Source organism: Anas platyrhynchos, chromosome 3, assembly GCF_047663525.1.
Source record: "Anas platyrhynchos isolate ZD024472 breed Pekin duck chromosome 3, IASCAAS_PekinDuck_T2T, whole genome shotgun sequence".
NCBI classification, from domain to species: Eukaryota; Metazoa; Chordata; class Aves; order Anseriformes; family Anatidae; genus Anas; species Anas platyrhynchos.
This window is the reverse complement of record NC_092589.1, coordinates 23236905-23308993: the sequence shown is the minus strand read 5'-3', so window position 1 is coordinate 23308993 and position 72089 is coordinate 23236905. Positions and strand designations below refer to the sequence as shown.

The 72089-nt window shown below is 38.0% G+C and overlaps 1 protein-coding gene across 4 annotated transcripts; it reads right to left on the bottom strand.

Moving 5' to 3' along the window:
* Nucleotides 1–33977: 33977 nt before the first annotated feature.
* LYPLAL1 (lysophospholipase like 1) lies at nt 33978–65511 on the bottom strand. Of its 4 annotated transcripts, none has more exons than XM_072035523.1 (6): nt 65354–65511; nt 60710–60911; nt 57144–57243; nt 46884–47053; nt 34858–34973; nt 33978–34236 (listed from the first exon to the last, which is right to left on the bottom strand). In XM_072035523.1, exons 2-6 carry the CDS (start codon nt 60840–60842, stop codon nt 33997–33999), a joined length of 759 nt encoding a protein of 252 aa, XP_071891624.1. In that variant the 5' UTR covers nt 60843–60911; nt 65354–65511; the 3' UTR covers nt 33978–33996. The 4 variants fall into 4 exon arrangements, with proteins under 4 accessions (XP_071891624.1, XP_071891625.1, XP_038032982.1 ...); XM_072035524.1 differs by having other exon boundaries at nt 60734–60911; XM_038177054.2 differs by lacking the exon at nt 65354–65511 and having other exon boundaries at nt 60706–60769.
* Nucleotides 65512–72089: the final 6578 nt, after the last annotated feature.

The following is a 72089-nucleotide window of genomic DNA, read 5'->3' as shown; positions in this document are numbered from 1 at the left end:
TTGTTTTTTTAAATATCTGCCATTGGCAAGTGTCCACCATCATGGCATATAGGAAAAAGTCCAACTTGGTACAGAAGTGTTTGTATGTAGATTTACAAAAGTGTTCTTTCATACTTGGATTTATAGAGATATTTAAGTAGATAAACTTGAAACATTTCATCTTTGTGGTTTGATGTTAATTGTAAGGATCTTATAATATTCCTTATGAGTTAAAAGTGCATTTTTCTTTTATATGGAAACTTTGCATTAAAACAAACAAACACCACCAAAAAACTCCTACTACTGTAAAGACCAAGTATCTATCTCTGGGATATTGTTATGTTCCTTTTTCAGGAGCCAGGGCTTAACAATGCTGTAGAAAAAAAAAAAATAAAAAAAATCTATATGACAAATCTTGTAGTACAAGTTTTTGTGGTTAACCGAGAAACATGCCATGAGTCAAGCCTTTGGAAAGAGTTTAGTAATTAAAGACAAATGCTATGACATAATCATTTACACGCAGCAGAAAGATTTTTCGATTAAATCTGGCCTGACCCATTGCTCAGCAAGTGTTATCTGGGATTCTTGAAAGTCATTCATTTATTTATGTACTAATTTGGCCCACATGTTTTATTAAAAACAAAAGCCTACATTTCTCAGAGGAGTGATCTCAATTCCAACTCTGGTTAATGAGTTTGGTCAAGCAAGGAATGGACCTGTTCCAATGGGTACTACATGGAGGTGCTCATAAAACAACTGAGAAAGTTTTGGCTTTCAAATAACTCTTTTACCCCCAAATTTATGTGCATGTATTTCAGGTAAATGAATGACTCCTGCTTAGCTGCACTATCAGTCATGTACTGATACACACGACTAATTTAAATAACCTTGGAAAAGTTGAAATTTTCAAGAACCAAGACAGATTGTATTGAATAAAGCTAAGTTAGTGGAGAAAACAGCTTATTTAGCTGAAGAAGCTGGGAACTCCTTGAAGAAGAAAAAGTTTACATAAATAAACACCAGGGACATACATATGCATACATTAAGATATTGGTGGATGCAGATATTATTCCATGTAAGCATCAAGCTGAAATCTGACTTTCTTGTGTTGCAATAAAGAAACAATGCAGTGAACCCTGATAGGGAAGCATAGACAGGAGGAAGAGATTAAGGTGGAATACCCTTTTGACCTGGCATAGCGAGAAACCGAAAAGTGTAGCCAAAAGATTGATGCCTGAGAAAATTTGAGTAGAAATAGAGAAAGGATTTTTGTTAGTGAAATTCTGGGTTGCTTTCTTCCTTCCTTCCCCACTGTGTTCATCCATTTTGCCAGTGAGATGAGCAGTGTGGGCTAATGGAAAATAAGGGGTTAGAGAATGACAAAACAAAAGGGAAGATTAAGGACTAAATTTGAAGTTTCTGCAGGAAAATAGGGACTTTTTCCAAATGGAAACGTTCTGAAAAGGCTATTTTTCTAGCCAAAAAGTGATAATGCTCCTTTCATGCAGGGCAGTGAATTTCTGAAGTAGGGTTGTAAGCTGTTGTCAGGAAGGAAAGGTTAGGCTTTATTTTAAGTTAGTTCTCAGACATAAAAGAAACTTCTAATGACCTACTCAGATTCTTATCCATGGTTTGTGCCTACTCCTGCAGAGACATAAGCCATACAGAGCAGTGTCTGTGGGCAGAGGCATGTGCACATGCAGCCAGTTATCACCTCTCAGCGTGCCTGGGGCCTTGGGTCATACTTGATGTTCATGCTCGTGTGGGAAGAGAAGCACTTCGGAAGACAGAAATCAGGCTGAAAAAAATGAATATGTAATGCCTCAGGTACAGGTGAAAGCACAGCTGGACTTCTCCCTGGGACAGCAGCCAAGTTCTAATTCTAAAACCAGTGCCTGTTCCTCAGCTTTGTGAAGTCTCAGCTGGCTACAATGTGGTTGGCAGGTCTGAAGTCACATGTGAAGGCACAGAAATAATCCTGTCTGGATGCCCTGCATATTTGGCACATTGTTGTCTTCAGTGCATCGCAGCTCTCATCCCTTAGCCCTGAGGCAGGTGTCTTGACCAGGCCACAGCTGTAAATGCGGACACTTTGTTGTGCAGTGCTGCTGCTGAACTTCCCCATGGTACATCTGAAGTTACCAGTCTGTACGGCCCTGCTCGTTCACCTGCATGTGGACGGGCAGTTGCTTGTGCAGGACAGCACTGACGTTGGTGCAGCTCCTGGAGCATGTGCTTGCGAGTACAGAAACAGGGACTCTGTCCGTACACATTCAAGAGCATGAAAATAATTGCAGTATAATCTAATATCTTCCAACATGTGTTTTTCACCTTTCATCTATCTGAGTATCAAATAGAAGTGCAAGGAAATGGCTTTCTTGATTTGCTGGTGCAAATATTTTCTAGTTTATTTGCTTAAGAGAGGTGAAATCTGATTCAAAGATGCATTTGCCATTAGTAAGTGCTTGGCATTGGTATTTAAAACAGCTCTTTTCTATCTGTGGCAGCTTTTACCTTCACTTAAGCCTCACAAACCCAAGATTTACAAGCTAATGAACATTAACTGACAATATGTAGACGATACCCTGTGCACTGACTGTTTGGTGTAGATAACTAAGGCTTGTGAGTTTACTCTCAAACTGACTGCCTAAGCCTGGATATCTGCTGAGATACTTTATCCTTTTATGAGGGTGAATCCAGAGTGCACTGAGTAATGCATAATAAAATTAGTTTGAGGGAAAGAGAAAAAAAAAAGAAAGAGATAAGCACAGTAAAATAAGCTCAAATGACTTCACTGTTCAGTAATGACTCCTACCAAATAACTGCATTGTAGTTTTATCTTTCCAACCAAGATTGTGTTAATGCTCTAAAATTAAATCTCTTGTGAAAGTTATCTGGAATTTCTCAAACAAGTTTTAAAGGGGTTTATTTTTTCATCAGAGGTCATGCCTCAAGAATTTGTAGGAATTCCGCCTGGAAAGTAATAATCAGTGGAAACTGGCAGTCAAAACTAATTTATATTACTCTTCCAGATAAAAATTCCTTCCGTCTTAGACCTGCATTTCAAAAAAGATGATTATCACTCTTGAGAGAATACATCAGTGAAAAAAGAGAAGGAATGACTTAAGAGACGTCTCTCCTGCATCTGTAGATTTGGGTTTTATGGTGTTTTTTATAATCCTTATGAAATGTGTGAAGGACAGACAAAAGGCAGAAGGAGAGGTATGAATGAGTAGGAACCAAAGCAAACTTAAGAAATCATCTGCCAGGTAATTCCCCAGGGGTTTCAGAATAAGTGATTCCAAAGAGAGATGATACTTCACCAAACAGAGAAGTTACAGCCTATTCTCTATTTTTTTGATGTTCTCCTCATGTTGTTATACCATGTCTGTCACTACTGTATCTGGCTTTCTGTCAAAATTCAGTTTAATAGGTTAACTGCTGCAAGAGAAAAAATAAAGCCATCTCTCATTAACTCAAACCAAAGAAGCTTCCATCTCTGCACCCTGCTGGGTGAGCCGGCACTCTCTGGCACCCAGAAACTCTTCCCAGGCTGGAATAGTAAAGCTCCTAACACATTTATGGAGTGGATCTGGACCCAGCTGTCCCTATGTGGGAAAGGGATTTAAGGGACTGTGCACTTAAAAGGTCAGAAAAGTAAAATCAGAAGATGGTATGAAGTCAAGATGATGGCATCTTTGGCAATGACACTTGAGGTGACTCTCACGTGGCATTACATGTACTGACCCCTGCAGGGACAGCAAGGCAGGCTCCGCTTGTCTTCAAAACCCCATGGATTACACTCAACTTGGCACAAGTGATGTTAGTGGTGTTCACAGCTAGTCATCTGCAGTGCTGGTCTTCTGGAGGGCAGTGCAGAATGATGGGCAGAGCAAACTGCTGGGTTTGTCGTCAGCCTTGTAGCTGAAGCAGGAACCAGCTGCCAATAGCACTGATTCACATGATCCACTTGTAGAAGTCCATGTTAAACAACCCCACACAGACAGAGCAGAGGTTGTTTGCTAATTGGATCTCAGTCTGAGATGCTGCCAAATGCTACACAGCCCATGCACATTACAAAACAATATATTTTTGCTGTTCTCCCGCACAGTCATGCTAGATTAGATATTTTCCTGTACTAGCACAAAGCAGAACGTTTGTGAATATAGGAAGCCTTCTATTTATTATAAATTCAATCTCTTTTATTGTAATGTTTCAACAAGTTTTTAAACTTAAATCTGTCAGTGTCACACACAAGTGTGTGTGTGTGTGTGTGTGTGTGTGTTTATTTTTTCCACAGAATTCCAAATCATAATTTTGGTGCAGGGCCATCAATAACCCCATGTGCTTCAGAGAGTAGGTAATCCTTTAGGAGTGGAAACAGAAGACAGATTTGCTTCCAATTGTGAGCTCATTCCTAGGTCACCATTGAAAGCAGAAAGAAAAATGCACTCCAAAATAAACAACAGTTTGAACTCGAAAGCATTTTTCTTTTAGGGTGCCCAGCTTTGCATGAAGGAATTCCTTCAAATACTCCTTAACCATTCCGAGGGGTTTTTCAGTTTTCCAGGTCATTACTTGGCATTTCCAGAGAGCACTGTGACTACATACTGACTCTGTGATACTTGAACAGGAGGGTTAAAAGAAATATGTAACTGGGTCCCTTATGGGAATATGGTTGAAGCTGCTCTTAGGGGTGGTGGTGGTGAACAAAACCAGTTGTGAATAATTTAGATAATGAAGACATTGACTTAGTGAACTAAACAAATCTGAAGGAATGTCTGACAGTTTAATTTTTCCTAGCATGCATTATGTAGTAACTATCAGCATATAACTGTGTAGATTTCCGTCCGTAGATTTCTGGAATTCTTTTCCAATTACATGGGACACAGTTTCACATAAAAAGTGATTATTGAAAACTCTTAATTAGTTACCTAAGGGTAAAAAAGCAATGAAAGCAAAGAAAGCTGTGAGCAGAGGGTTTTGCTCCTAGTCCTTTTGTATTTGCACTGTGTTGGTCCCCTAATTCATTACAATCATCTTTTCTATATGTCAGTGCTTTACACTGAATCAGAAAATCTAAATATGTAGCCATGACATGGTATTTCATCCAGTATCCTTCCATTCCCTGAAAACACACATCATGACCTACCAGAACAGTTACTTGTGCTGCCAAGTTCATTGCTGTTCCCTGTCTGGAGTTTATACATCTGTCTTCTACCATTGACTGATTTGTAGAGTGGCTCTTACTTGAATATTTTGTCTTTTACTACCAACAGAAAAAGAGCATTTGCTTGTGAAGGCCACACATGTGAGGAGTACCATGTTGTGTGGTACCAGATAAGGACTTCCTGGGGGGACTGCTTTCCAGAATGGGAGATTTCTGTGACAGAGGAAGTCCTGGACTGAAGAAAATAGTTTATTTTCCAATGGCTCGACTTGTATTCAAAGGCATAATTGCCTTTCTGAAATGCACATCAGCGACTAGTAAGAAATGAGTAACTTCTGATGTCACGGCAACTGACAGTTGGAAATAGAAGGAGAAAATGCCTCTGTCACAGTGTCATGGACTAATTGGATCTCTCCAATTATCTCCTGTGTAACAGAGCAAGTTGCTCTGTCAATTAAGCTTCATTTTATGAGCTCATTAGGAAAGCAAGCAAGCAAACATAACAACAAGAACTTCAATCTCCTTTGTACAGATTACTCTAACCTTTGAATTACCTAATTTATCACTTAGCTCATGAGGTCTCTGACTCACAAGTTCTCTAATTCATAGAATCATAGAATGGCTTGGGTTGGAAGGGACTTTAAAGATCACTTAGTTCCAACCCCAATGCCATGGTCAGGGATGCCACCCACTAGATCAGGTTGCCTAGGGCCTCATCCAACCTGGCCTTGAACACCTCTAGGGATGGGGCATCCACAGCTTCTCTGGGCAGCCTGTGCCGGTGCCTCACCACCCTCAGTGAAGAATTTCCTCCTAACTTCTAATCTAACTCTCTTCTCTTTTACTTTAAAACTATTTCACCTCATCCTATCATTATCTGCCTGAGCAAAAATTTGTTCTTCGTCTTTTTTAAACACTCCCTTTAAAGTATTGAAAAGCTGCAGTGAGGTCTCCCCAGAGCCTTCTCTTCCCCAAGCTGAACAGCCCCAGCTCTCTCAGCCTTTCTTCATAGCACAAGTGCTCCAGCCCTGTGATCATCTTTGTGGCCCTCCTCAGGACCCACTCGAACAGGTACACATACTTCCTGTGGTGCAGGCCCCAGACCTGGATGCTGCACTCCGAGTGGGACCTCACAAGGGCAGAGTAGAGGGGCTGTATCAGCTCCCTCAACCTGCTGCCCACTCCTCTGTTGATGCATCTCAGAAGGCCAACTGCATCCTGGGCACACACATCCCAAGTACACTGATGGCTCATGTCAAGCTTTTCATTCACCAGAACCTCCAAGTCCTTTTCTGCAGGGCTGCTCTCAGTGCTTTGCTGATTTTTATTTTTATTTTTTTTTCAAGTAGATTTATTTATTTTCCATATATTTGAATGAACATGTTTTAGTATTTGATAAGCCAATTTGCTTTTCATTTAAGATATCACCTACTCTTAGTTAAATCAAAACTTGAGAGTTTGAAAGAATGGATAAAATGAATAGGCCAATGAATAAGAAAAGTTATTCATGCATTTATGTTTCAGAAACCTTAGTGTCATGTTACCTCTTGATTCATGCTCAGATTTGTCCTGTTTAGGCAAAAGTATGCTTATGGGGTTGAAAGCTGTGTCCATTGGGGGCCTACTTCCTTCCTCCCAAGTGGAAGCACAGGAAACTTGTCTTAAATGCATTTCCTCCAATCCATCCATCTGCCTTGGAAACAAGGGGTGGCCTCCATCCAACTCATTCAGTGATCTGCTCTCAAAGGTCTTTTAAAATATGCTGTCAAATAAACAAATTATTTAACTCCTGCTAATCAAATCAAATAACCCATAACTATCCAAAAAAATAAAATAAAATGCAGGGAGGCTTCCTCACACAGTGATTTCTTCATTCCCAGCTCTCTAACTGTACCCATCATCAAAATATATGGCAATCATCATCATCAAAATATATGGCAATGTAACTATTACCTCATATTTTCTTTATGAGAATATAATTGCAGTGATGAAGATTGATAAACAAAATACAGTTATGGGGAAGAAATATACCTTAAATGTTCATGGGCATTAAATAGGTAAGCCAAAGCTGATGGGAACAAAACTTTTCAGCAGCACCTGCCTACCACTACCAGAGCTCAGACAGTCATAATGCCAAAGATTTCAGAGAGAGTGGATCTGCTGAGACTTTCCAGATGCTCTCCCTCTAAAGAAAGGCTTTGTAAGTAATTTCTTGGTTTGTGAGTCCCCTGGTAGGGACTCCTTGTACTCCCAGAAAGAGAATGGCTTGTCCTTTCATCCATGGCTGGGCAGGAGAGACATGTCACTGGTGTGGGATATGTTTTGGGGTGGTTGAAGTCCCCTGTGAGGACTAGGGCTTGTGAACGTGAGGCTGCTCTAATCTGTCTGTAGAGGACTTCATCTGCTTGGTCTTCCTGATCAGGTGGCCTGTAGCAGAGCCCCACTATAATATCACCTGTCCCTGCCCTCCCTTTTGTCCTGACCCATAAGCTGTCTGTCAGCTCATCCTTCCCCAGGCAGAGCTGCAGGCACTCTGGCTGCTCACAGACATAGGAGGGCGATGCTCCCTCCTTGCCTCCCCTGTTGTTCTTCCCAATATTATGTATAATACTTAAATAGAGTTTTCTCTTTAAAACAGAATATTTAGAATGGACAGAATGGAATATTGATGATATTAGTAATGGGAAGGGGAGGGAAGAGAAGGGAAGGCAAGGCAAGGCAAGGCAAGGGAAGGCAAGGGAAGGCAAGGGATGTATTATTAAAATATTAGAATTAAACTCCTTCCAAGGCTGTCAGATTTATGTGCAATTTGTGCTGATTTTTTAAAATCAGATTTTGCACTAGCTATAATATTTGTTTGCAGCATTGAATACATGCTTGCAGCAAATATGCTACATGCCCAAGGGAGGTATGCCGTCTGAAGAAAGTGCATCATGCATCCTGGTTTTCAGGTCATAGAGAAAAATGATGCTACATTTACATGGAAATAAGTAGTGTCTGATGAGTGATAGGTTTCTAATATACTGGAGTTAAACTTTGAAGGTTTTAGATGCTTTTCTAAAGATGCAGATATTCCTTAGTAGGATTTTAAAAGTGTCTGGACATGTATCAATGATCATTTCTCTAAAAGAAAGTTCCTATTGAGATCCCACTATTTCTGTTTCTTTGGGTGATAAAATAAATAAATAATAATCCATAAAATCTGAATTGACTGTCTTTCTTCATAAAAGATCTCAAAATATTGTAATAGGCAAAAGACCCCATGTCTCTGTCTCAAAATTTCCTACCATCTATGGATGGCAGAGTGAAATTTTGAGTCAAAAATTATTTTCATCCTTATTTTATTTATTCTAGTCTGTGTTAAAAACCTTGTTTTTAAAAAGGACTAAGACACTTGGAAACTCAGTCGCACAGAAATTTAATATTATTTCAGCTCCTAGGGCCTAGAGAAATTAGGAAAGTAAGATGTGGTGCTCTTAATTTTTCCTTCAAATCATTGAATAGATATCTTACAATATTACGGAATTTTTAGAGATTTAATTGGTGAAGAAAGTTCATTGGAATAACCTAGCTGGATATACCACATGCTTCATTGTCTCTTCTTTGTCATTGTCTCACTCATTTTTACAGCTTAAGAAACACTTTGTAGTGTGTTGTCAAAATCTTGCTTAAACAAAGAAGGCTATAGGCTGTTCCCTGAAGGACCCCGGCTCGGTTTTGTATGAAGCTACTAATGAGCTAATGTGTTGTTACTGCTTGGGGAAGCTGATATATACACCCTGACATGGCATTCAGCTGAACGACAATGGGGACTGAAGCCTGCTTTATTGCCTTGACTGAAGTTTATTTTTCAGAAAGGAGGCATGCACATAATGGAGATGCTAATCTACTGTACTTCTGATCTCCAGTGAATGACTTTATTGCTATAGACAACTATTTGTGCCTGTTAATCCTTCCTTATGCCCAAATAACAGTTGGCTTCAGCTAGAATGGCTTTGAAGGGTGTTAATTATGCAGAGAACTGAATTTGTGATCCTGCCATTTATCCAATGAGAAGGCGGATTAAGTTCATTAGAGAGAATGCACCTGCAACAGTAGATGGAAATAATCATCAGTCACCAGGCAAATTTATTTTGAATTATCATAATCAGAGTAGCAAATTTTAATTTCATATTACATGTAATTCTCAGAAAAAAATAAATCAAAAAAAAAAAAAAAAGGTAGATCATGCAAATATCACTGACTCATTCTTCTCTGGTTTCACCTTAGTAGGAACTGAGAATATTTGCTCGACATCGTAGGCTCTTGATGAGACAACAAATACATACAGGGAACAGAAAAATTTGAAAAAAAAAAAGAAGAAGAAAGCTCTACTGCATTTTTTTTTTCTTTCACCTTTTTTTTTTTGTTATTTTTTCTTGCTTCCTCATTCCAATTTTTTACAATCAAAATATTTTAACTGCAGGGATTGGTAATTTTTAATTGATCAAAGGAGAATAAAGCTTCTTATGAAGAGTGAGAGATTAGTGAGGACAGTGACAGTCATTCACATCCCTACTAGGGTGCTGTTATTGTGCTTGTGTTCCCTGCAATGCTCCACAGGACGGGACTACAGCCTGGGGAAGGACCATGGCATTGGCTGCGTAGGCCACTCAATAACTGCATTATAAGCTCCTTTAGGAACTAATTATGCTCCATCTGAAAGTAGGTCAGTGTTTCACCCATTTCTCCTGGCTACAAGACAGTTCCAGAACCCGTACTTAAGCTTTTTCTGAAAGCTTTGTTTATTCATGAATTGTTCAAGCTCATTTGCTCATGGGCCAAGACTGTCCTTTAATTTAAGTAATTCTTTCCTTTCCCCTTAATCCCCACAATTGGCTCACAGAGATCAGTCCTCTTTCTCCTTTTTCTGTGCTGGACAAACCAAGTGTTTATCTTCCCTTCACAGGGGATGCATGCTTTCATTTAGTTAATCTCTCCACAGCACACATGACCAGAGCTATATAGTGCAGTTTTGATGCGATTTCACCAGCACCTTCACAATGCTGTTGCTCTTTCTCTCTCATTGAAATCTGGCAAAGAAAGAAAGGTTGAAAATTACCCAACATTTTCAAAGGATATCAACCAGTTCCTTACATTCTAAGGAATTGTAGAAGGGTACATTTCTACATTACTGAAAATTAATTGTATAAAATAAAACAGGAATGGTTCTGATCAGACTTGTGTGAACAGATGAACCATTTCCATTTTAAGCAGTTTAATATTTATTTTGTTTTCAGTTTTACCCATCATTTATTCAGTGCCAGCAGTTGGGAGGCAAGTTTTGCTTACTGATTCTGCAGTGCTCCAACAGCAGCAGCAACTGGAATGAATTCAGCAGCTCTGCTGAATTAAGGTAGTTGCACAATAACAGTCAAGAACAGAGCAAGATGAAGAATGAATTTTAGGTTTGCAGCCAAGCTTAAAAAAAAAAAAAAAAAGGGAAAAAGGAACAAAAAAAGAAAAAAGACAAACAGATCCCAAATTAACATATTTTCTTTTTCAATTTATGTTTAAATAAAAGATAAGTTTCATTAAAATAATCTTAGTTGAATCCAGAACACTTTGTTTATGCAAAAAGCAACCTCTATTGCTTCATTCTTGGGCTAAGTTTTCAAGATATTATTTTCCGCTCATTCTTCTCCTAAGACCTGAAGTAGATTTTTAGGTAGATTTTTAACTGGACCTTGATAATGAATTTTAAAGTCATTTTAAATGGGCAGCAACTTTAAAAGGAATGCCAAACAAACAAACAAACAAACAAAAACCCTATGTTTCAAAAAGTGAAAAAAAAAAACAACTATTTGTGAAGGGAAATTCTGCATTTAAAATTTTTCAAATTGAAAATCTTGGATATTTTCTAAATCATTCTCTTTGGGATCAAAAGTGTGTAATCAATTGCTCACCTCTAATGAGGGCAGAGTAAAGCAATCAAAGGTAATGAGATTCTTCTGCACCTAACTTCTGGGATCCTGCTGTACCAGGATCTCTGTAGCTGGAGGTGTTTGTGCGTGTGCTTATGAAGCACTGAGGCAGCTTTTTTTGCCCAGTGGAGGCACATCTGGTGTGCATGGGAAAAAAATCATATTTTCATAAGTGAAATGATTTCTCTGAAGGACACAGATGTTCTTTAAAGACTGTAATAATTAATGAACAAACTCTAATGTGCTAAGAGAGCTAACAGAGATTCTCTCAAACTTTGGTAAATTTGTGGTCTTTAATTGAACAAATGAACCATAAAAATATTTGAAGGGGTCTGATTGGAAATCAGCTAGAATATTATCTGGAAGATTATTTTCTATGTATTTCTTTCAGGAAAAAAAAAAAAAAAAAGTGAACAACAACTACAACAATACAGAAAACACCAGACTGTTAACAGTCTTGCAATGCCTATGAGAAAAAAAAAAAAAAAGTTAAAAATTATGTTTGTTTGGCTCTTTGGTGCTCATCAACACAGGTTTTATGAAAACTGCTTGGTCAGTGTGTAAGTCAGGTTCAATGGGTATCTGAATGAATGGATTATGAACACAGACTTGGTGTAAAAATAGAAAACATACCCAGACATGACATATAATTGCAGTTATTACTATTCAAAAGAGGTTTAAAACTACATTATTTGTTCTGGTATATCCTTTACTCTCATGGAGTCATCCATATCAGATGAAGCTTGAAAATAAATCAAACTGTATTTCTCAACCATTTGTAACATTTTTTCTTTTTAAACCCTCTTGCACTTTCTTCCCCTCTTTCCTTATGTACTGCATCAAAGCCTCAGGAGCCATGGATTTCTAGTCTGCTGTTTAGACCTCTGTTGTTTTACTAGAGGCATTGCAACACAGGAAACTTTTCATAAGTTTAAAACTTCATATCTCCAACCATGATACTGAAATACTTGTTAAAGGTTCCCTTGTGACTTCCATTTGTCTTCCAAGAAAGCATAAATTTTCCATCATAAACTTTAACACAAAACAGACCATTACTGAACTGAAATGATAGAGAAACTAAAATCAAAATCAAATATGACTAAGCCCATTTTGGACTTGCCCCTTGATGGGGCAAAGGACACATTGTAAGCTTTAGCTGGCCACTTTCAAAATACAAGCCCTAATCAACCCTGGAACAAGAGACTGAAAGTAATGAGATGCACATTCATTATGATGATGATCATATGGTCTATGGTGATTCTTCTGTGGTCGTCAATGGTTTCTTTTAAACTTTTACATTGCACTATAACTTGCTGATAGAATAAGTCCATCAGAAAGGAGTACGAATAGTTAATCTAGAAGAAAAAGATCCAGTCGCATTGATCTTACTGCTTTGAAGTTTTATTATTAAGTGGGTGAGCGTGCCTCAGTTTAAAAACATTGTTCTTCAGTAAAACTACTCAACAGGTCAAAACTAAAACTGACTTTGATCACGCAAAGGAACCATCCTACTCCTAGAATTACCCTTTTAATGTTAAGTACTAGCAAAAGATTCCACTCCTGTAGATCTTTTGGTGACATGGCTGTTGCAATTAACTATAATTAATTCTGATTTCCTTCTTAGATAGAGAAATCCTACACTTAAACCACTCCTTTGGCTTCCATCGGTAAGACAGATGTCAAAGAGAACAAAAAATTGCTTCATGCTGACTCCAATCTATAAAAGAGCACGATCCCAGCAGTAACAAGATGACGCAGATAGAGAGAGCATAAATAAATTCATGGTGCATTTACAGTGCCTACTTTACCAATAGACAGGAGGACTTTCTTTTCCAAGGCTGTCAGTGCAATAACCCCCTAAATGTTATATTCATTTCAATGATTTCCCTCATTACACAATTAACTCTGAAAAATACGTTCCATTTATCTCTGTCTTAGCATATGAATAAAACCTCAGAACCCCTGAGGCATTATGACTCAATTCCTTTGCATAACCCCACATTTACCGATGCTCACCAAAGTCAGCACTCACACCACTGGGCTGGCAGCACTTCGAACACTTCACTGTTTATCTAATAACAGGTCACTAACTGTGTGATATTTATATTTCCCCTACCCCCCGTATTGCAAACTGAGCAATCTAGCTGTCATCTGAAAGTGGAAGGGTGCAGGATTCATAGCTGTTATACAGCCTGACCTCTGACTGAACATGGGATAAATCTTAATTGTCATTCTTTGGCAACTCACTGCAGAGGCCTCAAAGACTACGTAACTCTGATTGGGAAAATTGGGGCATTTATACTTTTTGCTCTTTTACAAATCTCCAAAAATGTTAGTACATTATTTGGTCAATAATTATTTGGTCTAATGTTCTTATTAGAAATATCTTTTGGTCAACTTATGCTCTCGTTAAGATGCTATTTGTTAACTTGCACTACATATATGTAAATCTGCTTTAAAAATAGAAGCCCTTAGCAATTGAACCATTTTATTTTCTGTACTGCCCCATTCCAATTTATAATAATGCGCAAAGTATCACTAAGTGTCAGAAGAAGCCAACCATAGTTTAACAGCTGTGAGCTTATTATGCATTTAATTCCTGAAGCAATAAGCTAGAAGCTATTTTTTTTCCATCATAACAAATAGCTACAGAAGCATGGTAAGGTACAGTGGCAAATCTAAATAATGGTTTTGAGGGAACGTGTCAATTTGAAAGATAAACCCATGCAGGGGTTGGAAAGCAGTGTGTGCAATCAGTTATTTCCAAGGGCAACAAAAGTTTATTTAGTCTAGAGCAGATATTTCTGATATTTCAGAAAAACAAAATCAAGGTGACTGATCTCTATTACCAGCAGACAGATCCACTCAGACTTGTTGAAATCCTGGGAGGTTCTGATTCCCTTGAAGAAAGTAACTGAAGCTGCATCCAGCATATAATTCTAAAACTATCTATTACAGGCTTTTCAAGCAGAACTGAAATGAAGACAAAGCTTCCAAATATAAGCCTAAGAGTATTCAAAACTAATCAAAGAAACTAAGGAGCTGACAGACATGTCAGCATCTTCTGATATTACAAGATATCTAATCATCAGAGGGCTAAGCCTATCAGTGACTTCTGCTGAGAATCCAGTTCTGGCACTTGCTTTCTATTTCTCCTCCTGTTTTTGCTCCTTGTGGTCATAAATGACTACTCAAGCTCAGCTGCTGTGGTTCCCCTTCACTGGTCGTTGTGGGAACTCATGCTGGATTTCTTATTTTTTCACACTGTCAAAAAACAACAACAAAAACAAACAAAAAAAACCAGAACAACACACAAAAAAATGCAACAGCTCTTCATCTGTGTTTGCAGCTGTGACTATTCTACTGCCTACTCTATCACACAGAATCTCAGTCTCTCAGACCAGATTATTTACCTTTCTCCTACCCAGCACCAGTTCTTATTGCAACAACACATTTAAAATCTGTTCCGTTCTTTTCACCTTTAGAACATAAATTTTGCCCTTCTCTTGTCAGAATGTCTTTTAGCTAACCAAATTATTTCCTTTCTCAGTGACGTATATACTAGTATTTACTGGGAATAGTAACAGTAGAAGTAACTGACACCTTGGTCTGAGTTTGGGTCATCAAACTGTGAGATATGACAAAAAGTCTTGTCAGAAGGAGCTTGATTCTAAGAGTTCAGCAAAGGAGATAACGTAGTAAAAACTACAGGGAGTAGGTGGAAGCAAGGAAGCAATTAGAGTGTGACGTTAAGTTAAAGCAGTAATCTCAGAAATACCCTCCAAAGTGCAAAGAAAAATCTTAATCTTATAATTAAATACTACTTGAAGATCGATGAATTAAGAAACTTTTATGAAAAACTGTTGAGGAAAGTGCTGAATTGCCCCAAGTGAAAGTTGGAGATATCAGCATACAAGCTGCAATCACCAGCAGGGTTGAAACGGGGGGAAAATATGACCTTAAACCACACAAAATAAGGAAACCTAGACACAGACTAAGACTGTTCTGTTTGGTGCTGAATAAACAAAACAATCAAAAGAAAAGGTATCTTGATGCTGCATGAGTATGCCAAGAAGCAAATTTTTAAAGCCACAAGGTCATGCTTTGGAGAGCATAACAGCAATAAAAGATAGAGAGAACACCCAATCTGCCAGTTTCTGGGGAAACCCAGTCTGTCCCACTGGTGTCTTAAGCTGTCAACAGGTACACTACAAATACACACAAATCATGTGGATACCATGTTTTATGTGCTGCCTTTCACTGTCAAAGGGAAAAGTGAAATCACAATGAGGCTCCCCATCATGAATGAGGGGCATTGAAGTAGCCTGCATATGCCCTGGCAGTTCCACATGACATCATAGGATAGTTCAAGATGGATTTCATGTTGACGTAAACCACTGCTTAATTTCAGGAGTAGAGGTATCAAACAGCTCTAAGACTTGCTTCATGGATGTGAAAAGAAATGTTTACTTTTTCAGGCAATTACTTAACTTTCCCAATTATCCAGAAAAATGACCTCATTGTAGCACGTAAATGTGCATTGGAGACTCTGTATGTAAGTCGCAAAAATACAGCTTTTAAAAATAGATATGGAACAGGACTGAAATACCTGAGCCCTGGACATAGGCAGTATGCATGCAGCAAGACTGAAGATATCTTTTCCACTGTTGTTACCACCCAAGCTTTACTGAGCATTTACAGAGATAAGAATATCTTCTGAAGTATTTATAATGCTATCTACTTTATTTACATGTAGTCAGTCAGACAAAGATCAAGCTTTCATGTTGTGTAAAATACAAATCTATAATTCTAACCTTCGGCTGCAACCCTTAGATGGCTCTCACTATCCACACTGTGCTGGCACTTTGCTCTGCGTTAACCACACAGATGTTGCCAAGGGTTGTGGGATGGGACATAATCAAACTACAAAATCTAAGCTCTCTCTTAGCATCTAAACTGAACATAGAGAAATAAACCAGATCTTTCATTAATTCCATTTACCTTTAAAACATTTGTTTTAAAAAACAAAAAACTTGTAGGCTGTATCTGGTCGTTCCTCACTGCCAGTTTAGCAAGAAGACAGAATTTGTAATATTCTCTAATCAAAAGATACTTTGGTGTCTAGTACATTGTTTAAAAGGTTTGACAGAGTTTCTGTATGTACCAAGAAAATCAAGAAGGTCAAGAAACTGGAAAACATTAAATTACCTAATTTAATTACCTAAATTACAAATTACCTAAAATTTTGTCTTTGCTTGCAACCTTCAGTCCCCCATCCAATTGTCCTTTCTTGTAAGTCCTGCAGGTTGAAGCGTTTCCAACTGGGAAAGAAAAGGGCAAAGGCTTGAAGACCACCAGTGATGCCAACTACAAATTGCTTCTCACACTCTTTGGCAGCCTAAAAAAGCCATGAAGGCACATGCACGAGCAATACGTGTATGTGAAAAAAATGATTATGTTCCATGAGACATTGCATACATTTTCCCAAATAAAATAGTACAGTGGAGGCTGAAGGGATAAACTCATGGGTGGCTCTGAAAAGTATGATGGAAAGACAAGTTTTCCCTACTGCCACCTTCAAATGCCTCTCTGTAAAATATTAAAAGGAAAAATATCATCAAAAGAAATTTGCATCTAAGGTTTTGAGAGAGCTGGTTAGTATGCACAGTTGTCCCAATAAATCGTTAAATGTGTTTGCAGTGAATTCGTAAATCACTGTGTGAGGCATTGAAATAACTGGCACTACTGTTTTGGCTCAGTTACCAGTTTTACATCAGGGACTTATTTTCCAGTTTTTTCCTCTAAGTTGTTGTAATCATTTGCTGCAGTTGAATCTAAATTGAATGGCATGCACAATAAATATGCTCCCTCACTGAGATCATGCAAGCACTATAAAATGTAAAAGAAAACAGTGGAAGGCATTGAAGTGGTTCACACTGTGACCTTTTATAAACCAAGAAGAGAAAAACAGCAGAAAAACAAATTTTGTCAGATTTATCTGCTCCTTTTGGCTTAATAACAGAGAGTGCGTTTTTGCTTGTCTTGAGAGGACATGTGGGGTGCAGGAAAAAACACTACCTGAGCAGAGAAGAAACCCCAGCTCAGATCCCTCTTTCATCCACTCACAGATGCAATCCAACTGGCGTTTTATTTATTTATTTTTAAATCTTGTATCTGAAGCGATGACCTTTTCACAAAAGGAGTCACTGGAATAAGCAGACACTGACTTGCAAAGTAAGCAGCATGTTTGGAGCTGAAAGATTCATTCTGTACCTCACCAGCACTCCTGTCTGTCACAGCTTTGTTATTGCTTGATCTTATGCCATGTAAAATCCACAAATCGTCAGAAAGCAAAATAGCTACACATGCCAGAAGAGACATTAGCATCTCTCAGTCTCCTCCAAATGTAAACACTTACAAATCAAAAACTGGTCTTACAAAGTGCCCTTATCAGTGTTTAAAAACAATCAGGATCTTATAACACAGGGTTATCTGTTCTTGGTTGATTTTGGTTCTTGTATTGACAACCAATGCACTGAGCAGAATAGGGAAAAGTGAGCTGGATTTGCCCAGAATACAGAACTGTTTTCTCACCCCAAACATTCCCCCCGCACACATAGCCTCCACAACAAAAGTGCCGTGCCATGCTGTGGAACATGGATTATTCTGTCTTCTGGTTGTTTATTCATCTTGTCGAGTTAGACTACAAGTTCTAAACAGCAGGCTAACTTTTTGGTAAGCTTCACAGTAAAGCTAATGCAAAGTAACAAGACTTTGATTGTTGTACTGGTGATACATTAGCAAAAGGCCAGTTCTTCACATTTCTTACCTTCTACAATTGTGCTTCAGATGAAAAAAAAAAGAGATAGAAAGAAATAAAGAGAGAAAGAAAAAGAAAGAGAGAAAGAAAGAAAAAAAAATCAACAAGTGTAAATCACCTTTTCATAACATTATACAGTGTTTTGAGAGCACTGTTTTCTAAAATGTACATCATTTGTGCAACTCCAAGATCACTATTTTTAAAATGCAAAATTATGTACATTAAGTGAATGAAAATGTATGAATGAGTTCTACATATTTATATATACAGATTCATATACGTGCACAAACATACTTGGAGGACGTGACTGATACTTTCAGATGCATGTTAAGGAATATTGCAATCACTTACTGCTTTGCAATGGAAATAGTCTCTTTGTTAATGGTGTTTTTTTCTTTTGAAAAACAGGAACTAAAATATTAAGCTTTACTGATTGTATATGGATTTCTCACTTTTAGAGTCTATACTATTCCAATTTTATTTTCCAAAGGAAAGCTCAACTACTAGAAGTAAATAGCTGGAAATCTGCTATTCTCACTTGGTTACATAGATATACCTGTTTCTCTATTACCAGGGTTTTTTATTTTTTATACATCTTGGATTGTAATTCTGTTAAAATGAATTCAGATTCAAAGAACAAATTAGGTTGGAAGGGACCTCAGGAGGCCACCTGGTCCAAACTCTTCAGAGTAGTGCCAGCTTCAGAGTAAGACTGGGTTGTTTGAGGTCTGCTCCAGCTGAGGCTAGAAAACCTCCAAGTAGGGACTTTTCCCGGTGCTTAGCCGCTCTTATGATGAAGAATATGTTTCTCATGCCCAAACTTAATTTCTTGCACTGCGACTTGTTATCATTACTTCTTGTTCCTTTGCCATGGTCTGCAAGAGAGAGTCTGATCCCATCTTCTCCAAAGATCCCTTTGGATAGTGGAAGACTGGATCACCTATTCATAGCCTTCTCCAGACCAAGCAAACTCTATTCCCTCTGCAGCTCCTAGCACTTCTCATACTCAAGCTTCCTAACCATCATGGTGCTCTTCTTGGGACTTTCTCCTGTTTATCACTGTCTTTACTGAGAACTCAACACTACATACAGGTTTTTATATACAGCTGCTGGAATTAACCTACTAAAGCAAGTGGAATAGCTCAGCTTCTTAGTGAAAGCTATAGACTATTTTTTTCTACAGTAGATTATGGAGTTCACATTATGATTCCATCCAGGACCAAGCTACAGGTACTGAACCTTCTGGCCAATGACAGGAAAAATCTTCAGTCACATCTGAAAGAGGTTATTTGCCTGCTGTCTGGAATTAAACTCCTTTTAGAAGGGTCTGTTTTGAAGATGCTTTATGTTTAAATCCATTTTTCAGTAGAGAAAGAAGGGAAAAGAAGAGCTGCCTGGGTTTGTAGCTTTTCAGTGTTATTACTGTATTACCTCATAAGACAAAGTTTTCCAGCTGACTACCAAAGAACAATTGTTTTTTTTTTTTTCTTTTTTTTTTTTCTTTTCACAACAACAGGCCTCAGGAATGCTTGTGCATGCAAAAGACGTGTACAGAAACAGTAGGGACACAGATAAAGCTTTCTATGGGAATGCTAATCCAAACAAATCTATCAGAGCTCAGAAACGGTTACATTACATACCTAGCAGATGTAGATCCCAAGGGTAATTTTCAAGGACCCATATCTTGTGTTAGAATCATAGAATGGCTTGGGTTGGAAGGGACCTTAAAGTTCATCTGGTTCCAACCCCACTGCCATGGGCAGGGATGCCACCCACTAGATCAGGTTGCCCAAGGCCTCATCCAACCTGGCCTTGAGTACCTCCAGGGATGGGGCATCCACAGCTTCTCTGGGCAACCTGTGCCAGTGCCTCACCACCCTCTGAGTAAAGGATTTCTTCCATATATCTAATCTAACTCTCCCCTCTTTTAGTTTAAAACCATTCCCCTTGTCCTGTTATTATCTGTCCAAGTAAAAAGTCATTCTCCATCTTTTTATAGGCCCCTTGAGAGTACTTAAAAGCTGCAATGAGGTCTCCCCAGAGCCTTCTCTTCTCCAAGACGAACAGCCCCAGATCTCTCAGCCTTTCTTCATAGCACAGGTGCTCCAGCCCTGTGATCATCTTTGTGGCCCTCCTCAGGATCTGCTCTAACAGGTCCACATCCTTCTTGTGGTGCAGGCCCCAGACCTGGATGCAGGACTCCAAGTGGCAGAGCAGTGGTGAACAATCACCTTCCTTGACCTGCTGGCCACCCCTCTTTATGCAGCTCAGGAAGCAGTTGGCCTTCTGGGATGCAGGTGCACGCTCCTGGCTCATGCCAAGCTTTTTGTCCACCAGAACCTCCAAGTCCTTGTTTGCAGGGCTGCTTTCAGTGAGTTCTTCTCCCAGTCACAGCCCAGGGAAATGTACCTGCTGGCCATGTAGCACTGCCAAAGTCTCAGCTTCCTTGACAACTTGAAGAGTTCTCACAGAGCTGAGGAACAAAAGTCTGGACAAAGTGGTTAAATAAAAAACAGCAAGGAAAATATCATAGCCCTTGGTTGTTCATACCAAGAATCTCCACAGGTGCATGAGGATGTAATAACAACAACAATAACAAACAAATAAAAAAACATCTTCAAGGAGGCACCAAAAACAAAAAAAGCAAGGGTACATCGCTTTGGTTATGTCCTTTCATAGTCTTTAAGAACACCATGGGGACTGGTGACAATGAGTCACACTGAAAGTCTTGCGGACTAAGGGCTGAACCAACTGAATACATCTTTTACATTGAAGTAATTTAGAAAATGATTATAAATAACCCACATGTTGGTCTTTGGCTTCCTGTAGCCAGTGGCAGTATGAGAAATGACTCCAGGAATAATTCCAGAAAAAAGCCCTGTCCACTTGCTGACATTCATTCTGCCTTTTGCTTTCACATCCGCTTTGAGATAAAATAGCTCCTGGTTGGAATATCCGAGTGTACTGAAATGCTACAAAAAATCGCACTGCTGCTCTAATTTCTTCTGCCTTAGGAAAGGAAAACAATTGTAATATTTTCTTCTTAGAGTACCTTTGCATATGCCTTTTCAGTGGGTTTGGATGGAGTGTGGAAGAACGTTTCCATTCTGCAGACTAACATTGTAGGGACCCTTATCATTTCACAATTTGTCTGTCCCATAGCCTATGTTCCGGTCCCATTGGATGAATGTTTCATCCATACAGCAAAACTGTAACTTTCCTCAAGCCAGCATAACATTTCTATCATCCTCTACCCTGGCAAACAACACTTTGAGTATCTTCATTAGTAAATCTATTTTCTGAATTAAATGAACTGCCTAGTCAATAGGAAAAAGTCCAATGGCAACATAGGAAGTCAGGAAACACTGGGCAGATCCAGCAAAAATTACTGGGGGGAAAATCAAATGCACGTACGGAAAGTGTTGTAATTTAGTTTTATTCCAGGTCTAAAAGTGGAAAAACTTAAAGCTTCATTCTACTTTACAGCGGCGCCGTTCAGGGTCTGCCAATGTTTCCATTATGAACTGCAATTTTCAGGGGTTTATAACTCAGCCATAAAAATTTGCTTTGGGATGAAACTAGAAATAAAAGCTTTCCAGCCAAAAACTAATCCCTCCTCCTCTACCTCCCCCCCCCTTTTTTTTTTAAAGAAGACAGTTAAATAGAATTTATTTTTAAGCCCATTCAGTTTAAAATAATAACAATAATAACGTTGACAGGTTTTGTACTAAGTCAAAACATTAATTTAGAAGGATCTGGGGTTATACTAGATGACAAACCAAACACATGTCAATACCACTGCACTGCAAGAAGATAAAAGTCTTTCCAGTTTGTGTTAAAAAACTGAGCATCATTCCTAAGGGACAGGCAGTAGTTACTCTATGAAATTTTGCAATGGCAAGACCTCATCCAGAGTGCTCTGCCCAATTTGAGCATCATTTGTTAAAAAGGAGTAAGCTGCTGAAGAACAATAAAAATGATACAGACCTACAAAACATGACATATGAGGAAAGACCAAAGAACTTACATTTCATCTAGAAACAGAACAGCAAGGAATAACTGGTAACAGTTTCCCAATACACACAAAAATGTACTAAGGAGGATGGTGATCACATGCTTTCCAGGTTCATTTCATATACAGTAATAAAAATGTAAGTTTATCTGCAAGAAAGAAGTTTTAAGTTACGTCTGTATTTATTTATTTATTTATTTTTCTAAATACATGGTAGTGAAGTCATACAGTGGAATCAGCCTCATCTTGACTTGGTCTTATTACTTAGCAAATACTTCTCTTGAGGCTGGATAATCATTTTGAAGCTGGTGGTGAAACATAGCACTCATATATAGTTCATTCAAATATAGGCTCCTAAATTGTAAGACCAGCTTAAACATATCATTCGGTATTTTTTCCCCTTTCCTTTGTATTTCTAGAGTTTTTAGAGAACATGCTCAAAGTTTCCCTACAACTGTAAGGACTAAAAACTGGACATACTAATAAGCAAAATTCTTGCATAATCACAACTTTATTGGAGTTATAACTTTATGAAATCATAAAACCATAAAACTTGAAAAACAAACAAGCAAGTTTCTAGCTCTGCATTGTATCCCATTATACAGTTGTTTTACCAATTTATTTAGTACAGAGAAACTAGACAGAGCGACAGAGCAGTTTCTCTCTCTCTCTCCTTTTTTTTTTTTTTTTTTTTTTTAGAACTTGACTTTTATTTCACTCTGTTATGTTAAATTAATATAATTTCAAAGATCTTTCAGCTAGTAATCTTCCAATCTTGACATAAAGAATTATTTGCTATATAACCAAAACTACAGACTCCTTCCAGAGTAATCTACACTGGTTTGAACATAATTTGGGAAACGTTTTTCCAGTCTTGGTAGAGAATTAGGAGTTTATTCTCAGATTATTAATAAGAAATATTTGCTGGCTACTAGTCCTTTCTGTGGTAGCTTATCACAAAGTCTGTGTAGTTAATGGCAATCTCAATACAGCGTAAACACTTTGATTTACAATTTAAAAGATTATGAAGCTTTGAAAAGCTTCTGAATAGGTTTTATATTTGGCAGAAGGATCAGCTGACAAAGCATTTTATTTTATGCACATCACATAAATTTTAAATATTGCTGATTCTTTCCTAAGCAGAAGCTTATCTCCAACTGGTGGTTGGGGAACATATCATAACCTTTTGCCCTTCGCAAAGGCTTGTGACATCGTCTAATCCCCCTTTGGCCCTTGTAAGTATTACGTCTTCTCTTAACTGAGGTTACGGGTCCCAGGGTCTTTCCTCTGCAGGTTATTCACAGTCTTTTCTGTCCTCTCTCACCCTCTCCAACCATGTCTTATTGAAGTGAATCATACACGTACCTCTGATACTTGCTCACCAAGTATTGACTGTCAAAACTGAACACTATCCTGGCTCAAAACATTCAGACTGCTTTTGATTTAAAACAAAACAAAACAAGCAAACAAACCAAAAGTATAAATCCCTGCATTTTCATTAATGATGAAAAAAGAAGGATAATGTCATTTTTTTTTCCCTTCCCATGCATGTTGCTATGACAGCAACTCACTCAGTACACCTCTGTTTGCAACATGGGATCTAAACATCCTTAAGACTGTGATGTTTTGTCTCTCCATCTAGCTTTTGTCTCTCTAGGCACAAGCCATGATTTCCTTGTGGAATCGAAGACCCAAGTATAAGATTGCAGACAGACTTGGAGAACTCATCTGGCAAAAACATGCCCTAAATTTCTGTGTCACCAAACATGCGAGGACGGAATTTGGATTCACAAAGAACCACAAAGATATGTACTACTGATATGACCTGTTGGTTCTTGTGGGTCAGAAGTAACACCTTGCACCACTGCGAGGAGCAGGCAACCTCCAAGGTAGCCCCAAACCCCTTCACAACAGAGCCTTTTGCCAACACACGTGTCACCTCTCACCCTTGTGCTGGCTTCCTGGAGGAGGAATGCCCTGCTCTTGGCACTGCATGGTAGAAGTACAGCACACGAGACTCAGTCTCCAGACTGCTTTACCTCCTCACAAAGATTTTAGCAAAACACCTAATTCCTTTAGCTGTACAGGACTCTTAATTTTTTGGCACTTGAGGTTCCGTAGACCACATCTCACCTTTAGCTAAGAGATTTTCAGTCCAGATAAGCAGTCCTTGGGTGGGTTACAAATCAAGCTGCTGATGGCTAAGTAAGTTTAATCACCTACAGAATGCAGTAACCTCCCTGAAATAGCCCCAAATGTTATGAAATGGAACTTGTACACAGAAAGCAAGGAAAACAGACCTTTTAATTTACTGGACTTACAGCTACGGTTATGACAATAATGGTGGGTCAGAATGTTCCCGTTACATCAGTGTCTCTATAATTAGCCCCTAGTTTTTGTTTTTGAGAGAACAAGATCATCTTCCAGCTTGCCACTGGCTGCTACATTAATTACAACACAAGTGCCCCTCTCTGTCTGCCAGCATCATGCTACCATTTCACCTACAATTTCTCAGGACTTAGAAATCACCCCACTGAATTGCCTCTTCGACATTCTCTTCTACGTGCTGTACAATGCAGGAGAGCTGGCTCCTCAGCCAGCTCGGTGTTAAGCCCCCAGCAGCTCCACTAATGCCAGCTCCTTGGCTGATGCACATTTGCACCGTTCAGCTGATCCCAAAGGAGCTACACCAGTTTACAGAAGGAACTGGCACAGATAATGCTGCTCTACTCCGTATAGCATTAACAGGTCCTCTAATTATTTATTGAAAGAACATTTTATTTTCCTGCTGTGCTCTAACGCCAAGTCCTTCCCAGGTGGTCTCAGTCCAGAGCCTGGAGCTGGATGCTGAGCTATTTTTGAATGCTTGTAAGTCCTGCGTGCCACAGTCAGGTAGTGTTACCAGGTTTGGCTAGCCGGCCAGAAGTTAAAACACGTTCAAAGTTCTGAATGTGATGCTGAGCACAAATACGGGAACACGACTTGCACCATTTAACGGTCTCAGTAAACCAAAACACAATTTCAGCTACACAAGACATCAGCGTACACAGATGTTATACATGTAAAGCATTATTCCATACTCACTTGTGGTTATAGCACAGGAGGGAGTTGACGTAGTAAAATGAGGCCCATCACTCTTAGCACCACTTCAACATTTAAGTACAAAGGGAAGGTTTTAAAGAAATTGCAGTGAGGTAAGTTATAGTTAAGTGACTGTAGTTAATTACAGTACAGTGATTTCTAAAGCCCACCTTAAAGCACTGACTGCTATGGAGGAACAATATGCAAAACTCTGACGTGTATCTGTATCATTACAAGAAGGGAACAACACCGATTCCAAACATTGCTACACAAGTAATATGTGTATGTATGCACAGAAATGTCTGGTAGAAAAGGATCTATGCTATTACTTTGTCTGTATGTGTAATGTAATCTACTGTGTTATCCCATTAAAATTCTGTGGTTGAAAAGGTGATGGCTGAAACAATGTGATTGGGAAGCAAAACTTTCTCAATATTGCTTCCTTTCAAAGAACACAGATTGTCATAATTAAAAACAAACAAACAAACAAACAGTGTTTTCTGAAAAAGTATTTAAAGTATTTTTTCAGAAATATTAATTCCTACAGTAATAATTTAAACATTGGGAAAAAAAAATCCTTGCCTTTTCTTAAGTTTTTCTCCCTCCTTTTCAATCAGTTTCCACTAGTAAAAAGGAAAGAAGTAGAAGGGAAATGGAGACAAAATCCTCAAAGGAATGAAAAAAACTTCATGGATTTTGAAGATAAAGCAGAACTCTTTTCCAGATGGAAAGTGCCGAGAAATGAGAGAATAAAAGCTTTAGTTGAGTAAAATTTTTATAAAAAATAATTAAGAAAAAAAAAAGTTGCACTGAAAAAAATGCTTTTTTTTTTCTTTTTTTCTCTCTCTTTTTTTTTTGTTCTTTTCTTTTTTTTTTTCCATCAATACTATTTGTAGCATTTCAAAACCTCATACAATAAGGGCAGCCAGCCTGCGAGTCTGGAAGGGAATTCAGCACATTATTGGTGGATGATTTCAACATAGCCACAAGGGGAATGCATTTAAAGATCCATATGTTTGGTTGGCACCAAATCAAGTTCCATTAAATAACACTGTATTCGGCTACACAACAAATTTACTTACCATACATTTCACATGAGAACTAATTTGTTTGATAGGAATATTGCTGATGTTTATATTGGTTTACTGTAATGAAAACAGTATTTTCCAAACTATGAACAAATGCATACCAGTAGTTTTACAGTGGCTTAACCAAAGTACTGGTAGTGCTTCAAGAAGGGAATTTATACAATACGTATGTTTCTCAGTGCTGCTCACGCCAAATGTAGTATGGGGTTCTGTTATGAAGAGGGAACCTTTTAATACCAGCAGAGTAGACGTGATTTGCATGCTGATGATGGGGATAGCTGCTAACGCCAAATTCAAGAGCTTGCCGTAACAACATACAGAAATACCAAACAGGTATGTCTTAGACAGAATTATGAAGGCACTGTTTTAGCTGATCATCAACATCCTAAATTTTAAATGCGAAACAAAGGCCTTTACATGAAAACACAGAATTCACATACTGTTTCCTATCTGGTCAACAAAGCTGCCAAATATTTTCACATACAGAAAAACACTGGCGATGGAGTTGTGCTATAAAAACAACAGAACATCTTGAGGATTTCACTTAATAATTCCATGCGGTCTGGCATTAATCAATTGGACATCTTCAGAAAAAATATATTTCCTTAGTGGGAAAAAAACAGTTCTTCCAAGAAAGTCACCTTCAGTGTTTCACATGTTTATATTTTTGCTTAGAGAAGCATCATTTAAAGAAAACAATTGAGAAGGAGCCAAGGATGATTTAATGATGCACTTACTGAAACCCCTGCAAATTGTCTTTTTTGTCAGCTTTCGATATACAAAATCTGCCTTGGCACTTGTAATCTTAATATCACATTCTTTTCTCTTCACCAGGACAGTTCTGGCTTCTGGTTATGAGTCATGCTAAATTATAAATACAAACAGAAGCATGGACCACATTGTTTCCAAATAATATGTCAACATATTATTAAAAATACAGGCAGCACCATCCTTCATTTGTGATCTGGTTCATTACTGAAAAAAATATTTAAAATTAGTACATGGCATTCCACATCATCTTATGTGCTGCAAGTGACGTCTCAGTATAAAAACCTTTCCCTGTAAAGAAAAATCTGCATGGTTTTCTAAATGTGAATCTGACGTACTGTGTCATGGGACCATTTATTCCTCCACAGGCTGACTGGTCAACAGGACAGGGAATGTACTTCTAAACAAGCTTTGTCTTCCTTCCCAAACCAATGGGGAAGGAAAGACAGCAGTCTGATGGGCGCTTGTAAAACCTAACTAAAAAAATACTCTGATGCATAACAAGAAAGGATACCCCCCATTTCCATACCCTGAGCCATTTGGGTGTTTATTTAGACTGTAAACTTTTCAATACTAGAAACCATTCATTCCTCTCAAAGGTGCAGGACCAAGGCTTAAGTCAAGGTAGGTCTATGGATAAAACCTGATTTAATTTCTGCATATTTGGAAAAAAAAATTATTGATGGCAATGCAGTTGTTCTCACCCAGAAGGTCATCAGTCAGCCATTACTATTTCTGCACTGTAAACATAAGGAAGGGAAGCTAATTTTAAGTATAAATTAAGTTTGCTGCCAGAATGGTGCATTACATTAACCTTCAAATTGGTCTACCTTAATCTTCAGGAAAAAGTAAACCTAAAGGAGAGACCTTTCTCAGATATGGGCTTACCTTAACTGGGCTGAAGATTAGCAATTAAAATCAAAGCCATGAAAGGGATGGATGGTCGAACATTCAACTGTTCTTACTACTCTGGAAGTATTAAATCACTGCCTTTGCATTTTTGGCATAATATCATGACCAAGATTCATAATTATTTTGGCTGCCCCCCACAAGACCTTGGCTACATTAAGAACTTCACCCTAAACCTTCCAAGCTAAAACAAAACAAGCTCCATCTTTGAAGTCAGACTTGCTACTTAGATCCATCAGTGGGAACCATAGGCTCTAAGGAAGCAGAGGTTGTTCACATGCTAGAATACTAGTATTTGGCTGAAACACACTACAGAGAGGATTTTTTAATTTAAGATCAACTATGACAGCAGGTAAGCCTTGCAGTCTGATTTATTTCTGCATAGTTTAAAGGTCATGAACCAGTGGAAGTTGTATTTTATAAATTCTTTACTGTATACATGACAGTAGCATCTCATAGAATCATAGAATATGCCGAGTTGGAAGGGACCCATAAGGATCATCAAGTCCAACTCCTGGATGGATTTGATGGCCTATTTAATTCAAACTACAATACGATGCTTGATGTCTGTCGTATATGTTCTGACAAACACCTTCAACTACATCAAGAGAGCACAAGCAATCTAGTAATAAATCTTCTGCAGTTTTCTACTGAGTAGCAGTATCAGAGTATTAGATTATTACTCCTTCGTGTTGTGTTTAATTTAAAACAATAAGCGCTTTGCAGAACCCTGTGCAACACATCCTCCAACCACAAAATACCGGCCCCATGAAGTAGTGGAAAAGTTGTAAGTGTACTCTGGCCTATTTTGACTGTCTTCACTATATTTTAAGGCCTAGGTTACAAAGTCTCATTGGCTTTGTTCTCAGGCATCTAACTTCCTCTTGCTAGCAATTCACGATCCAACAATAACGTGTAACACTCAACAGACAACTTTTTTTGAGAACCTAAGTTAATAAGGAACAAGCAACTTTTGCTTACATTTTCAAAGGAACCTATGGATTTACAGAAAGAAGCCACCAAAAATAAAATAAAATAAAATCAGGTGCTGCCACACCAAGGCAGCATCTACAGCCCTCACATACATAACAGAAGAGTGCAGTTTCTGTAGTTTAAATCAAACCCTCAAAAGCCATCTTAATCACCCTTAGGTAAGCTAAGGTAGTCAGTCAGCTATGCCATGGGGAGTAAGGGGCCTTACTAGATCCAAACCACAGGCACTGCTAACATTTATTTATTTATTTATTAAATCCAGACAGGATTTTTTTTTTTTTAAATCTGCCTGAGAGGGTGCAACTCAGTATCTCACACGCATAGGAGTTTATTCAAACCAGTTATCTGATGCAGGAAACTGTCTCCTCTACTTCAACTGCAACAGTTAACTACTCTCTTAAAAGAGAGATGAAGAATAAGCATAACTCATTCCCAGCTACTTACCTAAGCAAAGAAAATCTGTGATACCTTCTCTCTTCCAGTGAATACAATCACTACTAAACAGATGTTTGACAAACTGACTATATAGATAACATTTTAAGGCCTGGCACACAGGTGAACGTGTACAGATTGGCATGGGAATTAAATCCAGGCATATCACATCTCTAGTTAAAACTAGCCATAGTAATACAGAATGGGGGTGGAGACCCACTGACTTCTCCTTCTGGCTCTCATTTGTAAAGACAAATATTCTCACTCACAGCTCTGTACAGGAAAAACACTTGTCTCCCACATTCTGGGTGAGTGCTACTGATCAGCCGGTAACTAAGACATGAACAGGATGCAGTGAAGTCCCACAGCAGAGCACAGAGACACATTTGAGCATGCAATCTGATACTGAAAATAGAACTGCCAGCTGTTTCTTCTACGTAGTGATATCATATTCCCCCAATGGAAAGGGGTAAAAAAAATATTAAGAAAGTAGGAAACGGAATGAATTGGTAATAGCGTTACTTCCTTTCTCTGGAGTACCTTTAACTATCTGCATCACAAATAAAGATTGACTCAAGTCAGGAAAGTCACGGAATAGGTTTGTCTTCTAAGTTCTCTCAAATAACCTTCTTAGCTGTTGTAGTATGTGTGCTAACTGGAAAGTAAACTCCCAGTGCTTTCCTCCATCTATGTCTTAACAAATTTTATTCTGTCATAGCCCACTAGGTTCCCATTTCCATGTTTTGCCATCTGGATCTCATCTTTATAAATACAAGTTACATTCACCCACTTGGCTCACTTCATCTGTAGAAACTTGTTAAATAGCTTTAAAGATGATTTACTAAAAAAACTAGAGCTAAAGATTTAACAGGAGAAGAGATTAAGTAGAGAACTTCTTACTTTAACGTCAAAGTTACGTTACCAATGACTTTTGGCTTCCCGCATTGATCAGCTGATTGCTGCCCTCCTTTACATTTGTTCTCTGGCTCGGTATGCTTGTTCTAGCACATTAATTACTCAAAAGGTACTCACAATCAAGACACAGATTTCAAACATCTGAAATACAACTGTGTGATATCAGAAAATTAAGAGTCCAAATACCGGGGCTTTGTTTCTGAAGCAGTACAGAACACCCTCACTGAGCCCAAGAGAGTTAAATTTTCATTTAAACTAGTTCTCTTTAGCTCACTAAATTACTTTTCAACAAAACAGTACCAAGATCCAACAAGATAATATCAATCTGAATAGTTTTACTCAGTCAGTTATTTCAGTTATATTTTTAAATTAAGTGTTCATGCGAAAATGCCAAATTCTATTCTAAGTTTTTTAAAAAATGGCCTTGGAAGAGTTCCCCTATGGCCATGAACAGCATGCCAACTAATTGTTCCTGCCTTCTCCAGATCAGCACAGAGCCATCTTCTTCCTAGTTAATGTTCTTGTATCTCTAGTAGTTCAAGTGATATAGATCCATGCTTGGCACAGAAATTTTCCATTTATTCCTCAAAATAATGTACAAGACCATATCACTAAAAATGTTTCTTCTCCTTCAGTCTGAAAGAAAGAAATGGGAGAAGCGACAAGGATTTGGGGGTGTTCAAGAATGATAAACTGAACACGAGCTGTGCTTGCAGCCCACAAAGCCAGTTGTATCATGGCCTGCCTCAAAAGTATGTCCAGCAGGTCAAGGGAAGCGATTCTCCCACTCTGCTCCACTTGTAAGACCTGTCCTGGAGCACTGCAGCCAGCCCTGGAACCCCCAGTACAAGAAAGATGTGGACCTGTTGTAGTGGGTGCAGAAGAGGGTAACAAAGATGATCAAGGGGCTGGAGCTGCCTGTGAAGAGAGGCTGAGAGAGTTGGGGTTCTTCAGCCAAGAGAAGGTTCCAGGGAGACCTTGTAGCAGCCTTCCAGTACTTAAAGAGGGCCTACAAGAAAGATGGGGAGTCTCTTCGTCATGAAGTATAGCAATAGGGCAAGGTAAAATTGTTTTAAACTAAAGTGAGGTAGATTTAGATTAGATAATAAGGAAAAAAATCTTTACTCAGGGTGGTCAGACTCTGGAATAAGTTGTCCAGAGAGGCTGTGGATGCCCCATCCCTGGAAGTGTTTAAGACCAGGTTGGAAGGGGCTTTGAGCAACCTGATCTAGTGGGTGGCATCCCTGCCTAACATACAACCAGTTCCAGTTAGTCAAAAGGGAACACTTTCCAATCTTTAAGCATTCTACCAAGTATCTCAAAGTCCGCCCAGCAATCAACAGGTACACCCCACAGCTGTGGTGCCATAAGCTTTGTTGAGGTGCCCATTTGGGTAATGAACCACTGCCTTGTGCTCCAGTATCAATCTGAAAATGAAATTTTAAAACTGTATTAAAAATGGGCCAGGCCAAAAAGAAATGCCCGGACAGTAAAAAAAAACTATCCGGATTACTTCTGTAACGTTCTGTCAAGCAGCTGGGCTAACATTGGCTAATAAATTGACTAGTAAAGTTTTCATTTGACTAGAGATTTAACAGCAGGCCCACTGTCTTCAAGAACTAATATTGCCTCTGGCTGCTTCTCAATACCAACTGACAGTCCAACTTTTTCTGGGCTAAGTTTTAATCTGTTTGTCCGATCTTAGCAAGGCACCATCTGGAACACAGAACCACACCATCCTCAGCAAATGGGCTAGACAAATTGCACTGTCCTCACTCTAGCTATCTGCACACTGAAGGAAAACATAATTATTCTCTACCTTCCAAAAATGTTGAACCCAGACTCTGAGATTTGGGATCCCCTTATAGCATAGGCCTAACAAATCTCGAGTCTTGTGTCATGATGCATCTCCTGCGTTGCTGGAGTTTCACTCACAGACCAAGGAAGATGGAAGAAAGCTGACATGAAATAGGAACCTCACTGTATTCTAAGAATGTCATGAATATACACAGGCCTTTGTAATTGCTCTCAGACTACAGCAAGAGAACAAAACCAAACTCTGTACCCACTGTATTTGCAATTATTGAGAATGAAAACAAACAAACAAAAAAAACAAAACAACAAAAAAAATGCCAAAAGAACAGGGCTTGACTTGGTAATAATCTCTCAACTGTTTTGTGTTATTCTCCAACCTTGTTAAAAGCCACCTTGCCAGGAGCCTGCCACTTTACCATCCAGCTGCACTTGCCACCAAAATTAATTACTACCTTGCACTAGTGGTTCAAACGGCCTCCTGATAGGAACTGCAGGAAGAGCAGAAAATAGTGCAAAACTCAAAATGATGTATTATCACTCAAATGTTAAAACTCTACTTGTCAAAGACTGTAATTAGAGCTGGACCAAAGCAATGTTAGCTCAGCTGCCTCTGAACACACCTGTTTCAATTTAATTTGTAATAATTAGGATGCCTAGGGAACCAGGAAAAATGCTTTTCAGTTACTGTTTCAAATAGCAGGGTTTTCATGTGCCATTTAAAGTCCTGTTTTTCAGAACAGACTGCTGACTTGCTAATGCTAGCAAAATGAAATAAAGCAAAATATTTTTAGCAGCAGGAAGTTGTTACTTGCTACTGCCAATTACATGCCTTGTACTTGAACAGTGACATTTTTTCCCCTTTGCTTATTCTTCAAGATAGGTAAGAGCTGGCTTAGGTCTCCCTGCATGAGAATTTGAACAAAACTCAGTCCCCTGGAGCTGGCCGACACTTCTGGAGGCATAGCCAATACTGGCAACAATCTGCTGTGACAGAGCAAACAACAGTGTCCTAGATCCACTCTTCAGAAAAGGGGGAAAGAGAAGATTAAGCAAGAGACTTGGATCTGTGGACTTTGGCAAAAGGCTGGATACCTTGTCATGCTAATAAAATTACTGAATTTGGGGAGGAGAAAATTGGGCAGAGGACGGGGAAATAAAAGCAAAGCATAAAAATTACAGAAAAATAGATATTTATACTCTAAGTTAATTTATCAAACTGACAAGAGATGAATCATCCACGATTAAAATGGATACAAGATTTCTTTATATCACAATCATTATTTACAACTCTTTTAAATGTTCATGGAGGAGTCAAGTATCCTCATCTTTTAATTTAAAATGTGATCTTGAAAGCCAAAGTAAAACTATTGGCAAAAATAAGTTTCTACAGGAACAGTGCCCAAACAATGATTTCTTCAAAAACAGAATATCTTAACCATCATCATGGCTTTTTATGGCTTTTTTTTTTTTTTTTTTAACCTACATGGTAAACCATACAGACCTCAAGCAGCTCACATAAAACTTGATCTCTAAATAACACCACGACGATAGCAGGTAATACCAAGAGTCAGTGGTATAGCTATACACTTCTACCTGTGACTTTTAAAAATACAACACAAGCACATACCATTCTAAGTTAACTAATGCAAATTGTATTTTGACAGGTAAAGGTCCATTATTTTAATGACTGCCCTTTGGTCTGCTGCCAGTGGAGACAACCATACTACTGCACATTTTTCCACTTCATTACACACAAAAAAAGAACTGCAGAAATGCAGAGGGTTATCTCCTGAATATTGTTTTATTATTTAAGAATGTTTTTAATATTATCAGTCATTATGTTCCATGGACTGGCATGGACACATCTTCAAAAACTGGGCAAAACACAAAAAGAAACCCATATGATAGAGTGAGTTTTAATAGTCAACACCATCATGTCAGTGCTTAAGTGAAGTGTATGGAACATAAGTGTTTACCTGAAGGTGTGCTTATACAGCGTATATATGATCTTAAAACCAGAAACATTAGAAAGTATATGAAAGCTGCATCTTTTATTCATTTGTCTCTGCTGCTTCAATGGGCAATTTATTTAGAATCCAGGTTTTTAGTTTTTCTATTTCAGTTCTGTTTAACTCATGATTAAGGTTTGGAAAAGTATGAAGGGATGTTGACACTCCCAGTGACTTTAACATCTTGTTGGTTTCTTCACCCCAAGAGTAGAGAACTAATTCATCTGCAGTTCCATGACACTGAAATAATTCTGGAAGGATGCTTTTGGTTTTTTTCAAAGTCTAGATGGAGAAGAAACACTGTTAGACACATCACTACAGTTTTTCAAAGAGTAGTTACAATTACACAGTGACAATTTACATAGCATTTCATTTACTTATCTGCCTTTTAGTGTGCATATCATAGTGTCTCTACAAAAGCACACAAGGAAATATAATTGAAAAAAACTGCACTTCAAATTCCCATGTGCTACCTCTTGACAAATTATAAGGTTTATATTTAGGGCTATGTCCCTCTCCAAATAAGAGAAACAGAAGAAATTCAAGACAGCAGGTGGAGCCCATGAGTGTTATAATTCACTACAAATTTTCAAAGTATATTTACATCTACAGGGACTCGAATACCTAATGGCAACTTGCAAAGCATTTCATTTGTTAATCTGTCTTCTACACTGACTTACTCTGAACGCAGTAGTTGTTCTGTCTGTGCAAAAAGCAACATAACGTCAAGGATAATTTTAATGCCTTGTCTCCCTAATACACTTCTTATCTATTTCCAGGAAATGTTTTAAGTTTAGAATATTAATCTATTGCCTCAGATGAAGAAACACTATATTTGATTTTAATTATCATGCTTTTCTTTTAACTAAGCAATATTTCTGTAAAAGCTTTTCACATACTCACCTGATAAACAGCAGAGTCTTTATTGAGAAAACTAGACAGTGCAAAGACTCCTGCCAGATCTTGATGAAACCTATATGCTAAATGCATTGCCATTCCACCTCCCATTGAAAAACCTCCTACAATGCAACAAAAGAAACAAAGATTAGATTTTACTATGTATTTATAACCCAGTGTCCAGTTTGATTATTTTTATCTTCAGACTTTTATCTTTTATACACAATGCAACTGAGAACCACTTTGAATAACAGGAAGATTATTATAATCTTAAATCAAAACGATTCAATAAGAATTGAGTGGGCAGCTAAAGAACTGCTAAGAAGTCATTGCTGGGAAAGAAAAAAATCAGCCAAAACACTATTTTAGAAGCTGTTTTGTGTATAGTCCCCCCAGGTACTTGAATGCCGTGGCTACATATTCTGTGTTGTTAACAAAGCAAAATCTTTAAACAGAGAATTTTCCCTATTTTTGTAATGCGACTTATTTTCCCCTTAGGCTAATATCATTAATGCATGAAAGATCTGTTTTACTATTGTATGTAACTGATAAACATTTGCATCATTAGACTACCACACAGAGTTTGAAGTATTTTTTTTTTTTATTGTTACTCCTTCGGATAGATAATAGGGAAAACCAGCAACATACCCCACCCGAGTTCTAACAAGATCTCTGAATTAATGGCCTTCTCTGTTCCCTAGGTCTCTTAAACAGCACCAATTCCTCATGCAAAAATTTCTCAGGGATGTTTTTAACATGACAAACGTTTACTCATTATGAAAGAAATCCAGACCAGTGCATTACTTCACAAGGACACAGTACGTAGGATATTATATTGACTATATCCAGATAATTACTAGCAGGAAGAATGACTGGCTTGCTAAAACATCCTCAGAATAGAGATGACAATTGGCAGGAAGGCTGTGGCTACAATTCTACTCAGAGCAGCTTTAACATACAAGTACTGGTGATATAATTGGTTTGTGGCAGGCTGTTAACTGCACACAATTCTGCACACAGACCTTTTCACACAAAAGACATGAAATTAGAGATTGAAAGAGAAATACAAAAGTAGCAGACAAAATATCCAACCATTTTGGCTTGTTACGCTTTTGGAGTGATCAAAAGGAGACTCCAAAATGAGCACAGCTCATTTGCAAGGACAGTGCAAACTCCTATGGGTTGACTTAGTGCTGTCCTATGCAGAAGTTTCACACAGTTGCAAGACAAAAGCCCAACCAGAAGCAGCAGTGCCTATGCAGCACTGAAATTGAGCCCAATGAAACCAAGCAGCTTGGACACTTCACTAGATCCTGGGATTACACTGGAAGTCCCTGGTGCACACAAATTCAGAGACAAACTGCTGCATTCTACAATTACTAGTTTGGTCAAGGCAAGACAGTCCCTAATGGGAAATCTTCCAGCATGTTTAACTGCAGGTCCCACCAGGTCTGAGACCCTTCAAGCCCACAGTCCATCCTGCACCATGACCAGAAGATTTACATAAGAATTTTTCCTGCAAACATTAGACTAATCCAGACAAAGTGTTTTCTTTCTCTCACACATTATTTTTTTTTGATTTCTGATCATTTTGTTATCAGAATTTCTATTGAATTTTTGTTTCTACTTACTGTCACCTTGTAATCTTCAAAATGAGTATTGCCACAACTGTAACTGAATTTTCATGACTTACAGAACCTGAATCTTAGGGAAAGAGTACACAGCTGGGAAAACTGGAGTTTGGACTTCCTTTGTAAATAGTCCTCAAATTGATTCAGAGAGTTGTATCATCAAACCAGGTGATATACCTTTAGCTATGCACTGGAGAGCTAGTAACACCCTGATATTTATGTTTGGTAAATAAAGACAGGACCTGATATTTATCCTTTAGTTTAAAGTTAAAAGAAATATGCCAAAGTGCCCAACGGCAGTTCAGAAACATGGGTAGTTAACGAAAAGAAGGAACAAATGTGAGTAAACAAATTCAAAGCACACTTAAACCTCACACAGCCCTCACCTGAAATTTTTGAGAAAACCGTCTTCACAAAAATTTCAAATATACCACTACAAAGCCTTTTACCTGCATCATCATTTCCTACCAGATATGTTCTTTGTCACATGTATGAGAATTTGACAGTGAAAAAACAACTGCACAAGACTCTCAGAGTAACTGCAAAAATTACAACGCTATTGACCCTGTTCAAAGAGAAAAACACAGCTTTCTGAGAAAGTATATAAAAACAAAGCAAGTTACACATTTATTACAGAAATAACCTGTCTCAAGCTGAATTTTTCTTTATTCTCTCTTGTGGAATCCAATCTTTTACTTTGTTCATTTCCTTTTGATCATTCTGAATAATGCTGAACCCTTCCAACCAGCCACTTACACTGTAAGAGATCCTTCTGCATTTGTTTACAAATATTGCCCATATATAAATAAAACCTATTTTAAGTGTTTCAGAATACAATAAAGAAAAAGTTTGTATTGAAAACTCATTACTAGTTTGTAAATGATTTAATCTAAAATTTTGTACCCAGTTAGTCACAATCTGGCAACTCTATGTGCAATTACTCACCAGCAGTCTTTGACAATGCAGTCACCTGCTGTTTAGAAGAATATTAGGTAATGGTGCTTTCATGTGGCTCATACTACTATGAGAAAATGTAATACATAGGACTAGTTCTTTGAATTTGGTTTTCCAGGGGAAAACCTGAATTTTACCACTTGACACCACAATCATCTCGGAACAAACGCCATATAGTAAATACTTCAGAAACAACAATTTGGATATGCATTTGCAGTTGGAGGCAAAATTTTTCGCTTACAAGAAACATTACAGAGTGAGTTTGACATAACACAAAAAAGGCATGTTCATTCAGTTACCTTTATAGAATTCAAATTTCAGATTCAAAAAATAAAAGGGACAGTACAGATACTACATGAAATAATGTATGAAGTGACAGAACTTAAGCAACACAGAAAAGTACAAATATACTCATGTACACTGACGGTTTCAATATAATAAATACTAAAACCTTACAGCATTGCTATGCAGACTGTAATAAGTTAAGATGAAAAATATCACTACATTTCAAACGTGAATTGGCAAAATGCAGCAAAACGCTTCAAGACAAACCTATATGCTAAGAGAACAAAGGCTGTACACAAAGTTCAGAATTCACCAATGTTTCACACAATAACTGTGTTTATTTTCCATTTTTCCGCCCCTTATCTATTTTAAAGAGGTCTGTGATTAATGCTTAAGAGTTAAAATACAGATTAGGTTTGTAATGTGCAGGAGCAGTGACCTAAGAGTATTATTTCTCCTTCCATTTCAGGAAAGCAATTAGCCATTTGCATTAACTTTCCTGAATTACAAAGGAGGTTTATGCACAGGCTAAAACATAAATGTATACAAAATGTACTCAATTCAGTAAAATCATTTCATGGTTACTGCAGCCAAAGCTGCCCTTGAGCTTCACATTCATGCTTTACACACTTGGTGGATGAGGGAAAGGCTGTGGATGTGGTCTACCTTGACTTCAGCAAGACTTTTGACACCATTTCCCACAGCATTCTCCTCAACAAATTGGCTGCTCTTGGCTTGGACTGGCGTACGCCTCGTTGGGTTAAAAACTGGCTGGATAGCCAGGCCCAAAGAGTCGTGGTGAATGGAGTCAAATCCAGTTGGAGGCCACTCACTAGTGGCATTCCCCAGGGCTCAGTCCTGGGGCCAGTCCTCTTTAATATCTTTATCAATGATCTGGATGAGGGGATTAAGTGCACCCTCAGTAAATTCACAGAATTAGGTGCGTGTGTCAATCTGCTCGAGGGCAGGAAGGCTCTGCAGGAGGATCTGGATAGGCTGCACCGATGGGCTGAGGTCAACTGCATGAAGTTCAACAAGGCCAAGTGCCGGGTCCTGCACCTGGGGTGCAATAACCCCAAGCAGAGCTACAGGCTGGGAGATGAGTGGTTGGAGAGCTGCCTGGTGGAGAAGGACCTGGGAGTATTGGTGGATAGCTGGCTGAATATGAGCCAGCAGTGTGCTCAGGTGGCCAAGAAGGCCAACGGCATCCTGGCTTGTACAAGAAGCAGTGTGGCCAGCAGGGCTAGGGAGGTGATTGTCCCCCTGTACTCGGCTCTGGTGAGGCCGCATCTCGAGTACTGTGTTCAGTTTTGGGCCCCTCGCTACAAGAAGGACATCGAGGTGCTCGAACGAGTCCAGAGAAGGGCGACGAAGATGGTGAGGGGTCTGGAGAACAAGTCCTACGAGGAGCAGCTGAGGGAGCAGGATTGTTCAGCCTGGAGAAAAGAAGGCTCAGGGGCAACCTTATCACTCTTTATAAATACATTAAAGGAGGCTGTAGCGGGGTGGGGGTTGGTCTATTCTCCCATGTGCCTGGTGACAGGACGAGGGGGAATGGGCTAAAGTTGCACCAGGGGTGTTTTAGGTTGGATGTTAGGAAGAACTTCTTTACTGAGAGGGCTGTGAGGCATTGGAATGGGCTGCCCAGGGAAGTGGTGGTGGAGTCACCATCCCTGGAGGTCTTTAAAAGACATTTAGATGTTGAACTTAGAGATACAGTTTAGCGGAGTGTTAGGTCAGAGGTTGGACTCTATGATCTTGAGGTCTCTTCCAACCTAGACAATTCTGTGATTCACATTCCCCACCAGCCCCTTCTTGTTGGTGATAATGAGGTCCAAGATAGAGGAGCCAATAAAGAGAGGTGCTACCATTTGGAGAAGGAAGCTATCATCAATACCTTCCAGGATGCCTTAATCGCTTTAGTACAAATAATGATTATGGATTTATGAAACACCAAACCATGCCACTTTTCAGGTCTTTCCAGAATATTTTTTTTTTAAAGTAATCACAGCTGTTTTACAAGCGTAGAAATCGCAGTGGCAGGAAGCAATCTTCATTATTCATATTTAGTGCATGAATTCTGCTACCTTCATAGGGTACAGATCTGCTGCTTGCAGAGACAAAACTTGAGATCTTGTATGAGTTACTTTTGCAAAGGCAGAAACTGCTTTGTTACAGCACAGCATCACAGAATTGTTATTCTGAAGAGAAGTAACCCACTGTCACGCAGGATCACCTAGAGCACATTGCACAGCAGTGTCAAGAGGAAGAGAAATAGCTATGCCCCAGGCTTTTATAAGATAAAGGATACAGGCTTGGGTGTAGTGGGTTCATCTTGGAGTGCTTATTTTAAGCAATATTTCTTCCCTTGTTTCTCTCTAATCTTTCATCTTCCCTGAATTTCTTCAAATTTGTCATAACAGCTTCAGTAACAAAGTGGCAAGAGATGGATGTCACAGAGCCTGTGCCAGCACAGTGCAAGCAGAGACAGTTACCCTTCTGTTCTATGAGGCTACACCAGCAATTAGAAATTGCCTTTGCCCATTCTGTTATCATCACAATACATTACATACTCCTTTTTCTTTCAATTTTCCCAGCATTTTTCATTCTTAATTTCTCATTTCTTTTTGAGATTTTAACTTAGAGTTGCTTTAATCAGTTTATTATCATGAATTTTTCCCTAAAGCTACATTTCAGTTTACTTTCTACTCTCCCTAGGGACTTTCTGTGATTTACCTTCTATTAATGGTAACAGCAAAACCTTGTTCTACACATCATCTGCAAAGAAGCTGACTTTCTGTTCTGACCTTCCTTTTTCATACATGAATAGAAGCATTATATACATTTAACAGTGCTCATATATGTATATCAGAGAAGAGTACAAAAATGCTAGTGGAACAGCAAATTCCCGTCTCTACAGAACTCCCAGAACACTGCTCCTGTGTAAGTGCTTCAACATGTACTTTGTCTCCGGTGAATTTCCTCAGAGCAGCAATTTTCTCCTTTTAACCTATCTGTGAAACTTTACCAAACACTAACCTTACTCACTAGCAGAACTGAAATGAATGGTTTAACCCCTGCTAGAAGTGTGTTACACTGTTTGTAACTCTGTCTTTACAACAAGAAAGACGACTTCCCTTGACTGCATCAGATACCTCCTCTTGTTAGGAACATGAATAAATTTACTATTCAGCCTTCTCCCGAGAAAACAAAACAAGCTTTTACATGTGTAATTTAAGTGGCACAAGTTTTACTGCTTTCTTGTAAAAAGTACACAATAGTTTCTAATGCATAATATCACAATCAAATTACAATCCAGTTATGCATTTTTTCAACTGAAACAGCTGGTAGAGGGGAACTCAATATGTGTATGTAAGCAATGATAATTTTTTTTTTAAGCAATAGAAAAAAATAGGAATCATGAAAAGTCTCAAAACAATTTTTACACATTATTACTCTATCGAAGCATTGCTCTTATTGCTCTATCTACACCTCGTGTGTGTTCATGATTGTTTCTAAGAATGACAACAGTTCTGCTGCAATACTTACCTGACATTTTTATGGGCAGTTCACTCTTAATATTGAGCATGAGTTCTGAAATATCTACAAGTGCAGACCCCCATAGCCCTCATGTGATTTTGTGGTGCTCTGCTCAGATGTGAGTACCTCTTCAGGCAGTCAGGCTATAACCATCAGGATGGAAAAAGATGCACGACAATGCTCCAAATTTGCTCCCAACAAGATTAGTCCTAACTTAGTATGCATGAGGTACAGAAGAGGAGTACATCTGATGGCAAGTCAAAATGAAACAAGGGAGGAAAAAAAATTCTGCAAGAAGGAAAAGACATTCACCACCTTTTAAGAACAGACATGATCTAACATTGATGCCAGGCACCAAAGAGAAAATCTTCTAGGAAGAAGATCAAACAAGCCATTCTGTTAAAGAAAAGTTTCCCCATTGTTAAACTTACATTAAAAAGTAAACTTAGAAAACTTCCTTTGCAACACCTCCTGTCATTTATGCCTCAGCTTTGCTCACTATTTCCTTCCATATTCTTTATCTCATACCTTTGTTTATCTCATACCTTTGCTTCTTCCATGCAATCTGATACACTGAAACTCATCCTGAATACTAATCCTCCCTCTTTTCAACCCCTTCCTTGAAAAATATAACATTTTCTGTTTCTTTGCAGAAAGTACCACCTATGACTCAACCAAATCTCTAGAAACTATTCGCTGCACTGCTTGCAGCTAAAATTTTTATCTTTTGTAAAACAGAGGAACTGTAAATGAAAACATTAAACCACATGAACATTTTGGAAGCATAGATCTCAGAGCAATCTTCATCAAGATAACCTATTGCTTCCTACAGCAAGGTAGCAGGTCTAGGGATAGGTAGGAAAAATAGTGCTTTACTCTGAAGCAATGAAAACTAATATAAACTTTTCTGATATTATGGGGGAGCGTACTGGGTCTGGCTGGAATGTTAACTTTCCCGGCAGCAGCCCATACAGTGCCGTACTCTGTACTTGTAGCTGGAACAGCAGTGTTATCACACCAGTGTTGTGTCTACTGCTGAGCAGCAGTGGCACAGTATTAGGCCTTTCTCTAATCCTCCTAGGGGGTGGGCAAAAGGTGAGGAGAGAAACATCACTAGGGCAGCTGACCTAAACCAATCAAAGGGATATTCCATACCATGTGATGTCACACTCAGCAATAAAAGGTGGAAACAGGAAGAAGAGGGGAGGGGTGGGCCCTCGTTTGGAAGACGTCGGTCCTCCTCTCGAACACCGGCTGCGTGCGTTGAGGCCTTGCTTCAAGGACGTGGTCAATCATCGCTCGTTTGTGGGAAGTAGAGAGTAATTTCTTTCCTCTGCACTTCCATATAGCCTTCATTTATTTTGTTTGTTTGTTTTCCTCCCTTCTTTTTATTTTCCTTTTTTTCCCCTCCCTTTCCCCTTTCCCTTTTTATTTCCCCTTAGTTAAATTGTTTAGTTCATGGTAGTCTTTATTTAATTATTATAATTATTTCCCTTTAATTAAATTATCCTTATCTCAACCCGTGAGTTGTTCTTTGCTTTACTTCTCCCCCTCCTCATCTAAAGGAGGGGGAGTGAGAGAGCGGTTGTGGGGTTTAGCTGCCCAGTACGGTAAAACCACCACAGGGAGATGGACTAACAGTACTGCATTGAGCCCAGGACCTCATCGGCATAATTTAGATAAGCCACAAAGCCATGCAATAGGTAGTACAGAACAAAGTCTCATTTGAATTGTAGTGACAAATGGCAATGCGAAACCATAAATTTACTCTTTCAGAGCAAGGTATTAAGTCCCTCTAAATGAAAGGCAACATTTCCCTAATTAAGACAGAAGATACAGAAAATGAGATGACAGCCAAAGCTTTCAAGGCCAAAATCATAAAATACCAAGGTTGTAGGTGAAGTAGTTTGCCCAGTGTTTTAATGATTCATTGTTGATTTTTCATCTTCCCATATTTACAGTATCCTCTTTCTCTGCGATGTCAAAGCCAAGTTATTTCCTCCCCATCCCATTCTCACACGCACACAGAGATGGAAACGCTAATATTTACACACACAGAGGCACAGAACTTTCATGTTACTTCCACCATGGTTCAGTAGCTATGTAAGAAGTCTAGCAATAAACAAAAGTGGTTGTGTGTCTTGTGTTATTGTTACAGTACAAGGGGTTAGGAATCATGCATGTGTTTTTTGGCATACAGTCAAATCTACAGGACTGTTGCTGAAAGTTTATTTTCACTGGCTGCTTACACAAGTGACTACAGGTGGCAAAGCCCAATGTGCTTGGATCAGCATTTCTACACTATACAAAAAGTGACCTGTAAAAGAAGGAAAGTACAAAAACAAGAACAACAGAGAACAAAAGGACGGCCTTTCAGTGAAACGTAGACTGAAGTGAGCAGAATGAGTATGCTCCAAATGAGAAGTGGCTAATTCTGTGTTTTTACACACTATCACAACAGAAGTGGTAAAAAAGAAACTGACGAAAAAGACCCACCACCCCCCAAAAAAAACAAGTCAACTTCAAGTAGAAAATGAAATGATTATACCACATTTCAAAATGTGTTTATTTGCTCAACTAATTTAGTAATGAATTCAGAGACATTTATTTAGGACTACATTCAATTTTTAATAACAGGTACTATCAAAGGTCCAAGTGTCATAATTTGACTAATTTTATCATATTCTTATCCCCAAAATCAATACAAACTACTTACAAGGTTATTTGCAAGTGCTTTAGCCAGGAAGACCAGTAAGAGTAACATCAAAGGAAGTGACTTCCATTATCAAATTCAGAGAAAGATATTTTTGAATATTTAATACTTCAGTAAGTTTTTCTTCCTTCCCCCTACAAGGTCAGGTAAATAAAAACCTCAACGAACCAGAAGTCCACTTCTATCAAAAGACCTCTGTATGAGGGGGAAAGCAACACATCAAATTATCAGGAAAAAAGAAGGGGTAGATGAGCCACGTGCCTCTATAAGCTGGTTGGTACAGTGAATTTACTTGTGGTTTTTAATAATACTTCATCTCCAGTGCATTAAGTAATTCTTTAGAAGCAGATTCACAGTGCAGCTGTTAAAAACAAGGTTGCTGTGATGTTTTTATTGATATAGAAAATGAGGGGCATGGCACAACCAGACTCCATCCTCAGGTTTAGGGTTCAGCTCTACAGGCAGCTGCTTCTGGACTTCAGAGCTAACTGTGCTACCCAAACAAACAGCACAGGCTGTAATTTTTCTCAGAACACATGATCTTACTGTACCCATAATCTTCAGCCTGGTGGAAAGTTTGAATGACTCCAGAAGGACAATCATCCCCCAGAATACCAGGTGCTGGGCTTCTCATTTTCCACTGCTCAACTGCCTACCCCTGCTTCCCCTCTCATCCCACTTGATCTCCTTTATGCAGTGCTCCCTAAGATCTTGCCTTCTTATCCCACACCTCAGAGCTGTCAGCAGCTGCCCACCTTCCTGCTTGCCCAACACCTAGCTCACCCTCACCTAACAATATCTTACACTCATCCTCAGCCTGTAATTTGTAGTTCGCTATTCCATATAAAACCATAACCTTCAATCTTGTTACCCTCCTCATACTTACTTTGTTTTCTTTCCACTCATTAAAACCTCCCACATATTGCAAAATAGACTGTCCTACAACCCAGTTCTCCTTAACCCTTTATCAACCATCTCATTCCCTGTGACTCCCTGCTTACGCAACTGCTCTCAGCTTTTGTTACTTACCTGAAAAGGTCCCCCACTGCTCTGCACAGACTTTTGTCCCTGCCCTCCAGTCCTCTTCGCAGCTATTTTACCTGTACCTTCTCTAAGACATGTATCATTATGGGCTTTATAATTTGGTGCTGAGGGACTGAATACATCTTCATAAATAGTGGCCTCACATTCTCTGTTGATGAAAAATGCTTTAAAGCTGCCAGGTGCCTTTACAGGAATTGATTTTCTCTAAGAAACAATGCCAGAATCTGGGAAACTATTTACATGAAGTCCCACCTAAAACAACCAAGGATGTCACATTATGTTGACTCTGACTGCTATTTAAACCAGCCTTTATGCACAGAAACATCACAGGATCTGTTCAGCTTCATTCTCCATTGGACCCCATGATGGCTAATCATTAAAACCAGCACAAAGAAGGCACAAAGTTCCCACTGAAGAGCACAAGCTTGTGCAGCCACATGTGACAACTCATTTTCCACTAGACAATTTTATTTATTTTTTAAACAGATTCCTATCTGCACTTTGGCTGGATCTATTCCAGGGTTGCCTTATTTGGTTTGTTACATAAAAATAAGATTCAACTCTACAGAAGCAATATCTGTAACAGTCAAGGAAACAGTACCTTACTCTAGAAGCCTGAACCCAGTGTTCTTAGAACAAAGAAAGTATGTATCAATACTTTTTTTCCTTACAAAGGAGGAATGCAAGTATGCAAAGAGAGGGACTTCCAAAGACATGCTAGAATAACTGGTGCATATCAACTTCCTTACTCTGTTTACAACTTGCAAAAAAACAAACAAAAAAAAACAACCTTCCATACTCTGTAGTCTCAATACTACTAATTTCGAAGGCTACAGAGAAAGGCAAAAAGCCTACTAGCAAATTGGATCTGTAAACAGAACATCTCCCAGCTCACCCTACAGAAAAGCACCTGTGCTTCTTCAGCTGTTTCCAAGTCATCAGGTATAATACAGGAAAGACAGATCAAAGAGTGTGCTGACAGCCATCCAAAACAATGCATTCAGCAGCCAGGGCAGCAAGCCAGAAAGGGAAAGTAAACAGAGGCCTTCAAAGAGCAACATAGGGCTGGACCAAGAAAACATGTAGGCTGAATGGTAGTGGCTCCACCACGCAGGAGCTTGATGGCATGACTCAGTTGGCCATAAATTTAAAAGTTCCCACATTAAGAGTTTTTTCCCCTAACCTGAAATAGTTTGTGGTCTAGGAATGGAATACTGAGCCAAGGACTCCTGAATTCTCATTCCCTCTCTCACGCACGCTACTTCTTTGGCCTCAACATCCCATTACCTATTTCACAGAACTACTGTGAAAGCCACTGGAAACCCGTAGAAATTAAGAGGGACAGGAAGACAGACATATGAAATATGACAGCTAACACATCATTTGTTATCAAGTGTTAATCTTTAGTGGTGTAACATGAGACTTGTTTCCCCATGAATTAACTTAAACTAAAATGTTTAGAGCAGTAAGAAAGTCTGATTACTTATATGCTACCTCTGCATTCTCCAAAATACAAGCTGCTTTGGGGAAGTATGCTTTTCCATCCTTGAAAAGGGCAAAAAGTAAGAGGTATATATATTTTCACTGTTTCAAGTAAAGCACTGCTCGCTCTATGTTTTAAATCACGATTACAAGTTATAATTTACAATAAAAACAGTTTTAAGTTACACTTTTGAGGACACTGCTTGCAGTTAGCCTCATTCACCATCTGATACAAGTTTAAATAACTATTTAATATCCTTAAGGACTGGCTGCTGAAGGGGTTGTTTAACAGAAGCAAGGCATGCTCATGTGAGTTCAGGGTGGAGTAATTTCAAAGTAGATCTCAATTAGAAGGATTAAAATAAACACTTAAAGAGTCTTACCTATTAGTATTCTATTCTTTGCGATACCATTTTTAACCTCATCATTGATCAAGTCTGTAAGTCCCCGACACATAGAGTCAATGCTTTCAATGTGTTCTGGACACTCATTAGAGATCTTGTATCTGTCAAACCACACAGTGGAAAACGCTCCTTTCATGGGTGTATATGGCCTAGAGAAGGAAAAGAAACAAATGATTAATGAAGCATAAGATCAAAGTGGTCCACATAACTGAAAAATAAAAACAATTCACTATCTGCCCAACGAAGGCAAGAAGGAACCTCTTTCAGCTCTAATTCAATCACTTTATTTTCTTGCACTCAAAACACCATCATCCTTCAAGATGGAAGAAGGCATTTGGCAACTGTGTAAGATGCAAGTTTCAGTCAGTTCAATGTCAAGGTTCATTAGCTGAGCTAAACACTTTCAATCATAATCCTGCCAAGAGGTTCCCAATCCTAAACAAAGCTGGGGTTGAAGTCTACCTGGGAACAGGACAGACTGAAGTAACTGCTCAACAAGACAACTTTGAATGATCTAGTTTTATGTGATCCAGTTGTCTTATTTTTGTTGAAATTAACAGGAGAGGGCTATTACAAACCTCCATGTATTTACAGAAAATTTCTTTCTTCTGTTAATTCTTTTCTTAATTAAATACAGCCATCCTCACCTTCATGAGGCAACTATCTCAAAAGTAACTGAAATAAATGCCATGGAGGTACTGCTTAGTTTGTAGACAAATTAAAGGCATAATACTTTTTCCTTCCATAATACTGTGTTGTCAGATCGGTATTTCAAATTCTTTAACTTGCTGCCCAAACCTCAGGTAACCATGAAAGGTACAATTTAAAGCAGCTTTATCTTTGTTTTTAAATAAAGAAGATAAACTGAGCTCTGAAATCCCAGGAAAGGTGATCTAATTGCCTTGCAACAGTTTCACAAATAACATACCAAACACAGTGCTTTGAGATCGATGCTTCAGCTCAAAACCAAATCCTCTAAAATCCTTAATTGCAATGTTTAATCAGCTGGCACATATTTCATTTTTACTTAAGCTCAGATGAGTTCAGATCAGATTACAGATCAGATTTGCCTAAAAACAGACAGCCTTTGATAAATTTGTCTGGATGAGAACCCACTGAAAAGCTAACACATTGACTTCTGTGCTCTTGACTTTTTTCAGTACTAGGATTAAACAAAACCACAACTAGCCTAAAATGAGAAAGCCACTATTTCAATTATTCTTAATGAAGGAACAAATTCTGCTTTTATTAATACCAGAGGTTTCATGTATGTAAATGTCTATTTCAAACACATGAATGCTTCCACAAGCAGAAGCGTACAAGATGCTGATGACTTTTTTGCATTACTCAGTCACACAGGTCAAAAATGAGAATGCAGATTTTCTTCTGCCAGGTGCTATAAAGATGAAATATGCAAGACTCATGACAAAAGCTGATGAACCAAGCATAAAGAAACAGACAATGAACAGCAACAGACAAGTACACACACACTACACCGTTTTATCTGTTTGAACATAGCCTCAGTGAAAAGTACGTAAAAACTGAAACAATCTGCTGTTACTCAAAATGGCACACATGTATGTGGTCAACTTCAGTACTGAGCACACCTTAAGTTGCCCCTCATTCACTCAATACAAAACTAAACATTTACTTAAGCACTAGAATTAACATGTACTTTTTAAATTAGCCCTTACTTCTCCATTAAAAAGGTAACTATTAAAGTAAAGCAAATTCAGTGGAAATATTTCATACATCCAACAACTGAAAATAATTGAAAAAAATTGTTTTACTTTCCTAGCATTAAGACCATCCAGGACTCTTCCCAAATGAATTCATCAACACCTAAGAAACAAGATTACAAGTTTCTAATTTACCTAAGTTTATCAGTTTCTAAAAAGAGCCGTTCCAGTTAAAAAAAAAAACAACAGTGGATTCAATGGAGTTTCTGAAAGTCACTTGAATGATTTGATGTACAACAGACTAAGCACTTCAGCAAACAGCATTTAATTCATGGTTTAGATTTCTCAAACACTTGTACATCAGTCCTGGTAAAAACACTTAGCAGCTAGAACAAGAATGCTTTATTTTCTAGTAAAACCAGAGTAACTTACATATATGTTAGAAAAGATGTGTAAGGTTTTAGTATTAGTACAGTATGACAGCCCATGATTTTCATGTAATGAATATACATATTTTGCCATAAATAAACAAAACATACTACAAAAATACTTCCCTGTAACTGAAAGACAATTTAGAATCAGTACAAAGTCCATGATGAGATTATAATACTTGATCAAAACTCAGGACTTTTACCTTTCTGTCTTTGCAAATTCTTCAAAGACTAATGTGTCTTAATCCCACAGGAAAAGACCCCCAAGCAAACAGGCAAGACTCTTTCAGCTGTCTCAAAAACATCCTTGCAACCACTCTTGATTTCTCAGAAATGCATTAAAAATAACTTTTACATAAAGCTGAAAAGTAAGATTCTTTTAATGGTTCACCAAACTGGCACATCTGTTTTAGTCATTCACCTTGTTCCTTAAATAAATCCCTTTATTAGTTGGCACACTACAACTCAGACATTACCACGGTAAACAAATATGTTTGGCATGGAACCATCTGTACAGCTCCAAGAATACAGCACAAAATTTCTTCATACAATTAAACCACAAAAGAAAAAAATTCCCTATGTTACACTGACACAAGAGGCTGGACTAAAACACACTAAAGCAAAGAAATAAGCCTGGAACGAAGTCTCCAATTAAGCGCAGCATGGTCAGCTATGTCAGTTATAGACAGTATGACAGTATCAGGCCAAATGGTCACTTCAAGTTTGGATTTTTCTTTTAAGTTTCCTAAATTCAATCAAAACTTGAAAAGTTAGTCCAAATGCATTTTTCTGTGTGCCTCGCTTATTCGCTTCTTAAATGGTATTGAAAAATCATAGAATCATAGAATATCCTGAGCTGGAAGGGACCCTTAAGGATCATCAAGTCCAACTCTTGACACCGCACAGGTCTACCCAAGTTCAGACCATGTGACTAAGTGCACAGTCCAATCTCTTCTTAAATTCAGTCAGGCTCGGTGCAGTGACCACTTCCCTGGGGAGCCTGTTCCAGTGTGTCTCTGTCCCTAGACCACATGCTTTGGAAACTCTGAATACAAACATATAGCCCTGCCCACACCCCAGACTTTGTTTGTTTGTTTTTTGTTTTTTTTTTTTTTTTTTTTTTTGAAGGATGTTTTTCCCTTGCTTATTAGGCCCCTGGAGCACATAAAAGGTTCAAGATCATATCAGAAAATAAAGATCACAAGTCCTTCTTCCAGATATGTCCAACTTATGTCCAACTTCCCAATTTGTCCCCAGTTTTAAGAGATGTTTAAAACAACTTCCTAGAAGTTGCACCAACTCTAACAGAGATAAGAAGATCTAAGGGAGACATGGCTAACAGCGTTTAAGAAACTACAGGCAGGTTCCCTCAGGAAAAGGATCTTTAAAATGCTTCCTAACATTCTCGCATTGCTCCACGCCATATTTTTTTATTACTTCACAGGTCATCTTTTTCAAGGGTGTGTAAGCATTTTCAAGGGTGGGTAAGCATCTATAATGCTTGCCTCATGAGTACACTTCTTGAAGGACTGAACATGAGACTGCAGTTTCAGGAAGATACTAAATACCAAACATCTGAATGTCTTAAAAGGAAAATATATGCTCTAAAACTCTGTATTTGTCAACCTTTTAATCTTTTAAACATATATTCAAATACAGAGGTAATCTTTCTTCACTGTTGGTTTCACTGCTAAGTTCTTAAGTAACACAGATTATTCGTGCTTTTACAAATTAAAGATAGGTAAGCTTCTGCTAATGTAAGTTATGTACCAATGATGAAAATGTAATGAATGCAAGCATTAATACCTCCATCTTCTTCCACCTATCTGAAGCATGGAGGCCTATCCATGTTTGAATTGTGTCACATAATTTGAAGTAATCTTAACAAAAGTGGAGAGGAACCAAATAAGGCCACACAAGGTTCAAATGCAGATCTAAAGACATATAAAACTCCATCTCTAAAATGTTATTAACATAACAATTCAAACAAAACTAAATGTGTTTTGTTTGTTAACCAATAAAATGTTTGACAGGGACAGTGATTTAAGAACTAAAAAGATACAACAGCAAGACAACTAGCTGCTTTAAATAAGAAACATCAGACAGCACCTTGATAAACAGTAAGCATTCTTCCTCCAACTCATACTCCTAATGAAAAATTGTATCACTGCCTTTACATTCAGCACTACTTACCCTGCTAATACAGACATAAACCCCAAGCCACTGGTGCTGGCTTATAACTTTCTTGAAGTTCCAGACAGAACTTCCTGAGATGTCAGACAGAATTGGGAATTTATCGTGAAGTTAGGCTTCAAGATTCACATAAAGGAAGACATATTAGAATTTCTGAAATCTTTAATTTTGCTTCCTTCCCAAATCCATCTCCTTTCAGTTAAGAAGCACAGAGTCACATAAGACTTTGTAATGCTGTCTTTTAGAAGTCTACACATCCCTTCAAGAAAATCTACAGAGCACATTGCCAGGTTACTCAAGTTCTAGAAGCAAGTCTTGACTCTGTTAAAACTGATGGCAGTTTTTCCAATGAAAACAAGTTTACTCCCCAGTCTGCAACAGAAAACCTGGTTCATAATTCTGCTTTTGATTCTCACTGTCTACTTGAAGCAAAAAATGAATTAGATAAAGGTAGGGGGAAGGCAGAGAATCCACTTACTCAAATCAGAAGCATTATGCAAAGATCTAATCCAAGTTATACTTTATGCTAAATCTGAGGCTCGGCACAGCCTACCAGTGAAACTTTGTGGTATGGTAATACAGCATACATATCAGTTTTTTTTTTTCCCCCAGGTGTAGGGGTGGTCACTTGTGGATTTGTACATATCAGAGAAACAGCAGTAATGTTGTGGTTGAGTACGCTACAGATTACCTTTCCCACATTACCTGTGGCTGCTTCATAAATTCACTAAAAGAAAATTGCAAGAGGCAAACCAAGGCTCTGATCTGAATCAGTTTTCCATTAAGGGGTTTGAAAGATACTTCAGTTTTCAGAACGGTATCCCTTCACAAGCTGGTGGCAAAGAACACTGAAGATGGATGAATTATATTAGTTAAACACAAAAGTATTCTTAAAACTCGACGAAGACTGTCAGGCAACAGTACAGAATGACACAACTTAGAATCTCACAACTGCTTGATGGAGGGCCTGTATGTAAGAGACTATCTCCAATTCTTCAGCGTTGGAAAGTGGTTGAAGGATGAAAAGCAAAGGAAGGATGTTTAAGAGTGTGATGTAGTTAAAAGGATTAATAATCCTCGATTATTGCCAGTTGGCTCTCCCTTGTCTCCCTCAAGCACTATTAAAGCATCTCTTACAAGAGCTTATTGCATTCCATGTAGTGTTTAGTATATATCCATGTTTTCCTCACCTAATGGAAGAGAAGCAATAAAAGGAAAATATGAAGTTTGTCCATATGTGCTTTCATCATCATTATTCAGAATATGATAAATTTCTGCTTAGGAGGAAGAGAAAAAACTACCCCGTAATACAAACCAAAACCCTTTTTCACTTGTCCCTCAAAATTCCACTTCTAAAAAGACGTCTTTGTGTTAAATTTATGAATGAGGTTAGTGCTCACAAAAGTGAAGAATTAATAACATTTGCTTGAGCCAAACATAGTATGATAGGCACCGTGCACACTCCCCAACGCGGCTCCGCCAATCCATCTCAAGTCTGACCTGCAGTACCCCTGCTGCTTTTCCAATCCTAGGCCTCTCACAAGGAGAGACTGCCAATGTAGCTGAATGGTGCCAAACTGTCTGGTGGTTTTGCAACATAGCCAAATGGGGACTGTGATGAGATGAAACTCATTTCCACCCGTGAGCAGAGCAAAGATGCGAACCTAGGTAAAAGGATGGAGACCAATGCATACAATACTGAGAAGCTCAGAGCAGCCACATAGTTACAGACAACGGAAATTAGAATATATTGAAAGAAATAGACAAACTCTGCAGAGACATATTGGCCATAGAAAGGTATGTTGAGTGAATGTCAAAAAGATCCACAAAATAGCCTGAGCAGTATTTATAGTTTATTTTCTGACTTGCAAAAGAGGAGGACTGTCAGAATGGAATGCTAGACAACGCAAAGAATCTTTGACCTAGATTTTTAAAGGGAATTATAGAAGGTAAGGTATACTTATTAAAACAAGTGGAGCCTAAATGGTTTTAACTTTACCACGTTAGCTCCTGCAATGCCAATTTAAACTATCACTTTCTATTAAAAAAAAAAAAAAAAAAAGGTTAAATTGGGTGGTATTCAGTTCTGATTTAGAAACTCAATAGAAACCTAATGTTTAAGTCACAGGCATAGCAGCTGAAACAGTATTTAAAGCTGTAACCATTCTGACCCAAATAAAAAAAAAAAGGAAAAAGGAAACCCTTTCCTTTAAAACTATTACTGTAGACGTGGCTTTAGGGATTGCATCAGATACTAGATCTACAAGTTGAGATTCTACTTTTTAATTAGAAGATATGCACTAGCATTACAAGGGAGAGGAAATACCAATTCTGTTGTCTTTAGCAAGTTAGCACTGGTCTTGAAAGAAAGCTAAAGCTGAAAGAGCAATCTACTAAAATAAAAACTTCTCATTTTCAGTATCCCAGTTACCTATGTTACAGAGAAAGTAAAAACCTTCTCTAAGAATAATCTTAAAATTCAAGTTTGTAAAGCAAGACATTTGAACAAAATCTGTATGTACCACCTTCAGGTATTTAATTTCCAAACATATCACACTTTCAAGTGACTCTTGCTGCATCACATTGAGTCTTCAGATCTGTGTATTATTCTATGTATTATTTATGCATGCAAGAACTTTACTGTGATTTCCTATTAAAACAGCTGCACAGTTTCTATCTACATTGTTATTTTCGGTCAGAAAAAAAGGCAAATTTGAGACACTTAAGACACCCCACAGTGATGGAGAAAGTGTGAAAATGCTGCACACATTTTCCTGTTTGGGGGACATCCAGTGTTTATTCTCTACATAGACCCTGTATATAATATAAGTGAGTGATCAAATAAAAATAAGCCTTTGTAAAAGAAGTCTAGAGCATTTTACAGAGACCTACAGAGAACAGTACAAAATATTTCTTATAAAACGTAGTTCAGAACTGTTCTATTGCTTGTACCCATATAAGGAAAGTACCCTCTATAGTGTTTGCTGAAATCAATGCTAATCAAGCAGAAAACATGTTTTAGAATTCTTCTAGATTACATGCTGGGAGGCTTTTCCAAAATAAATTTCAAATGTATTGACTCTTGAATCAAAACATGTCTGAACATCTGATGCTGTAGTAATAAATGAAAAACACATTTATCAGTGCTGGGGATAAGATCTATATAAACTGAAACACAAAATCAATCCACCCTCCACAAAGAACAAAAAACCATAATGTTTCATTGAAAAATTTGAATTCCACTGCTTTTCAGAACTCTTTATGTGCTGAAGAGCATATACGGCCAAATCTATAGATGTACCTATCAGCAGAATTGTATCAGTCAGAATTGTGAAGAGGTATTTCTGACCTGCACTTTATCCTACAAAAGCCTCTAACACTGTAGTTGTATCATCAAGCCTGCTTTTACTGGCATAGCTACTTTGAGGGTGTTCAACGTGTATGTGGTAAGCTATGCTGGAAAAGACAGGAGCTTACAGACTATGAACTACATGTATATCCACATAAGCAGTATTTTGCCAGAAGAACCTACTAGCCAAGCAAGCCTACGCCTTCAAGCTTCTCTTTGATTTCATCATCAATGTAAAAACCTACTGGCAAGCTTCACTCTCTGCTCCTAAAACTGACAATGCTGGCAGGTTATGCCATCCCTCTCATCCCTGTAACCTTTTTTTTTTTTTTTTAAACCAGCACCCCTCTTTATTTCCGCATATTCAAAGGCTGGATTAGACTTTCTTCAGCATTATCTGTACACCTGTGGGTATCATTATCAAGGACACTTAATTCTCCTGTGGTACCAGAAGCATTTAGCATTCTTGTCAAAACATATATATGTTTTATATATGTGCATGTGCGTATATATACTTACACATACACACAAAATCAGAGCATATATTCAAGTGGCTAATGCAGATAAAATTATTTTAATGTTTGTTATTTAATTCTGGATGTTGTAGCACTTTTTTTCTTTTCTGTGGACAGAAAGAGAGCAAACATTGCAAACATTCTAAAATGCATAGTCTGTTTTGAACTTGAATACTAAAACAATATTGAAAAGGTCTGCAAAAGCTTCTGCTACTTCTGTTTCCACCAGTAATCCATGTCTTCACAAACTTCACTTCTCATTTCTGCAAACAGTGGCAAACATTACTGTATTAAGGGTTTCTGTTTTATTTCACTATGTCAGCTAATGGTGCTTATCAGCAACAGAGTTCTACATCAATATTCCTAAGCATACCTCATATTGCCAAACACAAACAGTATGGGTACTTTTTTTCCTTTGAATACAAAACTACTCACAGTTTTGCTAAGAAACACTTCTGAATCAAATCCTAAACTTCAATCCACTCTAGAAAAGAGTAAGAATGACCTCAGCTTAAAAAAAGAAAGAAGTTAACTATTATTCAGATCTTGCAATTACAACCATATATTTCTTCTCATCCCTTTACCAAATTAAATAAAACCAAAGCCTTCTGATAAAAACAGATTTCCCAAAATGCCATTCATTTGAGACTCTGATCTTACCAGTTATTAATACATACATACTTTATATATGTAGTTATCCAAAAAAAGAAAAATACTGGACCTCAAAATTGCAGTGGGATGGAAAAGTGAAGCACTGGCCTAACAGACACGGTCTGAAGTGCTTTGGCTGCATGTCATGTGAAAAAAGAATTTCATAGGTAAGCAAAGCCTCAGAATTTCTCCAGTACTTGCTGTTGATTGGGAAGAAGTGGAGCCCATCAACACATTTGAAACAATACTGAAAACTCTAGCCATCACTTTAGCCTGTCATTGATGAGGTAATGATCACATTATTTACAGACAGTCATACCCACTACCTACTAACTCCAAATACACTGCTTCAAAGACTTCTCATGGGCTTGATTTTTCTGTAACAGTGAGTATATGCACACAATCTCTCAATGGCTTTTCCTGTTTAAGTAGATCATAAAAATACATGGTCAAGGAAAGTCTTTTCACATATTAGTGAGCACCAGACAAAATCTACTATTATACTTGTTTATACCCTCCAAGAATTTTTTTCTTTCAAACCTCTGTACCTTGCAAGTTCATGTAGAATGTCACAATTTCCTTTCCCTTTCAGCATTCAACCACACTTCAGAACAAATTCAGATTGAAATTTAAGTCCTGTTATCTTTAAAGGAGACATTTTACTAACCTTGGCCCAAAGACACCTTAAAAAATGGACTGAGAAAAATTAAACATCTTTGAAATATAAAGGTGAGTCTTTAGGTTGCTAAATATGAAGGTAGGTACCCAAATTCTGGCCTTTTCTGGTTAACCTCAACTTCCAAATTGACAGGAGTATATATTTCATCTCTATTTCTAGTATACCACTATGACAAATGTCATTTAATAACAAGATTTTACCTACAGCAACCACTGAACACAATTCTCTTTTAAAAAGTTGCACCTGACATAAAGTAAAGGAAACCTGTAATTTTAAATTCCCAGTCCTTCCTCCAGTAGCTGAAGATCTTTCACATCCTACTTGTCACAAAGATCAACCACCAATAAGCACTGAAGCTTAGCATCGAATTCAACAAAGTATTTTAGTGGTTAACTTATGGAAGTTAAAATAGGTATAACAGTGACCCAGAATAAAGCTATTTACAACACCATTACAACACACACTGGAGTATCTTCTACTTGCACCAAGGATGTAGAAAGAGGCCACAAGGACAATACTTGAAAGTGAATTAGAAACTGACTTATGTGAAGTCATAGTCATTCAGATATAGCCATACAGCAGGACAGCAATGCGCTGTTGAGCTCTGATTTTTGTCAAAAAGCATATACACTAAGAAAGAAGAAGGAAACGTTATCACAGTCTGTACCAATATTCACAAGCATACTTTACAGTACTGGACTACAGTAATTTAATCATACTGTTAAAATATACCGTGCAATACCTGGCAGGAGCTGTTGGATAAATTACTTTTATATGCTGGAAAGCCATGTCTTGATTCAAAATTTGTTTTATCCATGTTCTTGCTCCTTGGCCAGTATCACCTGTACCACAATGAAGCATACAAGAATTATCCTTTGCATTTAGAAGAAAAATTATACAATGTCAAATACATTTAAACTAGATTTCTAAATTAGATCTGAGTTAGAAATTACAAGGTTAATTCTTTAAATTGTTATATTTATATATATATTTTATATATATATATTCTTTAATAACCTAAATTGCTTTCACAATTAATATGGACTCAGATTCCCAGAAACAGACCCTTTAGGAGTCTCAACAGCTTAAGCTTAATAAATACTTTACTACATTCAGTGGCTAAAGTATCTCCCAGTCAGGCCACAAGGCTTTATGTCTTACTTGCAACTTACCTTAGTTGCTGGTAACAAACAAACAAAACACATACCAGTGAGCATTTTAAAAAGTGAGTTAGAAAACCTGCTGCTTCCATTAGAAAAAAATGGATCAAAGCAATAAAGAAGACCTTCACGTTTAATTATGCTAGTATTATACATAAGCTTTAAGCAAAGTATCAGGCAAACATCTCCAACTTTTCATAAAAATATTCAAGATATGAGTTTGAATTCAAGTATCTTGCAGGCCGCTTAAAAATATTAATCCAACAGTTCCATCTGAAGACTAGTTGAGATCTGATTCTCAGCGTGCTTTTTTCCTAGTCTTATCAAGACTGTAGAAAAAAACCTCTACTGACTGAAGGGCAATGAACAGATATACAAGAACTCAAATGCAGCACGTGTTCCTTGCAAACAAATATATATCAATCTGAGTTAGTCTGCTCCATTACTTTATCTCAGATTGGTCAGGTTGACTTTACAGCTCACTCTATTCCATAAAAACACCCAAGGCACAAGAAAAAGTATTGTCCTAATCTAGGCTTACTGACGGTTTATTCCCAACAATGACACGTGAATATACCAATTTATTCCTAAAGTGATTATAATTTCCCAGTGAAGGTTTTCTCTTGCTTTACCATTCACAGAAAATTCAGAGACTTATTTAATATGTTCTCAGAAACAAAAAAAGGAAAGCAAGAAGGATCCAAGCATTTATTTTTTTTTTTTTTGTTTAGCACAAATGGCCTATGAAATTCTGTTTGACCTAAATATTCAAAGTGGCAATTAAACAATAGGGTCCCCAAACCAATACAGATCTTATTCTATGCTATTTGAAATGGTAAAAATTGAATTTAAATCTTTAACTGGATGCTCCTGAACACAAGCACTTTCTTTACACAAATCTTAAAGTCTGAAGTCCAAATGCAACCTCTCAGAAGACACAGTTGAAACCCAAATGTTTCTCTTAAGAAAGAGAAATGCTTTCATCAATAAGCTTTTTTTTTTTCCTCCACTTTTTCCCCTCTCCAACTACAAAGCAAATCTACACATTTCAAGTACTTGCACAGGACCAACCCTCGTCAAAGTAAACCTAAGCAACTATATAAACGGTTGCAGGATTAGTACTTAGGTCTTTGTAAACTCCTTAATGATGCAGAACACATATTTTATTTACTCACATTTCTTAAGCTTTACCAACTTCAGCACAAGGATCTACAGTTCTTGAGCCAGTTTGTCAATGAAAAATTAACAGAAAACTCAGTAAGTGATAGAAAAATTGACGATGGCAATGTGTGTGGCAGGAGTCCCCATAGCCCAAGGGCTCTGCAATCTGCAAGCACTTGTATGCAGAGATAAAATATTTCTATTTGGTAAGAACAGGATTTCGAGGAGAGGGAGAGGAGACAGCAACAGACTTCCAAAGTGTTTGTCTTTCAAGCTGTTCGTAGATTTCAACATTATGTTCTTCTGACTGTTACTGGTAAGAGGCAATTAACACAGTCAGCTCTGTTACAGACCTGAAATAAACCGATGGTAACACTGTCTTTTTCTCCCCTCTGAAGTAAAACATGAATTATTTCCCTTCAAAATAAAGCTTGCATTTTCAAATTTTGTCCCTGCATTTGTCAAGTAAAGTTGTAAACTTACATGTAAGTGCATGTTACAACATGCAAAGCTATACACTGAAGTCTATGAAGTTACTGTACATCTGAAGTTTGATTTGTGTCCATTTACATTCCTTGGTGATTACTGGTAATTTTCTGGTGTCTTTCTCTACCATTTGGCATCTCTGTTCTCCACTTTTTACAGTTTGTCTGCAGCAAGCATTATGGATTCATGCCATCTGACTGCCACTTTCCATCACAAGTGCTGTACAGAAAGCACCAATTCTGCTTCACGCGCCAGCCCACAGCAACAGCACTGTGGCCACCTCTGCTTTAAATTCTATTCTGCGGCATTGCTAAACTAAACCAAATAAAAGCACCCTTCTACTTCTCCCTTGCAAACACTATGACTGAAATCGTATCAAAAATGAGAAATTGTAGAGTGCTTTAACCACATGTGGCATTGACCTCTAACCATAATCTTTCCTTACTCCTCCAACACGAGAGGAAATTATTTCCTCAAGCATGAAAGCATTAGCGTTAACAAGAGTGCTGAACACATCTTACCAAGCCTTTCACTTTCACTTTGTAACGTGCAAGATTTGAGAAGAGCGTAATTAAACGATATTACAGAAATGAAGTTAATTTAATAAGCACCTACATTGTGGTTAAGCTAAATGTAATTACTAGCGAAAAGCAAAGGTTAGAGATAGGCTGAAGGAATTAAGCACTTCGACGTGTGCACAAAGGCCAACAGAACAAATTTCCATGGCCTTGAATCTATCAATCTGTAACCTATGACCACTTTTTTGTTGTTGTTATGTAGACTTTTTTCTCTATCTCACGGTCCTGCCCACAGGCTGCTCACCCATACGGCTGAGGCAGGGGGTTGCCAGTGGGCACCGGCCAGCACCCTGCTGTTAAGGCAGTGTGCACGGACAAGCACACATTAAAAGAAAGCAGCGATACCCTGCCAGCAACCTGAGCCCCCATCCTCCGCACCAGGCCGCAGGACCAGGCGCAGGGGGCACGCCAGCTCCGCGGGGACACGAGCGGCCGGAGCGGTTCCTCCTCGCCCTTCGGCCCCGCCGTGCCCAGGAGCCCGCGGAGCAGGCAGCGGGGCCCGCCGAGCCCCTGCCCGGCCGCAGAGGGAAGGAGGGAGGGGAGAGGGAAGGAGGCAGCCACCTGAGCCATGCAGGAAGATGAGGGAGGCGCTGTGCCGGCCCGCGGGGAGCACCACGCTCCGCTGCAGCGCGCCGGGCGCCGCCATGCCCGCAGCTCTCCGCCTCCTTCTCCCTCCCTCAGCCCGGCTCGGCCCGGCCCAGAGGCGGCCCCGGGCTGGCCCTGGCCCTGCCCAGCAGCTGCTGCCTGCCCCTGCCGGCTCCTCGTAGCGCCCGGCCGGCAAGGGAGCATCCCTCGGCCTTCTGGCACAGCCGGGCTGCGGAGCGACAGCGCTCACGCTTCTCAGTCGCTGCAGCCGGGTCTGAAAGGCTGGAGGCTTTACATTGAGAATAAATAAATAAATACATAAATAAATACATACATACATACATACGAGGGGTTTGCCTCACCGCAGCTGTGCCCAGAGCCCCCAGCTCCAGGCACCGTGGCTCCAGGGGATGTGGCGTTGTTACTGGTTCTTGTCCAGCGGTACTGGGTTGAGCTCACTGATTTTTTCATCTTCACTTGCGCTTCTTCAACCTTTCAAACGGCGTTGCCTTAGACTTAAAATAAGGCTTCCATAGGTACCTATAAATCATTTTTATTTATTTATTTTTTACTGGGCCAAGTAAAAATCTTGCCATGCTCTCTGAGTTAGGCCTGGCTCTGAAGTTCTCGCTTTTAATTCCATACTCTGTTACTGCCATCTATTTATAGAAAACACTATATCTGTACAGACCCTATATTTAGAAGTGCCATATGGTGAGCAAACCAGGGATCAAACAGCAAAGGGAGGGGGGTGGAGGGTGTCCCTTTTATGTAGCTTAGATGTTTGGAAATGCGATTAGGCTTCAGTCGCACCAGGTGCACATGTGCGAGAATAAAGGCCCTATTGGCAAATGAACTGAGAGGCAGGTGGCAAAGGGCTCTTTGATGGCTCTTTCAGACCCCATTTCAGAAAGTGAAAGGTCTGCAAGGGCCAGATTAAAAAAGGTCCAATGGCCGTTTGCAAGCTTATCTGACCTTAATTCATTTCTGAGCATAGTGGCCCCAATGTTCTTGGTAGGTTGTACTGTGCTGCTATATGGGAATAAAAAGTAGGAGTATGTTTTTGCACGTTTACTTCTTTTTTTTTTTTTTAATTATTATTTATTTATTTAAATATGTTGATATACACTTTCATCGGGGTCATAAGATTTCTCTCTAGTAATGTGTAGATTAACCACCTGCCTTGATGCTTTGAGGCTTGCAGCACTGGAATAAAGATGACCAAGCATAAACTCCGTTATTGCCATTTCACTAGCCAGGTGCAGTGTGATCCAGGGGGTGAGCAGCAAGTTTACAGATTAGTTTTGCAGTTCATCATGAAGTATTTTGGCAAGCCACAGGGGCACACCTGTTAGTCCTTAAAAATGTAATGAAACCCTAGCCTCTTGAGGTAGCATGTTATTACCTTAAGAATGGCTTGTGGGTTAAGTAGATGAAACATTGGTGTGTGTAATATGAAGAGCATGCTGTACTTGTATTTTGGTATTACTGTCCTGCCTACTATTTTCCTAAATATTTAGGCCGTGAAATCTTAGGGCACCAGTTAAAACTGAAGTGGCACACCAACATGTTATGATGTCCCTATAAGAATGTGAGCAGCTGTCTTTTTAGTATAGCTAGGAGCATTCTGCAGCTGGTCCATGAAGTAAATAGAAGAAGGAAAAAATCTGATAGTTGTGGAAAATGAGAAAATTGCATGTTGGGGAAGGATGAAATATCCCTCTTGATATATCCAAGATTTTCTACAGTCTCATTTTACAGTCTCAATTCAAGAACGAAATCTCAACAAAGTGGTATCACCCAGGCAGTCAGTCAGTATTGTTAGTGCTTGATAGCTGAGACATGCTTTACTTTTTGTTTGACTTTCAAAATACAAAAATAATTATATTTGAGACATCAAGGTTCTATTAAAAAAACAAAAAACAAAACAACAACAACAACAAGAAAAAAACAGTTTAGCAGGAAAGTTTTAAAATCATGATTATAGGACGTAGCTATTCACTTCATACTTATTTACAGTAATTTAATACATCATGTTGTCTTTCATGGGCATTGTAGTTTTGTGAGGGCTCTTGTATGTCAAGGATGACTGAACAAAGTACGGCAGTGATGGGTGGCTTTGGACAAACTCTTCTATGCAGTTATGGCAACAAACCATCATCAAGCCTTTTTAAAACTATGGTTTTTCATTCTCTGCCTTGATGAGTTAGAAGCTTGGAGGTACAACATTTCTTTGTGCCAGTAAATAAAGCTTGATGCCAGGAACAAAACAAAGGATAAAATATCAGACCATGCAAAAATAGTATGCTAGGATTAGAGGATTTTGTGTGTTGTTGTTTTTAAAGAGAAACAGTCAAGTTCTAAAATTTAGTTTCTTTTCCCTTGAAAAACAAGCAAAGAGCTATCTTTGTCTTTCACTGAATGAAGAGGGCTTCAGGGAAAAGACCACTAATTTTCAAAAATTAAACACAAGTTAGCCAACAGTGTAGAAACTTGGGAGAGGATAAGAGCTGTGAAAAAAAAAAAAAAAAAAAAAAAAGGAAAAGAGCTGAATTACAGTTCTGATGACAACAAACTTACTGTAATAACTTGTTATTACAGACCAGAGGAAAATCCATTGTTTAGGATTTTTAAATTGCATTAATTATATTAAATTTTAATGATATTTGAAAATACTTTAAATGCTTTAAAAACAAAAACAAAAACAAACAACACTTTCTAACTGTGATACAGTAAGAATTGCAAAATATGAACTAGCAAAATGCAAGAGCCAAAACAAGTGCTCAGAAATGGTCAGGAGATATATATTTTTTTTCAATTCTGGGAGTTTTCTGTTGCTAGATAATGTCACCTGCATTGCCAGTTTTGCCTTCTATCCTAAGAAGGAGGGGAATGAGGGAATATGCTTGGTATAAGAAGTAGAAAAGGATTATAGTTATTTCACTGGGCTATGAAGCAGACAGAAAACCCGTGAAAACCGTGGCTGCTGCTAAAACTGGAAGGACTATCCTGAATGAATTAACAGTACATTAATAGCTCTAGAAAATTATAGACAGTATGAATATAGCTTGCATTTTTTTTTAATTTATTTTTGTTAAACCAGCATATGCTTCAGTTTTTTACTTAAGTTTTTTTTTTTTTTTACCATGCTTGTTTTTTACTAGTCTTTCACTGCTGACATGTAACATCTCTAAAAGGAATTTATTATATTTCACAACCTCAATAAAATGTCTTCTCACACCCTTAAAAGCCTATTGTGTTGCAATTGCTTCTCTTTTTAAAATTTTCCTGGCCTTAAATAAATTGATTCAATTTTGACTTAAACACTGCATAAAAAATTGAAATATGTGTCCACACATTTAAATTTTCTAACAAATTTAAATGTGAAGTGTGAACTGTGTTTTGTTCCGTATGATAGGCTGTTGTTCACAGGGCTCTCTGGACTGTGTCCTCTCATACTGACTAAATTCAGAAGAAACCAGAAGAGTTCAATTTACTTGCAACTCTTTTGATATTTTTTCTAATTTAAAATGGCTTTAAACTTAAAAATTAATTTTAGCTGAGAACAGTATGTTGCAGAGTAATGTTTATGCATGTCTACATAGGCAACATCAAGAAATACTGTTATAATTGTATATGCAGAATTAATACCTTTGAATCCCACACTGAAAAATGGTTTGTAGGTATTGTATTGTTACTGTGGTGGTCTTTTTTTTTTTTTTCCCCTTGTTTTTTGTTTCTTAAAGTTGTGATGAGTTGAATCATCATAGAAGATTACAAAGAAGTATATCTGAATCCTACTTGAATTTAGGTGATTTTGACAGAAACAGAAAATAATAATATCAAGTATTTGGATCTTTCCACACATACTCTATATTTCTTTCTTAATAACATGGCATTATCACTGTGTCAGAAGATTGCATTTATATTTAGTCTTTATTACTTGAGTGACAGCCATCATACACTTCCTTTCTTCATTATTAAGGCATTAAATTTATATGCTGAATTTCTTTGACTTTTTTTGTACATTCCATCCATCTTATACTTCCTCTTATATCTTTCTCCCATTTTTTTGCATGCTGAAAGATCTGTCCACTCTGTCTGTTAAGACCATCATGCCAGTTACTGTGATATGGTAAAAATAACTTAGTTCCTTAGAACAGGTTGCAGGTAGTTTCGCTCACAGGAGATGAATTACAGCAATTTGACAAAATTTATCTGGCATATTTTATTTTTAGACCTCCTCTTTGAGTGTCTACCTTGGCATAGCTAATTCTAAAAAAAAAAAGTCTTCCAAATAGTTCTCTGCTAAACTGCCACAGTGGAGGTAGGAAGTGCTGTAGTGGTTGCTATTCAAATGCAGGATTTAGTGCCCCATTTATCATGCTAAACCATTCATGCTCTCACCAAGCCAAACAAAAAATGTATTTACATTGATATTTTTAATAAAAAAGTTTTAGTTTTTAGCAAATGATCAACATTCAAAATATGTGGATTTTGAAAAGTTGTTTTTCTGTGAGAAATGTATTTTGGTCCCTGGTTCGTCTGTTCCTTACTAGGAAAAAAAGCTCCTCTGTTGCTCTTAGGCTACATCCCACATATTGTGCATTACAGATATTATTTACCATGTAGTTTGGTGGGCAAAATTAGTCCGTAAAGAGAAAATCAAGTTATGTTCTGCATCTTAATACAGTCTGGCACAACGGGATCTTGACCCAATGTTTCTAGTTACCACAGCAAGGTAAACAAGTAATAAATAAACAAATCGTGTTCTTTTTGGCCCAACGTATAATTAGTATTTAGGGTCTTGTGAGATAATTTTGCTAGCAGAAGCCAGATATTTACTGCATGCCATCCAATTAGTTTAAAAACAAATGAGGGCACAGTCCCAGGGACAACAGGAGGCAGTTCCCTTCTTTAGAAATCTGAGTCTGCAGCTAGCCAACACCCTGCCAAAACAAATCCAGTCTTGGCTACGTTACCAGGGCCTGTGTGTTTCTTCTGCTTGTTCTTTGCAGCGGGTTTGCTGCTTCTGAGTCATTTGGACGTCCACTCAGCTGCTGCATCTGCAGTCATCTCCCAGGCAAGCTCCTTGGCCCATCTTGTTCAGCTTAGAGCCTGCTGGAGCCTGGAGGGATGTTCCTCATGCAGAATTCCCTAAGGAATCCCACAGACATGCTCAGGGCTTACCAAAACCACGTTAACAGTGTTCTCAGCAAATAGCGAAGCTGCTTTCTATTAATGCAGGGACCGGTGCTGTCTGCCTTTTCTTTAATACGTTACTAATTAGAGTTATGGCTGCTAGCTGGTATGGCTGGTTTTACATTGACTTGACAGCTGCTGGCCGAGCTGCTTTAAATTGCAAACAGTATTTCAGAAATGCTTACTGTGGGTAAGCATCCCCTTACCGTGGGTAAGTATCACCATATTCACCTCAGCCAAGGGAGATGTGAGTTCAGGATGTTTTGGAGAAGGCTGAAGTGCTCTGGGAGGGTTTGACTCCATTGGAGGATTGACTGTGGAAGTATGGCTGTCCTGGGAGCACATTATCCTAATCTTTGGAAAAATTTCAGATCTCAGAAAGAAGGATCCTTTGTCCATTTATACTTTGTTACTCCTGATTTCCTTGCATTTTTTATTTTTTTTTGGTATTTTTCTCTTGAAGACCACTTCTTGTACATAATGTTACTGAATATGAACCTCAGGTTCTTTTTAGTTTAAAAGGACATAAGCATTCCTGAATCCAGGAAAAAGCTTTGAAAACATGAACCTAAAATGCAGACACACAAGAAAAAAAAAATCCCCCAAATTCTTGTTTTTAAACTCTCATAATTTTGACTCCATTTTTTTGAGTTCTGGTTTGTGAACTAGGAATTCTGGATATTAATGGGAGCTTTCTAGTGAGATTACTGCGCTGGAGTTTGTAAATGGGTGTACTCAGCTCTATGCTGCCCTGTTCTGTGTTCACAGGTATGGGAATTGGGAGTGTTAAACACATCACACTATCAAATAACATAGCTGTGCTAGCAAGCTCTCTCGTTTTCTCCACAGAAATGTAATCTATCCAACCGAAGTATCTCGTGTTGATGTGAAGTACTTTTGCCAGTATAAATTGGAAGTCTAAAAGAGGGCTTTACTCATAAATATATTGGCAAGTCTTTATACAGTCACAACAATATCTAAACTTGCTTTCTTAATGCTAAAATCTGGTTTTGGTTACATTACTGTCAATCTGGAGTAACTCCTCTGGTTGACCCAAAGATATGTTGGACCCAACTAAAGAGTCTTTTGGACTCCCAACCTTGTCATGACATTGGAACATGGAAATAGCAGAAATCACTTTTTAAATCTACAAGTGGAAACTTTGTTCACATTTTTATTGTTTTTGATTAATTTACCCATTCTGAGCCTCAGCAGGTAAAATATACACATTTTTATTAACTCAGGAAATGTATCATATGGAACAGTCTGTCAGACCTATTTGTTTTTTGCTCCCACTTTCATACCAGTGGGACTTCATTCCTATGGCTTCCATGTTTTGGCATTTATTTGTCAAAACTGGGGCGTAGGTGCAAACATTTTTTATTTTATTTTTTATTTTTTTTGTGCCAATTTACGTGATGCCATAAAGCAACATTTTGCATTTTTCAACACTTATTAGCTCAGCTTCTCAGCTGTGCAGCACCACACCCTGGTGTGAGACTTATAGAGGCATAATTCTGACAGGTTTATATTGGCTTAAATTTATAGCATTTCATTTGGGAAAATGAGCATCTTGTTCACAGTTCCAGCACAACTTTGTGACTATTTGACAGGACCAACCACCAAGACCTCTGGAACACTGGAAATCAGAAAGAATCCTAAAGACATATAGTTCCACTTTCAGACAATGGAACTAATTAATGGAAACCCAATTTAATTTAAATGGAATGTGTCATATTTTTATTTTAAATTATTTTAATGTCAGTGCTCCAAATTCTTCTAAGAGTGTCCAACATGTACGTACATACATGTATAATAACATGTATAATATTAACACTGAGGTAAATTGTGTCATGTAAGCTCTTAAAAGCTCATGTGTCTGAGCTTTTAAGATAACACCTGTAATGCCTGAATATAAAACTATGTGGTGTATCTTTTTCATTATAGACCAGATATGGTATAAGTGCATACGATACCTCTATAAATTTTTCTTACAGAGAAATTTATTATTGAATATAAAGACAATATGTAGAGTGAGTATCATATACACATTTATTAAGTTATGGGTTTTGTTTTCTGTTTAAAGGGATTATATCCCAAAAGAGTTGATCTGTAATCTCTGCTAATAAATCCTGGATGTACCATTTTTTTCAGTGTGCTAAGAATAATAAAAACTGTGGTTGTTCCTTACTGTTCACAAATAATTGGAGTTTAAGGGCGTATGTATCCTTTTCTGTGTCAGTAATACTTTTTTCTGTAGTCAAGAGAGACATTGGTCTATTTATGGATGGCAGCAGGTGCCTATGGCAATTAGCACAGTTATGGCCACCTGAAGTCTGGATGTCTAAAGTGAGATTTAACACATCCTAAGTTTCTACTTTGGTTTTGTGGTTTTGGATTCCAGATCAATGCCATGCCTAATCTTTGCCTAATACACATACCCAGACACACCCAGTCACTGGCTGATGTTCTGGGTATTTCCAGAAGTAAATCTTCCCCCCTTCTTAACAGCCAGTCCAGCTTGAAGGTCATTAGCAAGTTACATGTACATGTACAGGCACACACAAGACTCAAACTATTTCAACAACGGAGTCAAACACATACACCCACATCTCCTCAGGTACTGGCACCCAGACTGAGGGGCCCCTATAATTTTTGATCCCCTTCTCCAGCTGTTAGCATACAGACTTCTCACATATCATTGTCTCTCCAGGTGTTAGCACAGAGATTACATGCTCCCATACTCCACTGCCTCCAGTTGCTGACATTTAAATCCCTTGTGCAGAATAGGAAGAGAGTACACTCAAAGATACTAAATTTTATTCCTAGGTTAGCAGATAACCGAAAATCATGCCTCTCAGCAGTCTAAGTCAATCCCAGTTTGGATCTCTAAACTCTCATAGTTGGAAGATGACGGCTGTGGCTATTATCCAGTTATGCCATATCTAAAATGTACCTACATTTTTAAAATCAGCTCCATCACGCTAGCAATAACAAGGATTTGTTTTGTTTTCTGCAACAGAGGAACTATGGAATTAGACTATGGAAATTATGAACAGATCACTGTAAAAAAGTTACCCGCTGGGGTGTTGTATCTGCTCTAAGTCTAGCTGTAGAGCAGTCTTTTGTTATATACCTGGATGAATTCTCATGCTTATGAAAACTGAAAAACTGGATGACTCCGTTCTGAGTCAATTAACACAGAGAGAATTACGTAGAAGATTAATTAGATTTTCAGACAAACATAATCAGTGGTTTTTGAAACACTTGTAGAGAGGCCTTTGCACATGGTATGTGAACAAATCTGGCCTGAAGAGTTATGCATTATATAGGTGCAAATTGCTCACTGTTGTCTTGAAGTGTGACCTTTATTAGATGCCTGTGAGTTAGAATGAAATATGATAAGTTTATGACATCAGAAACATATCTTTTTAAAGGAGCTGACACCAAAATATTTAAGCGTTTGGATAATGAAAATCCTTGCCTGCATTTCTGTGCTTTCCATTACGCAACATTTAGCCACAATTTTCAAATGAATTGTATATTCTTTCAGATTCAAAGGGAATTACTTAGTTGACTGAACCCTGCTTGAAGCAGGGCCCATCCAAATGAAAGCCAGTATTACGTGAGAGCAATTACTTTTCATGGTCCCTAGCATAAACCATGTGATGCTTGGGAGTTCTGAACGTTTGAATATGCTAATTATTCTTTTCTTTGCTCTGTGGTAGATGCTGTTTTGCTATATAAATTGGCTCAGGAATCTGCATGTTTTTGTGATGTGCTAGTTGCCATCTGCTTTGGAGATATTCCCATGCACTTTTGTTGATGCAACAGCTATAGTGTTTTCAAATGTTGATACTATAGAAATGTAATGTGATTGGACTTGGACAGGTGCCTTAAACAGACCACCCATCATATTTATTTTGCTGCCAGTCAGATCAGGCAAACTCTTGGGTAAAATGTTGAAGTGCTTTGAACTTTCCAGATAGATGCTGAGCAATTTACAGTTCATTTTAAAAGAGATTTTGACAGTCCTGAAGAAAGTCCTGCTTAATTAACTAAAAGCAACCATTATGATCCAAATTTTCAAAGTTTATGATGTAATTTAATTTTATTTTTAAGTTTTGTAATTCTTTTCAGAAATCAGCTTAGGTCAAATACATTATTTTGGTAGTAGAGAAAAAATCTTGCCAAAGGGTAAGCTGTAACACTATGTTTATCATTATTATTACCCTAAGCCAAATGAGAGCAAGCAGTTATATTTGCTTATGTTTATAAAGTGACTGGATTTGATGCACAGGGTACATCAAAGATTCTGTACATATGCAATGCAAAGAATGTTTAATGTGGACATCGACACTTAGAAATGATGTGGGCACTGAAGCTTAAATATGCTTGTGTCACGAACATCACTGGGAATCACTGGTCTTATATCCAGTAGGAATGTTTTATCTCTGTCAGAAACAGAAAAATAACAAAGTCAAGGGTCAAACCACTAAAACAAACTACATACATACACAATAATGTACACTCAAGCTTGTGTTAAGCTATTTGATGTCTTGGTTTTACCTCAATAGTAAGCTGAGGTAAAGCTTTGACTTGAAGCCTTAACCTTTTCAAGTGTGGATCTTTAAGTGTCTTTTTTAAGGACTGAAAGTGATCGATACATAGTTCCTGAGTAAAGTAGATTGCACGATAGTTGATCACAGTAAAACAGAGCATTGTCATCACAGATCCAGAGAATTATCTAATACTGGACCAAAGAAATTGTATTTCAGGAAAGGAATGCTTCTTGTGGTGGAAGATTACAAGTTACAAACACAGAATAGTGCAGAGGGGGAAAAAAAAAAAAAAAAGTCTGAGTAAAAAATAAAGCAGACAGTCAGGATCTTGTTCTTCTGAAAGGTTAGGTGCAATTAAGAGCTATTCACTGAAATTATGGCCCAGAATGACTGTCATAAATGAGAAGAGAACTTTTCATATGGTCACTCAAGCAAAATGAGGGGACTCAGGAGTTTAAATCTGAATTGACCTTGAAGAAAATAGAGCTTGTTTTCATGTAATTGTTCAATAATCATTCTTTAAAAAGTATGCACTATAGAAAAGGGATTCTCCATGAAGATTTTCATAAGGAGAAAGTGAATCTTAAAGGATCTTTCTAACTGTAAGCCACATTTTAGATTTTAAATTGGCTGTTTTTATGCCAGAGAGAGGACTTAGGTGTGGTTGGTTCTTTCTGAAAAAGAGATAGTGTTGACAATTCTTAATAAGAAAAAATAAAGTCTCAGGAGAGGATGGCCTAATGGCAGAGTTATTAGTTACATCCAAAAAGATGGTCTCACATCCTTGCTGAAACATTCAAATTACATGAGAACACAGTGTGTTTTCCCAGATGGGTGAAAGAGAAACATAATCATCTCTGCCTTTAAAAATGATGACAGAAATCGCTGAGAAAATTATACCTCAATTATCCTGATCGATCTCGTAATAAACTCTGCACACAATCTATGTGTCTTTGCTAGGAAAAAGGTCAGGAAGCGAATATAGGCCTTTTTTAAGAGGAGAACCAAGAGGAACTTTGGTTGAAGTTTTTTCAAATTAATGTATTATTAATTAGAGATACTCTGGAAGCAAGAGTCAGTGCTATCTAAGTTTTGTTCAAGTTAAGCCAAAATTCAGTACAGATTCAGGTAAGAGGTTTCTGTCATGGTTAGTTTTTATAATGAACAAAATAAGTTATAAATATTCTTACTGAAGGTTCTCATCCAAAATGGTTGTGTTAAGATCTTGAACAAGCAAATGCCAATTTGCAAGTACACCAACATCAGTTTAAATATGCAAGTAGTTGAGTTTAGCTCTAGTTACTAATGAAGCTATAGCTTTTGTATCATTTATTTTGCTATTCAGATACAGAGAATGAAAAGCTACTGAGGTCCATAATGTGATGCAAGTATTTGTCATCTACCACATGTAGGTATAGTTGTGTAGGCAAGACTGGTACAACTCAGTTTCTGGTGTATTTTTTATGTAAGCATAATACCTCTGTGTATCTTCTTACAGTGATTATCAGTGAAAATCATTCCTGTATTTTACGTTACAAAATGTTTCAGGTTTTGAAGCCTTATATTTTTATCAAAGATGATTGTCCTTGAAGTATAAAATGTTCTTACCACAACATTGAATTAAAAAACTCTTTCAGAAAGGTACACAAGAAATTGTATATACTGAAAAGATTTTGCAAACCAGGTCTAGGTTACAGAAAAAGAATGAATTGTTCTATCTCATTTAAGTTGATGTTACAAGCAGGGAGATTGAGAAGATGCACTTGCATAGCAGTGCAAAATGGAAAATAAATACCCTTGTCAAAATATGGTATTCCTTTTCTTTCATTCCATAAGATCATATATGAGCTTAGCTCTGCTGACTGAATGCAGAAATTGTAGATTTAAAAGGAATCTCACATTTTTGCTAATAGAATGGACCATGAGAGATATCTGAAAAAAAGTGCTGGCCTTC

Coding starts and splice junctions, on each gene's coding strand:
- LYPLAL1 (XM_072035523.1), bottom strand. CDS start 60,842: ATGAAAAAATCAGTGAGCTCAACCCAGTACCGCTGGACAAGAACCAGT. Junction 47,054..57,143: donor TATCCAACAGCTCCTGCCAG/GTATTGCACGGT, acceptor TTCCTTCTCTAG/GCCATATACACCCATGAAAG. Junction 34,974..46,883: donor AAAGAATAGAATACTAATAG/GTAAGACTCTTT, acceptor GTTGCATTGTAG/GAGGTTTTTCAATGGGAGGT.